A 71,787-nucleotide genomic window follows, 5' to 3' on the forward strand; every position below is an offset into this window, starting at 1 on the left:
ATGAAATTTCTTAAAGAGGGAAAAGTTGTGACATCCTCAGTCTGACGACGCTTAATTACGTATCTTTGGACCGTTAATCTTTGGACAAGTGGACATGAGCCAAGCATTGGAAGACAATGAAGGCCTGTGCCCTAGACAAGCCCAATGGACTTGTTCGGCCTTGTTAGGCGACAAGCAAGAGGGTAAAGCCCATTTTGCCCACATTTGACTCTTTGGTGATTTTTTAGAAGATTGCACCTTAATGTGCCTTGTGCATGATTAGTAACCTATAGTTTAGCATTTAATGCACCTTCTAGAAGTTTCATTTGGGAAGAGACCAAAATTTGGTCTTGTTTTGAGGAGGTTGGACTCCACTTTTGAAGGAGAAGGGAAAATACCAACTTAGTTAGCTTCTTGTTTAGTTCTCTTGGTTAGTACTCAACTAAATGCATGAGCCTATTTTTGTAGTCATGAGAGCCTAGAGTGAGACTTGTTGAAGAAGATTTCAAGTTGACCTCTTAGCCATGAATTTGCTTGGATGGGAGCAAATTAAGGAGACCTAGGTTAGGGTAGATGGTAGAGTCCATTAATGCAATTGCATTATTGGCCTTCTTACAAGAACCTTTAGAAGGGGAACCCTCCTCATTCTCTCTCATTTTTCACTCACTCTCACTTTCTCTCATTTCTCTCTTTCTCTCCCTCACCCTCTCTCTCTCTCTAGCCCTCCCTTTCTCGCCATCCACCGTCGCCACGCCGTCCTCTTGGCCACTCGTCGCCGCTCACCACCATGCTGCCGTTCGTCGTCGTGCTACCGTACGCCGTTCACATCGCCTCACTGTCGACTGCACCCTTTTATCGTCGTCGTTCGTTGTCACTCGTAATTCGCTCGGTTTAGTAAGTAGTTCTTCTAATCTATGGATAGGATGTTATTCTACGCGTTTCGGACCTAGGTTGAGTCTCATTCAAGCTTGTTCTACCATGTCGCAGGTAGATTATCTATACCTTGGATGGGACTTGATTCTACGTAGTTGGATTAATTTTCGAGTTTAGGTTCCGTAATTGTTAGGGTTGATTATTGCTTGTTCTCGAAAGAGAAGACCCGTATAACAATTTTGTATGGTTTGCTCATGAAATGTTTCCACTATTCTTATTCTCGTTATTAATTGCCGTGTGAGTTTGTATATTTCCTTGATGCACGTATATTTTATGGAAACCAAGGTGAAGTGTATGTGCTCATGTGATGGTCTAGTGCAATAGAAGTTTCATGTTGTCATAATTATGGGTTTATGATAAACCGACATTTTAAGTCATCTTGCGTGTGTCATCTTTACAAGGAAGGTTTGTAAGTGAAGTATGTGCAATTTCGCATATAGAAGGATTGTAGTTGTTCACGTGTGATTGTTTTCGCGCGTTTTTATGTGTGCGGGATTTTAAATGTTCTAACCGTGTGAGCACTAAATACTCTTGCATTGACTAAAGTAAAAGATAATAATTGGCTCGAGTGCTTGATGTGCTTGTGTGATCACATAAATGGTTCCGTACGCATATGATTGCGAGGGACGATGCCCGATGGATTTTGGATACCGTTCGCGGATAGATTTCGAAACGATGCTCTTACGTGAATGTCGTCTTCGAGTGAGGTTGGGATGTTGCCGTGCTCGATGGAACGGGACGATGTCCGATTACGCCGGAAGACCACCGACGCGAGTGTTGATCGTAGCCGTGAGCGATCGTAATAATCGGAACACGTGTGGATACATTGTGCATGAATATATGATATGAAGTGTTCTTGATTACTATGTGTAATTGTCGCATGCCAATTGGAAGCGAGGCTTCATGTGTGATTATTTGTGTGAATTTTATGTGCCGATGGAAGGTAAGAATTCATGTGTGATTATTTGATTGTGTTTTTTATTCCATTCTCCTTTTGTCCTTATTATTCCCATGCCTTTCTTTTTCTTACTTAATAACTGGAGGTTCCACAGAAGTTCATTGCCGTCAAGTGTTGAGACACAAGTGCTCTGCTAGCGAAGAAAGCAAAGCACGTATTTCTAGTACTCGTTTCCTTAACAATGTTTTTTAGGACAAATCTCTCTGCTGCTTTTCTGTGCTCCAGCTTCTCCAATTTTTCCGATGTTGGTGTCCGCGTCTTCTGAATAATATTTCTGGGATTCATCAGCCCTCAAGTTCAGGTGTGGTGGCGCTAGTCTTGCATTGCATTGCACCTCTTTCTTTCCTGTTACTTTGGTTAGCTTGCATTTGCTTATGTGGCGCTAGTTTGCATTGCACCTCTTTCATTCCTGTTACTTTAGTTAGCTTGCATCTGCTTATTGGGCTTACTAACCCATATTATTTTTTGGGTAATAGGTTTGTACGCTCTCCACACTTTGGATATTTCGGCAAGTGATCATAGTACTTTAATTTGGTGGTCAGTACATTTAACCATACTCTATACAAGTTACAGCACACGTTTAGTTATCTTTGATGTTTTCCAACTGGTTTCCTTCACAACCTGTCAAAACATTTAATGATTTCTATGTGTGAAAAGGTATAGCAAACATGTTATTGAATGCAATCTTTTCTATGTGAATGACATTTAAGAAATCAACAGGAAGTGCAATGTGCTAGGATTACAGGAATTATTTTGGGAGTCGGAAAACCTCTTCTACTTAAATCTTCAAAAATCAAACCTGAGAGCAATTGCACCTAAAGTCATCTACTCTAACTATATAAATATTTTCGTGAACATAGTACGAGGCCATTGAGAAGTTGACATGTGGCGCTCTCAATGTGTGAAACGTCTTTTCTATCATTTTCAGAACTCCCAAAATTAAAAAAGAAGAAAAGCCTTGATCCATGAAGTCAACCCAAAATTACAAAGAGCTTCTTTCAAGACTAAATAATATGGTTGTCGCAATCTACCTGTCCCGATCGGTTAGGCCAAGAGGTATTTGTCAAAAAATGTAAACATTAATTGATTCGTTTGAAGGACAAACCAAATAGTTCATAAATCTAAGGACCGAGGCACTCCCAAGCATCATAATCAAGAGTTGGCTAAAAACCCTAATCGAGATGCGGAAATGTCGTCTCCATATGCGTGAAAACCAGAAATTCTAAAAATTGGGAACTTGATTACACTAGCGATCTAATTAGTGCCCTTTCGGTACCTAAACTTGAACGCTCACAAACTAACGCACCGGGTAACCTATCGAAAAAACTTAAGATTCTACCTAGTCATGCTAAAAATGGAAAATAACAACTAATGTATTAAAGGTGTGCAACCAAATAATCATAAAGAAAATAAACAACCAGCGACCTATCATCATCTCTAAAAAAGAAAAGGCAATCAAAAGCCCTAAAGTAAAGCCCTAATGGCTTGCTCAAATTTTTTTGAAATTTTTTGTTTTTTTTTTTTTAAGGTTTTCTCAATTTTTACAAGTTTTAAACTAAGTCTAAAATGAGATAAAAACTAATATCTAGTGAAATTAAGCCAAAAACTGATTTCTGAACATTTTCCAATTTTTCTGAATTTTTTCGGAATTTTTCTGGATTTTTCCGAAATTTTTTATTTTTTTTATTAATAAAATAAGCATTTCGGACCGGGTCCCCTGACCCGATCCGGCGCGGCTCTCTGATTCATCAGACTTTTCAAATTTTGATTTTTTTTTTCTATTTTCTAATTTTCTTTTTCCCCTATTTCTTTTTCTCTTTAATTTTTTATTCCCCTTTTGTTTTCTGCTGCCCAGACTGGACGCCTTCTCCCTCATGGGCTCACCCAGAGTAGGGGTGTCAAAGTACCCGCTCAAATATGACCCGACCCGAACCGACCCGATCCAAACAAGGAATTTTCATATTGGGTCGGGTTGGCCTTAACTTGTTTTGGTAATAATAAAAACAAGGCTTAAATTTGTTTTGGATCTACCCGAGCCCGCCCGAAACAAGCCCACCCATTTGTCCTTCTTGTTCCAAGCGCGCCGAAACCCTATCTTCTTGTTCAAAGTAACGGACAGAAACCTCCTCGCGACGGGAACTTCATCGTCGCCTTCCCTCCTTCCTTCGACCTCCATATCCGAGGCTCTCGCAAGCTTCGAGTTCGCCCGCCGGAGATCCCTCTCCCCGCTTCAATTGCCGGATCTCTCTCGCCGGCGCCTAGGCGGAGCTCGTGATCGCCGACTTCGAGGAACCGCCGCCATGGCTCCGCCGGCTCCGTCGCAGCGGTCCCAGTCGCCGTCCCAGCCTTCCGGGTGAGTCTTCCCCTTTGGGTGTTCCGGTTGGTGTTCGCTAGATGGGGTCGTCGCGTTCCGTGATTCTTGCACCCGATTGCCAGCTTGTTCATTTGATTGCGTGCTCCTCCCGTTCTCTCGAGTGCCTGATTGCTCGATTCTAGCTGCGTTCCTGCTCGTTCTCGACTGTTTCGGGTGTAGTTTGGGGTAAAGGGGTTACGGTGTTGTAATTCGTGATTTTAGTGCTAGTGTTGCGAGCTGAATTTCAAGCGATGTTTCGGGTGCGACGGTGGTGTTGCTTGGCTTTTGATTTTCGTATCCATGCGGGGTTACGTTAGCCGAATTCTGTTGAGTGTTCAAATTTGGAGCTTTTGCAATGCTCTCGGGGAAGTAAACTTTTTGGTTGTTGGGTCTTGAATTTACACTTTTCTTTGCTTGGGAATGTGTTCAGTTCGATTCCGTTGAAAGTTCTTACCTATGTCTGTGGTTCCCCAGAGTAGTATTGGTTAAACAATGATTAGTAAACCTCTAAACACGAACCGACCCGACCCGATCCAAACCCGACCCGATTGTGCGACTATATCATGTTCGGGTCTTGTTTCGGGTCGGGCCAAGCACATATATTCATTGTTTCGGGTCGGGTCGGGTCGGGTATCATGAAAACCCGACCCGACCCGACTCGTTGACACCCCTAACCCAGAGCTCACTGGGAACGTCTTCTTCTTGGTGAATCGCCGGCGACCCAAACTCCGAACCAAAATCGGCTTCTTTGAGTGGCGTTGACGACGAATCTGCTCGGACTAAAATCGCAACTCCACCATCACCGAACCAAAGTCCCTAAACCAGCACCACCGGCCACTAAGGGCGCGCATGGAATCCATTCTGGAGCAGAAATTCTGCTCCAGAATGCATTCCGGAACATAAATGCGTTTGTTAAAATAATTTTGGAATGCATTCTGGAGCAATTTTTGCATTCTGGAATAAAAACGCGTATGGTAAAACTTCATTCTTTTTTTTGCTCTAGAATGAATTTTTGCTTCCAGAATGAGTTTTGGCACAAAAAATAGAAGCTACTTTTTATAGCTTCTCTCTTCCAGAATGCATTCTAGCCCAAATTTCCTTTTTTACAAGAAATAAAAAATTTCAAAAAATAAAAAAATCAAAAATTTCAAAATTTCACAAAATGGCTTAGAATACCTGTGGCCATCCACTTTGAGTGAAATTTAAACTTTTTGAGGTGCCAAAAAAAATAAAAAAATCAAAAATTTCAAAATTTCACAAAATGGCTTAGAATACCTATGGTCACCCACTTTCAGTGAAATTTAAATTTTTTTAGGTGCCCAAAAAAATAAAAAAAAATAAAAAACTTCAAAATTTTACAAAATGGCTTTGAATACCTGTGGCCACTCACTTTGAGTAAAATTTAAATTTTTTGAGGTGCAAAAAAAAAATCAAAAAATATAAAATAAAAAATTTTACAGAATGGTTTAGAATACCTGTGGCCACCCACTTTGAGTGAAATTTAAATTTTTTTAGGTGCAAAAAAAAATAAAAATTTTCAAAACTTCACAAAATGGCTTAAAATACCTGTGGCCACCCACTTTGAGTGAAATTTAAATTTTTTGAGGTACCCAAAAATATAAAAATTTCAAAACTTCACAGAATGGCTTAGAATATCTGTAGCCACTCACTTTGAGTAAAATTTAAATTTTTTGAGGTGCCCAAAAAAATAAAAAAATTCAAAACTTCACAAAATGACTTAGAATACCTGTGGCCACCCACTTTGAGTGAAATTTAAAATTTTTTAGGTGCCAAAAAAAATCAACAAATCAAAATAGATTTCTGGAGCAGAATTAGTCATGTTTTACCAAACAGATTTCTCCTCCAAAAATCAATTTTTGGCAGGAATTCCAGAAATCAATTTCTGGCAAGAATTTGATTTCTGAAACGGAATGGTTACCATTTGCACCCTAAATCGCTAACATCGGTGACACACTTTCGTTTGCCGACCGTCAAATTTTCGACCTCAACAACTGACGCTAGGTCTGGACAAACAGGCATGAACACACATAAAATAGAGATAGAGAGCTAACGGTTGTGGCCTCAAACCGCGGGCGCATCTCCAGTGAGGGGAATGGATCTCCGGCGAGGGAATACGTACACGCGGCCGACTCGGACAATGTGCGAAACATGGCATAAAAGCAAAAGAAAAACATCGAGTCAGTCATGAAACATCGATTCAAGCACAAACGAAGCATAAGACGATGATAACAAGAACGTATTTTGGTGGCAATAGTCTCGGCTTTCATTTGGGCATTTTGTCAAACAGGTAACGTGCGACTTTAAGATGCCACTCCCAGGTTCGGATTTACTACCGTTCATGACCTGAACCTAGCATGTTAAGCTTTAAATCAACATTGTTCATCATGAATCAGTGTGGGTCTCGTGTGATTCGCTCAAAGACTCGTCGGTTCTTCTCCAAAAAAAAAAAAACTTCGACAAGCAAGAACAGGTCATTTTCGGGGCTTACCTGGTTCGGGTAGTCTCCGTGACGACGAACGGCGACCGGTAGGCGAGCCTCCGACGAGAACGACGGCGATTAGGGCGGACCACCGGTGAATGAAAAAAACTTTCTTTCCCAGTTCAACCTTCCTTCTGACGAACTCCCACCACCAAAACTCTCCCTCGGCTTTCTTCCTTCTTTTTTTCTTTTTTTAATGAATATGATCACTAGTGATCATGAGTCCACAATACTCCATGGCCACTGTGGAGATGATTCGGAGAAGACACCAGAGGGAATCCCCAGTGAGCTCTCTCCTCCGGCCAACTCTCCCTCTCTCTGTATTTTCTCTCTTCAAGCTCTCTCCAGAAAGAAGATGGCCTTCCCCCCCTCTTTTGCTCTTCTTCCGCTCCTCTTTGGAGGAAATGTCAGGGATCCAGGAGGGAGAAGCCGCGAGAAGGATGCTGCCGGCTAGAGAACGTCGAACGGCGACGGTGGTGGTGATTGTTCGGGCGAGATGAAGGATGAGGGGTCTGCCAGGTTCTTCTTTTTCGGAGATCCCCCCTCTCCTTCTCTCTAGCCAGACTGCACTCCAAATTCCAATGGACCGTACGTTCCTGCCTATTCCGCCAGCTCGCGGCGTCCTCCTCTGTACCAGGCCGTTTTGGCCTTTTGTCTCTTCTCGCCTTTTCTTTTTTTATGCTGCTCGTCGCTTCCTGGCTTTGTTGCGAACAACGTGAGGGAGAGAGAAGGAAAATGGATGGAGGGCTGGGCTTGAGAAGTAGGAAGGAAAGAAATAGGGCCAAGCCCAGAAAGGAAGAAAGAACAAGCAAAAAGGGACTGGGCCTAAACAAAGAACAAAAATGGGCCAAAAGCGGGTCGGGTCGAACTGGCCTAATTTTCCTTTATATATTTTTTTTAATAATTCTATCTTATCATCTCTCTTTCGCACTAATTTGGTCCATTTACATTTTAAGCATCAATTCATCGGATTGGCAAAAAATCGGGTGTCAACAATAGTGTATAGGAGAACCCGTGAAATCTATGGACCTTATAGAACAAGCATGGTCGAGTAGGTTCTAAGATGGGTATTAGAACTATTAGAGTGGGTTCCTGTTCCAAAATTTTGTAACAAATGAGTGTAAAGTACGTTTAAGGGTTGGGGTCATACCATCCTATACGCTACATCCTGTAGCTTTTGTAATGTACCTTTGTCATATTTTCTAAGTATGTCTGACCAAAAAGCAATAATCTCTCTCTCTCAAAGTGTGTGTGCACGTGCTTTGAGTTTATGTTCTCAGTAGGTGGTGATCGGTTTCATCTCAACTCGTGGATTTAAATGATAGGTGGAAGATGGTTTTTTTATTTTTTATTTTTTATATTATTAACGTTTTAGTGATATGTTAATATTGGATACGAACATGAATTTAACATGTAACCCATTTATATGTTTGATTGGTCAATGTGTATATTACATAAACAACGACAATTTTTTTTCAATGAAACAATATGAAAAAGTACAGGATAGTATAGGGTACCCTAGAACCCGTGGCACCGACAAGTTCCATATTCTAAGGTGTTCCAAGAGCAAGGTAGTTTCCATATTACAAAAACTTGGAACCATTGCCTAAGGTTCTATGGTAGGGAAAATACCTCACCCATCCCAAAACCTTCTCACCTCACCTCTCCTAAATACTCTTGTAGCACCTCTCCTCCACCTTTTTTTCCTTTTTTTTCCTTTTTTTCTCCATAAATCTATTTTAAAAATACTTTGAGAAGCTAATTATGAAAAATAGAGGTAGAAGAACTTAAAAGCCGCATTAAAGGTATTTGTGGAGAATTCACCTTTAAAGAATTTTGATAAAATGACACTACAAGTACCATAACTTTCGTACGACGCTTACTTTAGAGGCAGAAAATTCAGTGGCAAAAATTTTCAATCAATCATTTCAATGCTATAACTTTTAGAAAACATTCACCTCAGAACTATAATTTGTTTTCCCAAGTAACCTAATTGGACCGAGCATATGTTGTTTATTATTCGGAAAAATTAAGGAAGACTCATAAGAAGGCGGACGGCTAAGGCACAAATTTGTCCCAAAACTTCTTCACATCTCACGATGCGAGAAGAGGGCCACTTTCCTAGATAGTTATGATCTAGCTGAACACATCAAAAAGAGAGGAAAGAAAAAAAAAAGGTGTAACAAATGAAACAGAAAAATACAAGGATCCCAAAAGCATATACTGTCGACAACTCTAGGAAAGAAAAGAGAGATGAACACGGAGAGAGATGGGCAAGTCCTTTTTACGCACGTTGTGTTTGATCTATGTGTCGCTTGACACATAGTTTCAGTTGTGAGAAATTCTAACAGATTGAGAGAATTAATGTATGCATTTATGCAGTTTTGTGCAAGCTCTTAATAATTATTCTTCAGAAGCAATGTAAAAATCTTTCTCATTCTGCATTTGCATTGTTGTCTAGTGAGCACATCTGAACGAAGCGACCATGAGTTTCTCAATAATCAGAACGGTGTTACCGCTGCTAAAAGATCTGTGAGTGGACTGGGGCATTCATTTCTTGGTCACCATAAGCCTTGTCTGCGATATTGTTCTCACAATATTAGGCATCCATCGGAAACATCAGAGGACGAATTTAGCTAGATTCATCGTCTGGGCTGCCTATTTGCTCCGTTCTTACGTTGTGAAAATAGCGCTGGCCAAGCTTACTGTGACCCGCATTGATGATCCTGAAAATCCGGGTTACGATATGGAGTTCGAAGGGCTATTGGCCCCACTGCTTCTGATGCAAATTGGGTACCCAGACGGCATAACGGCCTATGGGGTGGAAAATAACCGGCTGGGACTGAGACAGATTCTGAACATCGGGGCTACAGTTGTCTTCAGGGTTCGTGTTCTCAATCGCTGTTGGGATGGCTTGTCCCCGGTCTCATGGCTGTACATCCCCTTGTTCGTTGCCGGATTCATAAAGTCGGCATTGTGGGTCTGGGCTCTCAAATCCCTGTATGACGAGAACTCAAAGGTGAACGCCGAGTACTTACCCGTGGAAACCGCCAAGGAAGCCATGGAACCCAGTGTTCAGCTCAGAATATTCCATTTGGACGAGAAGTTCAACTCCGCAAAGGACATCTTGAAGGCCTACCTTCGGTTCGACTGTCTGAAGCCTCATATCGTGAACTGGCCGTACCACCCGGAGTTCATATCCCGCGATTGGATGTCCATCGACAGTTACTGTGACATTCTCAAATTTCGACCCTATTCGGAATGTAATGAAATGATGATTTTAATCAATGCACTATTAGTAATTCTCGCTCTGAATTGATCACTCATGAGAGACTGACTGATAGGGAAAGGCTGTTAAGGAATTAAGTACGCACGACCTGAGAACTCAACTATGGATTGACAATTCGACCATAAAGATTGACGAGGGACAATTTTGAGCCATTATAGACCGATCAAGGGATGGTTATAGAATGATTTGCCAATAATATACAATCGGATCGCGGGTGATTCCACTTGACCGTTGTATGTATTGCGAACGATCCTAAACCCATTGACTGATGATCGTGTACTTCGGAATTAGCGATTGATCCCTCGCAATTACATGACAACCGAGATCATCCATGGTTCGAGAAAACTTAAATGTGGATTGATATTAAGTCAACCACGGGTTGAATACGCGTAACTCCTAAAAGCCGCCTGTTAGTTTGAGATATACTAAAGTCGCAATCGATCGATTTTGACCATGAATTAGAGTCCGAAATTAGATGTCGAATCTCCAAGGATTTCAAAACTAAAATATTGGACATCGCCTCATTGATTTGCTCGTTTATCGGTTTACTCGAAATTCTCGAAAAAGGATTTAACGGGCCTAGAATTTGGAGCCCACGAGGAAGTGGGCCGGACAAAGGCACATTGGGCCTCAAGCCCAATGTGGTTCGGCCATTTGGGCCCAAGACAAGCCCAAATGGGTCCAATGAAGCCCACTAAGCCCATTCCTTATCCGTTTGAGCCCAAACTTGATTTATACGAGCCCGTACAAAATTCTAGCTCGTATACGTGTATAGTATTTTTATACCTTTGTGAAATTACCAAATTACCCTTATTGCATTTATGACAAAGAAATAAAATGGTTTAATGCAAGAAGACTTTGTTGTCTTGTGTGATCATGAAGAAGACTTTGTTGGCTTTGCATTTATGAGAGAAATATCTCTTGGCCTCTCTTCTTTCCCCCCAATAGACCACTCTCTCTCTCTCTCTCTCTCTTTCCTTTCCCCCCCTCATTCACGTCCATTTCTCTCTCTCCCTCTTCTTCCTTCCTCACGCCAACCCCCTTCCTCCCTTTTTGCTCAGCCACATTCAGCCCCTTTGGCATTTGACTTACTGGCCAGAACCATCAGCAGCGACGCCGTGACTCCCCGCCGCCGTGCGCAACCCGTCCGTGCCGTTTTCCATTGCCAAATCGCCTCACCGAAGCCAAACCGGTTCTGTGGGCTGCTATTTGGCCCCGTTCCAGCTGTGTGTCGTCGTCCTGAGTCGATCCCGAACCGTACAACGGGTAGCCCTTGCTGCCGCCGTCGCGTTCGTGTTGTCGGAATCGCTAATGGGTGAGTTATCACCCTAATCCCTTGCTTAGTAGGTTAAACTTGATTAGAGCGGATTAGTTTAAAGTTAATTATGTTTAGTGTTAATTAATTAGGAATTAGTTGTTAAGCTATTGAAATATTATATTAATTTTCGGGAATTAAATAATAATATTTTATTAATTTTCTGAATTAAAAATATTATTATTTTATTAATATTTTTGTGGAAATTCCGAAATTAAATTGTGGTTATTTTAGGCTTAAATTGTGATGCCTAAGTTGGAATTTTTCCTTATATATTGGTTTGTATGTTGAATTGAATTGATTGATTATTATTAAATATAGAATTGTGGGAATTTAATTAATAAACCCTGAGGTGTCGGGTTTATTTGTGAAGTTTTATGTGAGAAATATGTTGTGAATACTTGAATATAGAAGCATGCCGAGTTTGAGAATTTATTGATATGTGCATAATCACGTGTGAATATTTTAGTACATTTTTTTTTTGGTAACCGTGGTGTCTGGGCCAGCTTGCGCGCTATTTTAGTACATTTTTATGTGTGGAAGTTGCAATATTTCAACGTATTAGCACGGATTATGTTTGCATTGGCTATTGATAAATATAATGATGGAACCTGAGTGTTGCTATATGTGCATGATCACCTAAAGGTTCCTTTGTGCCTGTCACGCCCCGAACCCCAACGGGCTCACGACACCCCTTCAACGGTCGTATTGAACGCGACGTCCCAGGACGCATCGGCGACCCAAACGAAACACCCAACGATAAAGGCAAGCGGAAGCGAGATTAAATAACCCAGACAATAATTAATGACAAAGGGATAGCACAAAACAATAATTCCAAATACACAACATCAAAAGGGAACAGTGGTTGGATATACTATTTCGCTATACAAAAGAGGGGCACACAGAAATATGGGGTAACTTGACCCGTCCTCCATCCCCGAGATGCCCTGGTGGCGTCTCCAATCAATCACGGTCGCAGATCTGAAAATGGTTATATAATAACCGTGAGAACGAGTCTCAATAAGCAACACCCTAAACCCTACCTAGGCCAATGCGTACCCAGACGAGTCTCAACATGCAATCTAACAACCGACGAACTAGAATTTACAAACACATACTTACCTCGCCTCAAATCACACGCCAACTCTGCACGATAGTCAAATCACATTAAATGCATCTAGCATAACATATATTCAGAGCACACAAGGAAATTTCCCACATATCATACAACAACACTCGCGCGTGTCTCGATTATAAGGTAAAACCACTTAGGCACGTCCCATACCATGCCTAGCAGTATTCACCCCATAATTAAACACTATGCAACATGCGTGGTCCAGCCAAATTTCTCACGACCTCCCAGGTCCTTTCACATTGCCCGCGCCACTGCGCCTCAGGCCCAGTCTCACAGCCCGCTACTGCGCCTCAGTCTCAGCCCTCCGATCAATCGGGGCTCTGTCCCGGGTCAACACCCCACATGACCTTTCAAAAATAAACTTTCACACGACCCGGGTCAACACCCCACAGGTCAGCCCTCCGATTAATCCGGGCTCTGTCCCGGGTCAACACTCCACAGGACCTTTCAAAAATAAACTTTCACACGACCCGGGTCAACACCCCACAGGTCAGCCCTCAGATCAAGCCGGGCTCCGTCCCTCATTGGACATTTCATACTTTCCCACGACCCGCGCTACTGCGCCTCAGGTCAGCCCTCAGATCAAGCCGGGCTCCGTCCCTCACTGAACATTTCACACTTTCCCACGACCCGCGCTACTGCGCCTCAGGTCAGCCCTCAGATCAAGCAGGGCTTTTCTCATGCACATGCACCACAACACAAAATTCACAATTTCCTCAGTCGTATAATTCAAATTCAAATCACCACGCTTTCACCAATATCAATCGGACACGCCATAACAGTCAATTCAACTCATACTCCCCACATTGGCCCATCGACCCGACACTCAAGTCGGCACATTCAATTAATCCAATTCACCCACAAGTGCCACGACAATTCAGTCATGCTATTTATCTCAATCAATCACTAAATTAGCCACACAATTACCACCACAATAAATCACCGATTAAGCACAATCAATTTAACTAATCCACGCCTAATTCAATTTCCTAAGCCGGTACTAATTTACACCCTAAACAAGTCTAAACATACCCAAAGTACTAAGTAGGGTTTAGGAAGTTACTTACTAGGTTTTGGCCCGGAAAAAGTCGGCTCGGGCCTAAAATGGCCCGGGTGAACAGTGTTGGATTAGGCGCGGGCGCGGGCCAAACGGCCGCGCTGGCCGGCCAACACGGGCACAGCAGCTGGACGGTGTGCCTGGGGCACGGATGCGGTGGCCGTGTGGCGTGCCCGGGGCGCACGGCCAAGCGGGATGGGCGACGCGGCGGCGACGGAGCGGCACGGCGCGGCGATGGCGACGACAGCGGGCAACTGCAACGGCGACGCGGCGGCGATGAGCTGAAGGAGAGGTGGAGATCGGCCGGGGCGGCGAGGGCGAAGGAGAGAGGAGTTGGGGCCGAGGAAGGCGACGGCGGCGAGCTAGCTGGGCGAGCTGGCCGGCGAAGAGGACGGCTGGGCGAGCTGGCCGGCGGCTTGGCAGAGCTTGGCCTCGTCGGACGCGGCGGTGAGCTGAGCTGGGCAGGGGCGGGCTCGGCTCGGCCGAGGAAAATAGGGGAAGGAGAAGGAGAGAGGGGGGGCTCGTGGCGGCGACGGCGCGGCGACTGGCGGGCCGATCGGCGTCGGTGCGCGGTGGCCAGGCGAGCTCGGGGGGACGGCGTCGGGCAGGGGCGAGCAGAAGCGGAGACGAAGCAGAACCAAATGCTGCGGAAGAAGGAAGGAGAAGAAGAAAAGAGGAAAAAGGGAGAGAGAAGGGAGAAGAGAGAGAGAGAGGGGACGTTTGCATGGGGGGAGGGGGAGGGGACGTGCGCGGGCAGAGGACAAACGCGGCAGATAGGAGAGAGGAGAGAGAGAGAGACCCCAAAAGTCAACATCTCACTTGAGCGTGATCCAATGGACACGGTCAAATCCAAAAGCGATATAACGGTCCACAATAACCCTAATTAACAATTTAGGAAAAAGGGTCAAAATAAAATAACTCAAAACACACTACGAGGGAGGTCTACTAGTCTAAATCCGCACCCGGTCAAAAATCCACTTTTCACATATTCCGGGTAATACCGACGTTGGCCACAATAATATCGACACTGTCCAATTAAATTCGTCTCGGAACTCCGATAAATTCGACACCAAAGTTTAGGCTCTAAATAACGGTCAAATTCGATCGAGTGCGATTCTAGCGAAATCTCTAATTTAAAATAATAACCGAGAGTGATCAGTTCCCGGGCGAGATTTTACTATAAGCACACTGACGAATTAGACGTTTTATAAATCCCAAAAATGGGTCGAAATTCAGAATGTCACAACTCTTCCCCCTTACAAAAATTTTGTCTTCGAAATTTACAATCCAACCCAACTATTCAAACAAATGGGGGGTATTGGTGTCGCATCAACTCTTCACTTTCCCACGTCGCACCTTCAGTTCGGTGGTGCTCCCAAATTACTTTGACCATCAGAATTGTCTTGTTCCGCAATACTCGTTCCATTCGGTCCTCGATTCTTACCGGCTTTTCCACGTACGACACTCTATTGTCCACGTCTATTTCTTCATAATTTGGCACGTGGGTCGGATCCGGTTCGTATTGCCTTAACATAGACACGTGGAACACATTAAGAACCTGGGACAAATTCGGCGTTAGCGCGAGACGATAGGCCAAGGTGCCAATTCTTTCCCAGATCTCGAGTGGACCTACGTACTTCGGCTCAACTTCCCTTTCTTACCAAACCGTGACAATCCTCTCATCGCCGATACTTTGAGGAAAACGTGGTCCCCCACTTGAAATTCCAAAGGCCTACATCTCCGATTCGCACAATACTTTTGGCGGCTCTGAGCAGTCTTAAGCCTGTCCCGAATCACCTTAACTGTTTCGACTGACTGCTGAACCAACTCGGGACCCGTGATACTCATCTCACCAACTTCATCCTAACAAACCGGTGTTCTGCAAGCTTTGCCATATAGTGCTTCGAATGGTGCCATTCTGACTCTGCTGGTAGCTATTATTGTAGGCAAATTTAATCAAATGCAGCTGTTCCTCCCAACCACCCTTAAAATCCAATACACACGCTCGCAGCATGTCTTCCAAGGTTTGAATCGTCCTCTCATACTGGCCATCCGTATGTGGATGGTAGGCCGTGCTAACTGTAACTTTGTCCCTAATGCCGTCTGAAGACTTTTCCACAAAGCAGCGGTAAACTTAGGATCACGGTCCGAAGTGATCGTCACTAGTACTCCGTGTAGACAAACTATCTGTTGCACGTACAACTCTGCGTACCTCTCTAACACAAAGTCCTTTCGCACTACCAGAAAATGTGCCGATTTTGACAATCGATCCACTATCACTCAAATCGAATCATGGCCCCTCTGGCTCCTTGGTAATCCCATGACGAAGTCCATCGTGATGTGTTCCCATTTCCACTCGGGGATTTTCAATGGCTGCAACTTTCCACCCGGCTTGCAATGTTGCGCCTTCACTTGTTGGCATGTTAAACACTTAGCCACATGCTTGGCCACGTCCACTTTCATGCCGTTCCACCAATAATGCTGCCGTTGGTTCTGATACATCTTCATACTACCCGGGTGAATACTGTAATTACTACGGTGGGCTTATGATAAAATCTCCTCCTTAAGCTCTGCATCATCAGGCACACACAACCTTCCACGGAACTTCAGAATCCCATCCTCGGATACGTGAAAGTCCGGTTTCTTTTTTTTATTTTTTATGTCCAATTCAAGAATCTTTTGGATCTTTGGGTCCGTAGATTGTAAAGCCTTAATCCTAGTATGTATTTCCGGTTCAATCCTCAATGCAACAAACAGACTCAACACATGACTCACTTCAAACTTAAGTTCCGAATCCCGAACTCCCTCCAACATAGTCCACTCCTTGACCATCATATGCGCGATGCTCGATTTCCGGCTCAGTGCATCCGCTACTTTATTAGCTTTTCTAGGATGATACATAATCTCGCAGTCGTAGTCCTTAAGGAGTTTCATCCAACGACGCTGTCTCGTGTTCAGTTCCTTCTGGGAGGACAAGTACCTTAGACTTTGATGGTCCGTGTAAATCTGAAATTTCTTCCCACACAGGTAGTGTCTCCAAATCTTAAGAGGGAAAATAATCGCGGCCAATTCTAAGTTATGCGTTGGATAATTCTGCTCATGAGGCCTCAATTACCGTGATGCGTATGCCACTGCTATCCCGTGTTGCATTAGTACACATCCGAGTCCTCTTAGCGACGCGTCACTGTAGATCTCATATCCTCCCGGACCTGACATGATCATCAACACTGGCGCGGTCGTCAACCTCTGTTTTAATTCTTAGAAGCTCCTTTCGCACTTATCCGTCCATTCAAACCTCGTCTCCTTCTTTAATAACCGCGTCAACGGCGTCGCTAATGCCGAAAACCTTTCCACGAAACGTTGGTAATAACCCGCTAAACCCAAGAAACTCCGAACCTTGGTTACCGTTGTCGGCCTCGGCCAATTCATGACAGCTTCGATATTTGTCGGGTCCACTGCAATTCCTTCCCCGGATATCACATATCCTAAGAACGCCACTTGATGAAGCAAGAATTCACACTTACTGAACTTAGCGTAGAGTGCATGCTCCCTTAAGGTCCGTAGAACCTTTTCCAAATGTTCCTCATGCTCGGCGGAACTCTTCGAATACACCAGAATATCGTTTATGAACACGATCACAAACTGATCCAGAAATTCCTTGAATACCCGATTCATTAAATCCGTAAAGGTTGCAGGGGCGTTCGTCAGTCCCAACGGCATCACCGTAAACTCAAAGTGTCCATATCTCATCCTAAATGCCGATTTTGGCACGTCCTCCTTCTTGATCCTCAATTGGTGATAGCCAGTCCTCAAATCGATCTTAAAAAAAACACTGACGCCCCTTGCAACTGATCAAATAGGTCATCAATCCTTGGCAACGGGTACTTATTCTTAACGGTCACCTGGTTCAGTTGTATGTAGTCAATGCACAACCTCAATGATCCACCCTTTTTCCTCACGAATAACACTGGCGCTCCCCATGGAGACGCACTCGAGCGAATAAAACCTTTATCCAATAACTCCTGCATTTGAACCTTCAATTCTGACAGCGACATCCTATAGGGCGCTTTCGAAATTGGTTCCGTCCCTAGGGCCAACTCAACCACAAACTCCTATTCACTATCAGGTGGCAATCCCGGCAATTCCTGAGGAAAGACATCGGGAAGATTACACACCTTGGCTATGTCCTTTAGCCTTGGTTCCTCAACCAATTAGTCAACCACAGAATAATTATCTTTCTATACCTCAAAGACAAAACTCAATCCATCCAATTCCAATCCACAGTCTCCCGAAACAATTTACCCCAGTTCTTTACAAAATCCGAAATTTCCAAGCAACACACATCCTTCCCAACCCGTCCAAAATGTCATCAGTAATTCAGAAATCCTCAACTGATTGCGCCTATTCACCATAAGTGATTATAAGTCTTACAAGACCATTCAAGTTATAATTTCAAAATCTTCTCTTGTTGCACCCACTATCATCACATAACGCATCCAGACTTTTAAGACAAATCCTCTGATTCCTTCCCTACCACCGCGTATGTCTTTCCTTGTGCCTGCGGTTAATCTGGTCAATCCGTGGGGCAACTCCCGCTTAATGACCTACTTGCAGTTGTTGTTGCTGTAGTAACGGTCTAGCTTATCGATTCGGGCAGTTTCTCACTTGGTGACCATGTTGGCCACATCCAAAATACGCTCCAGGTCCACCTGGGCAGGGGCCATTCCCGTGCCTCTTTCCACAAGACCAACATGCGGTATTGGAGTAGTAATTCGGCTTTCCAAAGTTCTTTCTTACTAGAGGGATAAATCTCCGATTCTTTGCCATAGGCTTCTTTCCAAGGTTCTTATTGTCCCTAGGCGGCGCGTACCGCGATCTAGAAGCGGTAGCCCTTTCACTCGTATCCGTGTCAACCATCGAGCTCTCTCATATAACTCATTGTAATCCCTTAAGACTCAAAAGTACTAACTGGTTGCGGAATTCCGGTTCCAATCCATACCGAAATCTCATTGTCCTATCCACATGGTCCTTGACCATCCTTGGTGCGTACTTAGGCAACCTTACAAGCTTGACCTCGTACTGATCGACTGACATCCGATTTTAGGGAAGCCGAAGAAACTAGGTCATTTTCTGTCCTTTCGCACTCTCTGAATGCACTTCTCGACCAAAGCACCCCAATATTTCAAAACCTTTTTCCAACTCTTATATTCAAAGTGATGTAACCTCGGGGTCACTTTTCCCATCAAACTTCGGAGGTTTCAATTTCAAAAATTGCTCAATCAGTTATTGCATCTGTCTGACTGCATTAACTTGTCCTTGACCTTGATTCCCATCATTCCCATTAAAATTCCAACTTCCTCGCGTGCCCTTAGAATTCCATCCACTCTGGGATCCTCTGCAACTCCAGCTTGTGGACCCACACGACCTCGACCTCGACCTCACCTTCGACCTCAACCTCGACCTCGACCTTGACTGCTCAAACTCACAGGGTCACACCACTCACTTACCTGCTATAATTCCCCTCGGGAATTAAAGACCTAGGCCAACTATACCAGTCTAAAGCCTTAGGCAGCGAATCACAATAATAATTCACTAAGCAGGCAACCAATCACAAACAACACCCAATCACAATCAACAAAGTTCGTGCACTTACCTCAAGTCCTGACACACCTGCATCTCACACAGTCTGGGGTTCGCATGGCACACAAGTCTCCCTAACTAACTACCCCAAAGTCATCGCTCCTTATCACTCCAGGCTTCGACCAACTTGGATCGAGCTGACCTTGCTCTGATATCAAATCAACCTGGGTGTCACGCCCCGAACCCCAACGGGTTCATGACACCCCTTCAACGGTCGTATTGAACGCGACGTCCGAGGACACGTCGGCGACCCAAACGAAACACCCAACGATAAAAGCAAGCGGAAGCGAGATTAAATAACCCAGACAATAATTAATGACAAAGGGATAGCACAAAATAATAATTCCAAATACACAACATCAAAAGGGAACAGTGGTTGGATATCCTACTTCGCTATACAAAAGAGGGGCACACAGAAATATGGGGTAACTTGACCGTCCTCCATCCCCGAGATGCCCTGGTGGCGTCTCCAATCAATCACGGTCGCGGATCTGAAAATGGTTATATAATAACTGTGAGAATAAGTCTCAATAAGCAACACCCTAAACCCCACCTAGGCCAATGCGTACCCAGACGAGTATCAACATGCAATCTAACAACCGACGAACTAGAATTTACAAATACATACTTACCTCGCCTCAAATCACACGCCAACTCTGCACGATAGTCAAATCACATTAAATGCATCCAGCATAACATATATTCAGAGCACACAAGGAAATTTCCCACACACGGAAATTTCCCACACATCATACAACAACACTTGCGCGTATCTCGATTATAAGGTAAAACCACTTGGGCACGTCTCATACCATGCCTAGCAGTATTCACCCCATAATCAAACACTATGCAACATGCGTGGTCCAACCAACTTTCTCACGACCTCCCAGGTCCTTTCACACTGCCCGCGCCACTGCGCCTCATGCCCAATCTCACAGCCCGCGCTACTGCGCCTCAGGCTCAGCCCTCCGATCAATCCGGGCTCTGTCCCGGGTCAACACCACACAGGACCTTTCAAAAAAAAACTTTCACACGACCCGGGTCAACACCCCACAGGTCAGCCCTCCGATCAATCCGGGCTCTGTCCCGGGTCAACACCCCACAGGACCTTTCAAAAATAAACTTTCACACGACCCGGGTCAACACCCTACAGGTCAGCCCTCAGATCAAGCCAGGCTCCGTCCCTCACTGGACATTTCATACTTTCCCACGACCCGCGCTACTGCACCTCAGGTCAGCCCTCAGATCAAGCCGGGCTCCGTCCCTCACTGGACATTTCCCACTTTCCCACGACCCGCGCTACTGCGCCTCAGGTCAGCCCTCAGATCAAGCCGGGCTCCGTCCCTCACTGAACATTTCACACTTTCCCACGACCCGAGCTACTGCGCCTCAGGTCAGCCCTCAGATCAAGCCGGGCTTTTCTCATGCACATGCACCATAACACAAAATTCACAATTTCCTCAGTCGTATAATTCAAATTCAAATCAACACGCTTTCACCAATATCAATCGGACACGCCATAACAGTCAATTCAACTCACACTGCCCACATCGGCCCACCGACCCGACACTCAAGTCGGCACATTCAATTAATCCAATTCACCCACAAGCGCCACGACAATTCAGTCATGCTATTTATCTCAATCAATCACTAAATTAGCCACACAATTACCACAACAATAAATCACCGATTAAGCACAATCAATTTAACTAATCCACGCCTAATTCAATTTCCTAAGCCGGTACTAATTTACACCCTAAACAAGTCTAAACATGCCCAAAGTACTAAGTAGGGTTTAGGAAGTCACTTACTAGATTTTGGCTCGAGAAAAGTCGGCTCGGGCCTAAAATGGCCCGGGTGAATAGTGTTGGATTAGGCGCGGGCCAAACGGGCGCGCTGGCCGGCCAACACGGGCACAACGGCCGGACGGTGTGCCTGGCGCACGGGCGCGGTGGCCGTGCAGCATGCCTGGGGCGCACGGCCAAGCGGGATGGGTGACGCGGCGGCGACGAGCGGCGGCGACGGCAGCGGGCAGCTGCGACGGCGACGCGGCGGCGACGAGCTTAAGGAGAGGTGGAGGTCGGTCGGGGCGGCGAGGGCGAAGGAGAGAGGAGCTGGGGCCGAGGGAGGCGACGGCGGCGAGCTAGACGGGCGAGCTAGCTGGCGAAGGGGACGGCTGGGCGAGCTGGCCGGCGGCTTGGCAAAGCTTGGCCTCGTCGGACGCGGCGGTGAGCTGAGCTGGGCAGGGGCGGGCTCGGCTCGGCGAAGGAAAATAGGGGAAGGAGAAGGAGAGAGGGGGGCTCGTGGCGACGATGGCGCGGTGGTCTGCGGGTCGAGCGGCGTCGACGCGCGGTGGCCAGGCGAGCTCAGGCGGACGGCGTCGGGCAGAAGCGAGCAGAAGCGGAGACGAAGCATAACTAGACGCGGCGGAAGAAGGAAGGAGAAGAAGAAAAGAGGAAAAAGGGAGAGAGAAGGGAGGAGAGAGAGAGAGAGGGGACGTTTGCATGGGGGAAGGGGGAGGGGACGTGCTCGGGCAGAGGACAGACACGGCAGAGAGGAGAGAGGAGAGAGAGAGACATCAAAAGTCAACATCTCACTCGAGCGTGATCCAACGGACATGGTTCAAATCGAAAAACGATCTAACGGTCCGTAATAACCCTAATTAACAATTTAGGAAAAAGGGTCAAAATAAAATAACCCAAAACACACTACGAGGGAGGTCTACTAGTCCAAATTCGCACCCGGTAAAAAATCCACTTTTCACATATTCCGGGTAATACCGACGCTGGCCACAATAATATCGACACTGTCCAATTAAATTCGTCCCGGAACTCCGAGAAATTCGATACCAAAGTTTGGGCTCTAAATAACGGTCAAATTCGATCGAGTGCGATTCTAGCGAAATTTCTAATTTAAAATAATAACCAAGAGTGATCAGTTCCCGGGCGAGATTTTATTATAAGCACACTGACGAATTAGACGTTTTATAAATCCCAAAAAATGGGCCGAAATTCGGAATGTCACAGTGCCCGGTTCTACTGGATGACCGCCAACCTAGGGTTTGGCCGTGGCTCTAACGGGTGTCCCCAATTTGGTAATTGGAAGTCGTCGCTGGTAGCAGGGGAGATGTAGTCATTTGCGAATCGGATTTGGAATGAACCCATTTATGGGATATGTCGTCATTGTGGTCGGGTGAGACGATGCCGTGCCCGATGGGGTGCGACGATGCCCGGTTATACCGGAAGACCGCCAACCTGATGCGAATATCGCAGGTTGTGCCGTGCCCCAGGTGTGGCTGTAGTAATCGGAATACGCGTGAAAGATTGTGGTGGCATTGTGCTTGATTATGGGATGAAATTGTGAGGCACGGTATGGGACGGGCCGAAGCGGTTTCGCCTTATAATCGGGACACGTGTTGATGTATTGTGCATGGAAAAGTTGTTGCGTATTCTGATTACATTATATGCTTGTTGAATTATGATTGTATATGATGTTATAACGTGTAGGGCGTGTGCCAAGGCAAAGTAAGGTTACCTACGATTGTGTGATGGCATCTTGTGTACGTTGGGCTGAGTTGCATGTTTTAGGTGCATCCGAGATGAGTTGACCTCCTAATCGAGACTTAGGTCATTAACTCGTTGAGATTTATCTCATTGTTGTTGTTTAACCATTTTCAGGCCCTAAGTGATGAAAAATCGCCACGTGCAATTTTGGGGTCCCTGTTGACCGGGACTAGGAAGTGACTAGGTACCCGTTCGAGGAGTTAAACTTCTTTTGAGGTCACCTCGTAGGTAAAGGAGATAGGTTAACCCCCTACCTTTGTGGTTGTAATCGGGAAGGTCCACGTGGCGGACTTGTAATATATTAACCCGATGTATTGCTGATGATATTGTTTAAATTGAAGTGTGTTTTCCTTACTATCCTGTTTATTGATTGTTGTTGGGTGAATTAAGTTCGCTTCCGCATGCGTTTAATTGTAAAGGATTTGATTGGGTCGGTGATGTGTCTTGGGACGTTGCCATTTCACGACCTTTGACGGGATGTTAGCGCGCTCGTGGGTTAGGGGCGTGACAGTTACTCTGCCAACCGTGCTTTCACTGTGAATGAGATCGAGCTGAACTTCATGTTCGACGTGCTCTACACTAAACGCCGAAGTCGACCTAATATGCCGCTTAATTGGCTTCTTCTGCTTGGTGTCTGCCTTGTGTAGCTTTGCCATGATCTTAAAGAATGCCTTCTTGATCGACATGTACATCACCTATACCTACGCGTTACTGATGGCAGTCACATCTCTCGAGCTTTATCATATCACGACGTTGGCATTTTCGGATTGGGCAGTGGTGAAGATGAGTATGAACCTTAAGGTGCCGCTTGTCTCAAGCTCCTCCCGTTTCTGGCTGATCATTGCATAAAGAAGAAAAGATGGTCGAGGTCGATAGGGTAGCTCAATTTGTTAGACCACCGCCGCTTATACAGAGAACCGCCGAAGCCCATCCGCTTGGTACTTAATTGGTTTGGTAAAAGGGAGATCTTCAGTTGTCATTGGTTACACAACCGCCCGGCCATCCCCTCGTCCCTCGAGATGCTGGTGGTTCAAAAGATGACGAAGCTAAAGGAGAAACGAAACCTCCGGCCCTTCACGGAAAGAGGCAAGTGGACGCTTGAGATTCACAGCATACAAGAGAAACAAGGACTAAGCGGTAGCATCGAGACGCCATTCAATAGGAGCATCATTATCTGACACATCGCAATGGAAATCCTGCACATATTGGAGAGTGAGAACTCCAATGCTTGTAGAGGAAGCAAACTCCTATCGAATTACATGATATATCTCTTCGCTCTGCATCCTTACATGTTGTCCCTCACCATTATCGACGTCACGCTGAAGTACGCTTGTTGCATACTGAGGCCTTTCTTGAGGTACCGAGACTATGAAGAAGAAATTAGCACACTGTCGTCGCCGGATGGAGATGTCCCACACCCCGTCAAACCAAGTAAGGAGACGAGCATCACTAGCGACTAGCACTTGTTGTGGGAGGTGCAGAAGCGCGTGGTCGACCTGAGGTCGATGGACAACAAGTGGGAGATCATCAGCAGCATCTGGGTGGAGATGCTGTGTCCTGCAGCATACAAGTGTCGAGTGTATTACCATGGCAAGCGACTGAGAAGAGGCGGTGAGCTCATCACTCGTGTGGCTCCTCTTGGCTCACAAGACCGACAAGTACCCATATAAAAATTCTAAAGATTGCCACGAGCTCCCCGAAATCTCCCTCCTCGGAAAAGGGTTCTTCTAGTTGCTTCGCGAGGATTTTCAGGAAGAGAGATGCCAAAACTTTCTATGGCAGAGCTAAATGATGTGGCATCATCAGGCACGGTTGGAAGAGATGCTAAAACTCTAAGCACTACTTGGCGGTATCACATGGTATTCAAATAAAAGGTCTTTAAAACAAATCTTTTCGGACTCCTCATTTACATTCCTAATAATATAATTTTCATGCTTTATTAGGCAAAAGTCTAAACTACAAATGGAATAGATCATTATAATATTTAAATATTAGATCGTGCCTTTATTTACTAGTATAAACTTTTAGAACGTGTGAAATTAATCTCACAAAGTCACACAATTCAGACACTAGAGGTGACCTTGTCCAATTAATAAGAAGTAAAAATCTGCAAGGTAGTGTTTCGATACACATTTAGCATTTCTCATTCAAATGGCGTGCTCACATTCGTCTTTGTAATCAATTTATGTTGAAAAACATATGTTGTCGATCCTGCAATTAATTTATGTAGTTTGTAAAAGAACGTGATTGTGAAATTATTCTAATGATATCTTTTGCTTTTTATCCTATTTATATAAGCAGCTTATGCATGTACATTTGTTCTGTGTGATAATCTGTTTGCTTTCCTATAGTATTGCTCACAAAATTGTTGACATGCTCATCAAATGGATCGGATGAACTCGGTTACTTGATGATGTTCACAAAATCACATGAACGTACTGGAGGGAAAATTACCAAAAAAGTCCTAAATCTTTTTGTAATTGTGTCAATTCAGTCTTAAATCTTTTTTTTTTGCCAATTCAGTCCTAAACCTTTTGCAATTGTGCCAATTCAGTCCATCCGGCCACTTTTGGCCGGTCGGCTGACGTGGCAATATTTTAATATTTTTTTTAGAATTTTTTTTATTTTGTTGACTTTTTTTCTCTTTCTTTTTTTTTCCCGTATCTTCTTCCCCGGTCACCGGTCCGGCGACCGGCGAGAGGCTAAGGACCTTGCCAGCACTGGCGAGGGCAAGCCTCACCGTCGTTGGGCGAGGTCTCGCCAGATCTGGGCAACCTCGCTGTCGCCGGGCGAGGTTGACATCGCTAGATCTGGACGAGGCCTCGCCCGGTCATGGCGAGGTCAACCTTGCCCGGCGACGGCGAAGCCGCCCAAATCTAGCGAGACCTCGCAGTCGCCAGGCGAGGTCAAGCCTCGCCATGGCCGGGCGAGGTCGACCTCGCCCGGCGACGGCGAGCTCTTGCCAGATCTGGGTGGCCTCACCCAGCAACGGCGAGGTCTCACCAGATCTGGGCAAGGCCTCGCCCGGCGACGGCGAGGCTCGCCCTCGCCAGTGCCGGCAAGGGCCAACCTCGCCCATGGCCGGCGAGGTCCTCAGCCTCTTGTCAGTCACCGATCGCCGGACCGGGGAAGAAGATAGGAGAAAAAAAAGTCAACAAAATAAAAAAAATTCGAAAAAAAATAAAAAAATTATTAAAATATTGCCACGTTAGCCAGCATCCACGTCAGCGCCGGCCGCCAAAAGTGGCTGGATGGACTGAATTGGCACAATTGCAAAAGATTTAGGACTTTTTTGGTAATTTTTTCACATACTGGATCACCAAATCTAGTCGGATCAAACAGTAGGAAAAGAGAATATGTTTCCTCCTTATACGCATTTTTTTTATTAAGTCCTTTTATTTTTAATTTGTCTAATCAAGTTCTCATAAATTCACAATTTTTTTAATTAATCAAGACCTTCTGCACCAAATCCGGCAAAAGCCACAATAGATCTAAAAATCCATTCTTGTCCTTTAAATTGCCCATGTTTTTGTCAAAGGTCAAATTTCTCAGTTTCAACGAAAGAGTCAACCTTTGACTTACGCATGAAATTTTAGACTTAGACTCCTCAATCTATATGCAATGATGGAAGGGTGAAAACGCCTATATGCATTGTTATGATATTTTCGTTCCAATAAAGGTTGACTAAAAGTCAACCGAAAAGTCAATTTTTGACTTATGAAATGGCACCTAAATACTAGGGGTGAGCACGGTTCCAGGTAGAACCGAGAACCGAAGAACCGAACCGGCGGGTCCAATTCGGTTCCCGGTTCTAGGGTGGGAGGTTTCGGTTCCCGGTTCTAAATTTTTAGGAACCGTCGGTTCCGGTTCCCGGTTCCTATAGGAACCGAACCGGAACCGGACCCGGAACCGGAACCGACCCTCTCTCTCCTGCTAAAAACCCTAACTCTCTGAGTTTCTTCCCAAATTTCCCCTCGCTCGGTTACTCTTCCATTCCGCTCTCTCTCCCACTCCCCACACCCACGACTCGACGAGACCCTCTCGCCTCTCCTCGCTCCGTTCGGCGTCTGCCTCGGCTCTTCCTCTGTCTTCATCAACCGCGGTCTGGCTCGTCCGCGACGGAGGTGGGCTTCGCTTCACGGCTTCAAGCAACATCGTTTGTCTTCGTCTTCGTTCAGGCTCACACGCCGCCGCACGCGCACCCTCTTGAGCTCGCTGTCTCGGCTCTTCCTCCTCTCGTCTCTCCGCAAGATCGGCGTCGCTTCTCGCCGGACGTGGTTCCTCTCCGAGCAAGGTTCGTGTCAGCCTCCGAGTTTGAAAAGAAAACCGGTAACGCGCTTGTTCTTTTTCTTTATTTGGGTTGCGCTCGGGGGAGGGGATAGGGGGGAAGGAGGGTTGGAATTCAATTATTCAACTTCTGAATGTTTCAGACCCCAGACCCAAATCCACAGAACAAATACTTCTACATAAGTTACAGAGATTTATTTCTGATTTGAGCAGAACTGAAGAATAGTACTTGCAATTTTTATGTTGTTTGGGTGTCTATTGGGACTCTGGGAACGCAAAGTAGACATTACTATGCCAGAGAGCGTACATAAGTCATTCCAAAAAAACAATGAGCATACTCATCCGGTATCCAACATCTCGGGGAAGCAACTGATTGTTTCTGTGTTTTTTTCCAGATTCCGTTCGATTGTGCTACTGTAGAGGTTTCTCTGAGCATTGATTCGGGAGGAAACTTGTAGCTTGCAGACATAACTTCCTAGTTGTTTGCTTGGCCAGTGTTGTTTGTTTGATTCGGGAGGAAAATATTTTGAGTGTGTCTTAAGCCTTTGGGTTTGCAAATCCTTGCCAATCTTCCTTGGGTCATATCTGCTCTGCTTTCCTTGTATTAGATGTGCTTTAGTATTATTAGAATTCTTCGGTTTTCTTGTTGAGCATCAAAAGATTTTAAAGTGTTGATGGTGTCTTATAGTGGCATATGGCTCATTGGTTTGTATGTTTTAATTGAACACAAATGTTACAAGAGCAGTTTCAATCATCATTACCTTTGCGTTCACTGAAAATTCTTTTTCCTTTCATCTTCATTCTCATCTTCTTTTATTCTCCTGGTGCGTGAATTTGGGAGGGGGGGGGGGGGGGGGGAAGGATGGGACATATTTGAGGCTTGAGAGTTGAGCAAAAGAGATATGCAGCGATGAAAGAACTAATACTGAAGCAAGGACATCATATGTTACTCTTAATGTTATTGCTAAAGTCCTTCATAGTTGTCTATGAACTGCATAAATGGTAGCAACTGACAACTCTAATATAAAAGATATTTGACTTTTGCAGCTCAGAGAGAAGATATTGGATAAACAGCTACACAGTTTGCTGGAGCAATTGGTAGCAAAGCAAGTAATTTCATTGTTTAAGTGATGTGCACTTCTTCCTACATAAAAAATTCAGGCAACTTTTCTGGAGGAAGACATTAGAAGTCGTTCTGTTAATTGTAGGCCCAAGCAGAAGCCTTGGTGAGTGAAGTTCATCAGAAAGAAAAGGAACTAGAGGGGTTGAGTGGGCTGTGGAAGAGGCTGGAGAGTAATTCTTTGGAGGTGAATGCTACGAGAAACCGGTTTGGAAGAAGCATATTTGACAAGGTTCTGCTTCTTCAGATTACATAGTTGACGTGCAACACAAACCCCTCTTTACCATTGGCCGATGGGACAGCCTGCAGAGGCCAGCTCTGCTGAGGTTGGGTTTTGTGCTTTATATTTTAGCTTTGCAGATCCTAGTCTTCCTCAAGATTTCCTTTTAAGAGAGTTTTCTGGTTTCCTGCGGAATCAGGTCTGATACTGTCCGTGACTCACCAACTGATTCTTTAAGAGTTGCTAGAGATAACGGGCTTGGGAATGCTGATGTTGGCGTTGGAGGATTTTCCGACAGTAAGGTTACCCTATCTTTCCCCTTCAATTGGTATTGGGCAATTATAGTTTAGTTCTATTCAGGCATTTGTAAACTTGGCATTATATCCCCTGAATATCACATCAGGGCATTGTGTATGTATCATTCAGATGATCTACTATTGCGTTTATTTTCGTTTTGTTTAATTCAAAACAAAATTAAAAAAAAAAAAACCTATTGGAACCTGGAACCGACCCTGGAACCTGTGACAGGGTAGGTTCCAGGTTCCATGTTCCGACGGGTAGGTTCCAGGTTCCTCATTTTGAGGAACCTGTACCCGAGGGTAGGTTCCAGGTTCCAGGTGGAACCTACCCGGAACCTGGAACCGCTCACCCCTACTAAATACTACTGAAATGGAGTGAACCTAACTTATATATCTATATAGGACGAATGAATGCAGAATTTGACTATTTTTGGTTGAAGGATTGAGCCCTAATGCAATCATAGTTCTCAAATCTCAAAACTTTTTTTTTTTTCGGGATGCAAGTTTGACTTGTCGGCGTAATTTAGAGGTCAACATCTTTTACATGGCGAGACACGATTAACTGCGGTATTCCTACTTTTAATTTTCTCGTTAGTTGCGCTTCTAGTCCAAGAATCAATAAAGAACCATACATATTCTTTGTCGATTTTCATATCGATCGAAAGTTTTTTCGTCGACGCTTTTCGGTGAAAACAAGCCTCCTTATAATTTACAAGTGTTTGATCTCGTCAACTAACTCTATTTGTCTTTAATCTAATCGTTCTACTACACTCTCTAACATCCCTTCTATCCTTTTACTTCACTCAGTAATTCTAACAGCAAATAGATATTAAGATTTTGTTGTGTTGCTGTAGCGTTTGCTGCTTGCATCCGGACGTTGAACTATATGGTCAAAACCAGTAGTAAAACTTTTATCTTTGTCCGCCAAGTCTTCCGATGTTATTAACAACCTAAGGTATTATTTGCAGATGCTCCTGCAAAAGCAAACAAAATATTTCTGCTGTGATCGACTTTCGACATGGATCATGGCGCGGATTGGCATTTTCTGCATCCTCACTTTCTGCATCCTCGCAAAAGAAAGCGAGAGGCTTTTAAATTCAGGCCCAACTATTGTTAATTTTTTGAAATCACCCCAGTAAGCACAACACACAGTTGTGATTATCTATTATGCTCAAGACAAACAGACCATTGTCTTGTCATTCCGAATTCTGAAAAATGATTTCCTTTTTAAAGAATCGAAAATTATTTTCCAAAATATGACTAGGCATAGGTACTTGACCTGAAACTTTATGCTTGGGCATAGAAACTGGTTCTCGGGTCCTTAGTGTTTAGGACCAAGTCTCCAAGGCCGGGCCAGGGTCCATCAAGGCCAGGCCCATGACCCCGGTGTCTATGCCTGAATCCCGAGAGTCCATGCCTAGGTACATCGAAGCCGAGACTGGGACCTTGGTGCCTGTACCAAGGCCCCTGGCACCCGCACTCGAGTCCATCTAGGTCGGGCCTAAAACCCTGGTGCCAGTGCCCAATGCCCTAGCACCTGAGTTCGGGTCCACAAAAGCCGAGCGTGGGTTCTCGGCACCTAAGCTCAAATGCCCAACATCAGGGCTCAGGTCCACAAAGGTTGTGTCCGGGTCCACAAATGCCGTGCCCGGGTCCATCAAGGCCGGGCATAAGACCCCAATCCTCGTGCTTGGGTCCATCGAGGCCGGGCCTAGGACCCTAGAGCCCGTGCCCTGATCCTAGCGCCCTAGTTAGGGTCCATCGAGCTCGAACTCACAACTTTATTGCCTATACTCGGTTCCTCGGCTACTCTTCGCAAGTTATTAGCGCCCGAATAGTATATGTCTATTTTGGAAAATCAAATTAGAATTTCCACACCAAATGGCAAAAAATATCTTCAAGTCAAGTTTGGACCAAACACCGGAAAATATTGTCATTTTCATAAAAAATGACTTCCTAGGAAATATTTTCCAAAGATGCCACATTTTTTGCGAAACAAACGGAGTTTTAGTGGATGTTATAAGTTCTTATAGAAAGCCTTGGAATAAATTTTCTAAACACGAAGGATATATTTGTTTTGCGGAAAACCAGGAGTTCGAAAGTATCTCCTCATTTTCTGTCATTTTGGCATCGCTTTAAAAATATATCAACAAAAATTATTTTTCATGAAGAACAAAAATCTGTTTTTAAATTCGAAAAATGATTTACGCTTTTAAAAGATTGGTATTCACTTTCAAGGATCTAACTTGACCTCCACCATTGCTAGGGTCATCCCATTCGTAACAAGTCGAGACTTGGGTCAGATCGGACACCCCAGCTCCTGAACCTAGGACACGAGGGGCCTCATCTGAGATCCCAGTACACTAACCGTTGTCTGACCTCTAGGATCTTGAGTACGGGGCTCGGGGTCCTGGTCTGGCGCTTGGATGCTTGGTACCAGGCTTGAGTTCCCCGGTCCTGCCACCAAGGCCTTGATAATTGCGCAACAGACCTAGGTTTTTATTTGTCTTAAACACAATCTAAAGTTTGTCAACACCAAACTTCCAATAATGATTTTCATCTCATTTGAAAAATCCTACCAAACACAAGAAAATCAAATTATTGTTCTTGAAAATAATTTCCTTATGAAATATTATTTACCAGTCATGTTAATTTTTCCGGGAAACAAAACGGACCTAAAGACTCCCTGCAATTTCATCAAAAACCGAGGTTAGTGTTAGAGTAACCTATCCTTAGCCTAATCCCAATAGCTAAAAAAGCAGAATAGGACGAGAATCACGTGTAACCTTAAAGATAGACAGCGAAGCTTCCGACATGGCCAACCAAACAAAAGACAAAGAGCCTCAGACGAAAGTTGCAAGCAAAGAATCAACCCATGCCGCTTTTTATTCCATTTTCCTTTTGTCCTTATAATTCCTCGCATTTCTTTTTCTTACTTAATAAATGGAGGTTCCACAAAAGTTCATTGCTATCAAGTGTTAAGACACAAGTGCTCTGCTACCTAAGGCACATTATGTTTCTAAGGACAAATCTCTTTGTTGCTTTTCTCTGCTTCAGTTTCTCCAATTTTTCCGATGTCAGTGTCAGCATCTTCTGAATAATACTTCTGGGATTCATCAGCCCTCAAGTTCAGGTAGAAACTCTGCGATAGCCATTTCTGTACATTTGAAAGTCTTGCATTGCATTACATTGCACCTCTTTCTTTCCTGTTACTTTAGCTAGCTTGCATTTGCTTATTGCGCCTACTAATCCATACTATTTTTAGGGTAAAAGGTTTGTACGCACTCTGCGCTTTGGATGTTACAAAAAGTGATTATCGTACTTTAATTTGGTGGTCAGCACACTTAACCATACTCTATACAAGTTACACCACTTGTTTAGTTTTCTTCTATGCTCATTTTCTAACTGGTGAAAGACCTACCTGGAGAAATTATGACCCTTCTTCTTCCTTCACAACCGGTCAATTTTGACATATAAAGATTCCTATGTCTGAAAATGTATAGCAAACATACTATTAAATGCTATCTTTTCTATGTGAATGGCATTTCAGGAATCTGCAGGATGTGCAATGTGATAGGATTAAAGGAATTATTTTGGGAGTCGTGAAACCTCTTCTACTTAAATTTTCAAAAATCCAACCTGAGAGCAGTGGCACCTAAAGTCATCTACTCTAAGTATTTTGGTGAACATAGTAGAAGGCCATTGAATAGTTGACATGTGGCCCTCTCATTGTGTGAAACATCTTTTCTATCACCTTTCACAAAGCTCAAAAGTAATAGAACTCTCAAAATTAGAAAAGAAGAAAAGCCTTGGTTCATGGAGTCGACACAAAATTACAAAGAGTTTCTTTCGTGACTAAATACTAGGGTGTATAGTAGAATCTGTGAAATCTGCAGGCCCTCAAGCATGATCCAATAGGTTCCGGGATAGATAGTAGAGCACGTGGAGTGGGTTCCAATTCCAAAATTTTGGAACAAATGAGTGTTGGTAGGTTTAAGGGTTTGGGGTCATATCATCCTGAACCCTACATCCTGTAGCTTTTGTAGGGTACCTTCGTAATATTTCCCTATGAAATTTTGCCTATTTAAATGTGCAAAAGCTCTAAATGGTCCAACCTCATTTGGAAAACAATTATATATATATATATATATATATATATATATATATATATATATATATATCTCTGAGTGTGTGTGCACAAGCTTTGAGTTTATGTTCTCAGTAGATGGTGATAGGTTTCCTCTCAACTCATGAATTTAAATGATATAGGTGGAACTTGATTTTTATTTTTATTTTTGATGTTCTCAACATTTTAGTGATATGTTAATATTAGATATGAACCTGAATTTTAACATGTAACCCATTTATATGTTATGTTTGAATGTTTGAATGTTCAGTGAAACAATATGAAAAGGTACAAGATAGTATGAGGTATCCAAGAACTCGTGGCAATGACAAGTTCCGGATTCTAAGGTTCTATGGTAGGGAAAATACCCTACCCATCCTGAAACCTTCTCACCTCTGTAAATACTCCTGTAGCACCTCTCCTCCACCTTTTTCCTTCTTTTTCTTCTTAAATCTATCTTGAAAGTACTTTGAAAAGCTAATATATGAAAACTAAGGTAGCAGCTCTCCTCCACTTTTGCACGGCGCTCACTTTAGTGGCATAAATTTTCATTCGATCATTTTAGTATTATAACTTTTAGAAAGCATTAACCTTAGAACTACAATTTGTTTTCCCAAGTAACCTAATTGGAGCGAGCATATGTAGTTTATCATTCTGAAAAAATAAGGAAAACTCAAAAGAAGGTGGACGACTAACGGCACAAATTTGTCGAAAAGCTTCTTCCCATCTCACGATGCGAGAAGAGTGCCACTTTCCTAGATAGTTAAGATCTACCTGAACACAACAAAAAGTGAGGAAAGAAAAAAAAAGGTGTAACAAAAAGAGAAAGAAAAATACCAGTATCGCAAAAGGATATACAGTCAAAACCTTTAATCGCATTGTAAATCTTCCTTTTTACGAACATTGTGTCTGATCCATGTGTCGCTTTGACACATATGATGCGATTAACTTGTAGGATAAACAATGTGCACATTCATAATTTCAGTTGTGCGAGATTCTCACAGATTGAGAGAATTAATGTATGCAATAATGGATGCATTTATGCAGTTTTGTGCAAGCTCTTAGTAATTGTTCTTCAGAAGCAATGTAAAACTCTTCCTTACTCTGCATTTGCATTGATGTCTAGTGAGCACATTTGAACCAAGCCACCATGAGTTTCTCAATAATCAGAACGGTGTTACCGCTGCTAAAAGAACTGTGGGCAGACTGGGGTATTCATTTCTTGGTCTCCGTAAGCCTTGTCTGCGATATCGTTCTCACAATATTAGGAATCCGCCGGAAATATTTGTCATCAAATTTAGCTAGATTCATCATCTGGGCCGCCTATTTGCTCCTTTCTTACGTTGCGAAAATTGCACTGGGTAAGCTAAGTGTGCTCCGCATCAATGATCCTGAAAATCCGGGTGATGATGTGGAGTTGGCAGGGCTATTGGCCCCATTGCTTCTGACGCAACTTGGGTACCCAGATGGCATAACGGCCTTTGCGGTGGAAGATAACCGGCTGGGATTGAGACAGATTCTAAACATCGGGGCTACGGTTGTCTTCGTGGTTCGGATTATCATTCGCTGTTGGGACGGCTTGTCCCCGGTCTCAAGGCTGTACTTCCCCTTGTTCATTGCCGGCTTCATTAAGTCCGCATTGTGGGTCTGGGCTCTCAAGTCCGTGTATGACGAGAACTCCATTGTGAATGCCGAGGACTCACCCGACGTAGCCACCAAGGAAGCCAGGGAAGCCAATGCTCAGAATTTTCCCCGAGGACAAGAAGTTCGACTCTGCAAGGGACATCTTGAAGGCGTACTTTCGGTTTGACTGTCTGAAGCCACACCTCGTGAACTGGCCGTACCGCCATCTGTTCATATCCCGCGATTGGATGTCCATCGACGGTTACACCGCTGACCGTGCTTTCACCCTGAATGAGATCGAGCTGAACTTCATGTTCGACGTGCTCTACACTAAGGCGCCCATTCTGTACACTAAACGCGGCATCATAGGCCGCTGCTTCGGCTTCTTCTGCTTGGTGTCTGCCTTGTGTAGATTTGCAGTGATTTTCAAGAGCGCCTTCTTGATCAATATGTACTTCACCTATACCTATGCGGTACTGATGGCAATCACATCTCTTGAGCTTTATCAGATCACTACGTTGGCATTTTCGGATTGGGCAGTGGTGAAGATGGGTATGAACCTTAAGTTGCCGCTCCTCTTAAGGCTCCTCCCATTTCTGGCTGATTGGTGCATAAAGAAGAAAAGATGGTCGAGGTCGATGGGGCAGCTCAATTTGTTAAACCATTGCCTCTTATACAAAGAATGGCCAAAGCCCGTCGGCTTGGTACTTGATTGGTTTGGTAAGCGGGAGATCTTCAGTTGTCATTGGTTACACTCCCGCCAGCCCATGCCCTTGTACCTCAGAGCGCTGGTACTACAAAAGATGGCGGAGCTAGAGGATAAAAGAAAATTCGGACAATTCAGCGAAAGAGGTAAGTGGACGCTCGAGATTCACGGCATCCAAGAGAAACAAGGACTGAGTGGTAGCCTCACGAGAACTTTTGCTAAGAGCATCATTGTCTGGCACATCGCAACAGAAACCCTGCACTCATTGGAAGTCAAAAAATCCTGTGCTTGTGGAGGAAGCAAATTCCTATCGGAGTACATGACATACCTCCTCGCTCTGCATCCTTACATGTTGTCCCTCACCACCGCCGACATCACGCTGGAGCACGCTTGTCGCACACTGCGGCTTTTCTTGAGGTACCGAGAGTGTAGAGAAGCAATCAGCACGCTGTCATCGGCGGATGGAGATGTCCCACGCCCCATGGGCTATGATGAGGCGACAATTATCACTCTTGACTGGGACGTGTTGTTGGAGGTGCAGAAGCTTGTGGCCGACCTGAGGACGATGGACAACAAGTGGGAGATCATCAGTAGCATCTGGGTGGAGATTCTGTGTCATGCAGCACACAAGTGTCAAGTGTACCACCATGCCAAGCTACTGAGAAGAGGAGGTGAGCTCATCACTCATGTGTGGCTCCTCTTGGCTCACGAGACCGACAAGTTCCCTTACAAAAATCCTAACGCTTGCCTCGACATCCCCGAAATCTCCCTCCTCGGAAAAAGGTTCTTCTAGTTGCTTCCAAAGGATTTTCGGGAAGAGAGATGCCCCAACTTTGTATGACAGAGCTTCACGGTTGGAAGAGAGATGCTAAAACTTTACACGACAGCTACAACTTTAAAGCCACGGTTGGCGGTGTAACGTGGTATTCAAGTAGAAGATCTTGAACCCAAATCTTTTCAAACTTCTCATTTACATCCGTAATTATATATTTTCCACGCTTTATTATTAGGGAATAGTTTAAACTACAAATGAGTAGAGATATTTAAATATTAAAACGCGCCTTTATTTACTAATTTAAACTTTTAGAACATGTCAAATTAATACCACAAAATATTAAATCACACCTTTATTTACTAGTTTAAATATTAGACACTCGAGGTGACCTTGTCAAATCGGTCAGAAACAAAAATCTGCAAGGTAGTGTTTTGGTACACATTTAGCATTTCCCATTTGAATGGCTTGCTTGCATCGTCTTTGTAATCAATTTATGGTGAAAAACATATGTTGTCAATCCTGCAATTAATTTATGTAGTTTGTAAAAGAATGTGACTGTGAAATTATTCTATGATATATTTTCCTCTTTATCCTATTTATATAAGCAGCTTATGCATGTACATGTATAATGTGTGATAATCTATTTACTTTCCTGTAGTATTGCTCACAAAATTGTTGACAGGCTCATCAAATGGATTGGATGAACTCGGTCACTTGATGAAGTTCACGAAATCACTTGAACGTACTGGATCACCAAATCTAGTCAGATCAAACACTAGGAAAAGAGAATATGTTTCCTCCTTATACGCATTTTCTGATTAATTCCTTTTATTTTTAATTTGTCTAATCAAGTTCTCGTAAATTCACAATTTTTTTAATTAATCAAAACCTTCTGCACCAAATCCGGCAAAAGCCAAAATAGATATAAAAATCCTTTCTTGTCCTTTAAATTGTCCATGTTTTTGTCAAAGGTCAAATTTCTCAGTTTCATCGAAAGAGTCAACCTTTGACTTACGCATGAAATTTGAGACTTAAACTCCTCAATCTATATGCAATGATGGAAGGGTGAAAACGCCTATATGCATTGTTATGATATTTTCGTTCCAACAAAGGTTGACTTTCTTAGATTGACCAAAAGTCAACCGAAAAGTCAACTTTTGACTTATGAAATGGCACCTAAATACTCCTGAATTGGAGTGAACCTAACTTATATATATCTATATAGGACGAATGAATGCAGAATTTGACTATTTTTGGTTGAAGGATCGAGCCCTATTGCAATCATAGTTCTCGAATCTCAAAATCTTGTCGGCGTAATTTAGATGTCAGAATTTGACTATTTTCAGGATGCAAGTTTGACTTGTCGGCGTAATTTAGACGTCAACATCTTTTACATGGCGAGACACGACAAACCGTAGTATTCCTACTTTTAAGAATCAATAAAGGACCATATATATTCTTTTTCGATTTTCACATCGATCGAAAGCTTTTTTATCAACACTTTTCGGTGAAAACAGGTCTCCTTGTAATTAACGAGTGTATGATCTCGTTAACTAACTCTATTTGTCTTTAAATCCAATCGTTCTACTACACTCTCTAATATCCCTTCTAGCCTTTTACTTCACTCGGTAATTCTAACAGCCAATAGATATTAAGATTTTGTTGTGTTGCTGTAGCGTTTGCTGCTGGCAGCCGGACTATGGACTATATGATCACAACCAGTAGTTAAACATTTATCTTTATCCGCCAAGTCTTCCGATGTTATTGACAACCTAAGTTATTATTTGCAGATGCTCCTGCAAAAAAGCAAACAAAATATTTCTGCTGTGATCGACTTTTGACATGGTTCTTGGCTCGGATTGGCATTTTCTGCATTCTCATTTTCTGCATCCTCGCAAAAGAAAGCAAGAGGCTTTAAGTTCAGGCCCAACTATTGTTAATTTCTTGAAATCACCCCAGTAAGCACAAGACACAGTTGTGATTATGTCTTATGTTCAAGACAAACAGACCATTGTCTTGTCATTCAGGACCATGAATTGACAAAATCAAAGCTATGAAAACTGAAATCCACAAAAATCTGCCAGAATTCCAATGTGAGTGACACTTGTCATCCACAGTGCACCGTTCCTCATTCTGTCTTGAATAATCAGGCGACATAAAATAAAGCCAAACTTAGAGAGATTAGGGTGAAACCACATCAGTCTATGCCATGACACCTTTGGCCCTTTGGATCTAATTAGGTTCTGCATCTTCATCACCAGAGCCAGAGATTAAAACGTTGTCTTCCCCACCTGAGTTTGTCTGTCAATGCAGCTTGGATGCTGAATAGGTACTCTGATCTTCCCAAGAGGATTCATATACTACTCTTCTTGGAAATTTGTCTAAATGAGCCCCGAGAGGATTCCAATGATTCACCATTGGAAAATACTCTACCCATTGCCGATAATATATTTAACATAAGGTTTCAATAAACCTCTAAACTTCACTATTTTTCTCCTAACTAATGACTTGCTTAATGTCTGCAGCCCAAACACTATTGTTCTTCAAAAGGTAGCATATTTGATCAGACGTCTGAAAGAGAGCCTGATTGCAATATGAGATGCCACAAAGAGTTCAGCGCATCTTCTAGTTATATTTCTGAAATAAAATCAAATGTCTAACTAACATATTGGTAGGATTGTGCTAGGTGTTATTTTTATATTCATAGAGTATCCACAATAATTTAGAAATCTTATCAATTTGAACTCATTATAATCTTAGTTTTTTTTTTATAATAAGTAAAGTGAAAACAATGAAGGATAGAGGGGTAAGTGGATTTATGAATTGAAAGCCACTTAAACACACAGAATAGCCCAAGACTTCATAATACCCATAACAGCAATTTCAAAAAGGTGGGCAAATTATCCAAAAAGTTATAAACCTATTGTACGGAAGTAAATTCAGAGAAGGAGGACATTAAAAATGTCAAAAGTTGTGTATGACACTCATTTTAGTGCCAAAAGTTTTCACTGATCACTTAAGTGCTAAATCATAGAAAAAATGATTATTTAAATGTCAACAACGAGATATTCCGGACAAATTGATAACGTGGCTTTTTTAATTAAAAAAAACAACACGACGTGGCGTATTTATTAAAAACCAAGTCCACGTGGAGTACAAAAACAACGTCAGATTTCTGGCCTACATGGCTCTTCAAAAGAAACGACGTCGCCTAGCCTTTGGCCAAAACGACATCGCACAAAACAGATCAAAATTGGGGCTTTGAGTTCCTGTTCCTGTACAATGCTACCAACTCCTCACTCGCTCGCCTTCGCTCACCCGCCGTCGCTCGCCATCACCGTCACTCATGTTTGTCATCTTCTCTCCCTTGCTCGATTGGCTAGAAAAATTAAGGCTCCGAGGAAAAATTAGGGCTCGAAATGAGGGGAAAAGGGTTCTCGGTAACGTCGTGGGGACGACAGTAGTAGAGATTGCAAGTTGAGTTGGTAATTTTGGGGGCAAACCAAAATAAGGGAGTGAATTTGGGTTCGATGGCCGGTTAGGGTTTGAAATTGGGAGGTTTTTCTTTCAATTTGGAGATTTAGGGTTCTTATTTGGGGGAAAGGTGCTATACGGCATTGTATTAGGGTTTAGATGCTGATTGGACTCTTCGACGGGACACGTCTGCTTAAGAAACTAATAAAAAAAGGCTACGTCGGATTTCTAGCCGAAGAAATCGGACTTGGCATTGAAATGAGCGTTTTTAAAAAAAATTGGCACTTAAGTGATCGAAAGGAAACTTTTAGCACTAAAGTGAGCGCCATACACAAATTTTGGCACTTCTACTATCCATCTTCCTCCAATTCAGTCATAAAATTTCCTCTAATTTTGCCAATTTAATCTTAAATAATTTCATGATTTTTCAATGTAGTTTATTTAGCCTAAATTGTTTCGAAATTACTAATGTGGCGGTCTAGTCATCGCCGATCGTTCTACATGTCATGGCCGGCGAACTATTATGAACTTTCTCTGCTCAAAACTAGTTTTATGAATTTTCTGATTTTTTTTCTCTTCTCTCTTTCTTTTTTCTTTAAATGTTCATCGTCAACTTTCCCAATTGATGATCAAACTGCAGCTTCAAATCACCCGCATCTTTATTTTTTCCCACATTTCTCAAAATGGAGGATGAGGACCTGAATTTCCACTCCACCCATCAAATGGGTGCAGCACAGTATTGCGATAATTGTTGGTCATGTTACCGAGCGGCAAATTGAAGAACGGAATGGATATGGATTCGGAAATGAATTCTGTTGGAAAAATAGATGAAGAAGAAATTACGTATAGGGGAAAGAGGGTATGTATCACTATTTGTTGTAATAAAAAAAACAATAAATCCGAGAAAGCGATAACAAAAATAAACAAGAGGTGAGGTACAGTTAACCGAATTTCCTTAAAGCGATTAGTTCCTGCCAACGATACTGAGCAGCTTCACGAACTATGCCTCCCAAGATACAACACCTCAAACCCATTTGAATTAGCACTTTGTAAACATGACTTTCTCGAACACTTCTTGAAACCGGCACACTTAGAGAAAATTAAAGAGAAGAGATGTAGGCATTTCTGGTCATGCTTGGAATGAAGAATCTCAACTCTATCTATAGAGTTTTAGAATTCATGTACATAAACGATATATGAACTAAAAATTAGAAAGATACATGAACTTGAGAGATATGTGAATTAGGTAGGTGTACGAATTCAAGAGATACATGAACTGAATAAACGTATCTCGTTTTTGCTCACATTCGTTAATCCATTAATCCACTATAAATACAAAAAGTTTTGCCCACCAATTGCGGTGCTGCCACCGCCGGCATTTGGACCTACCCCTCCTCTTCTAGCGGCAACCATTCATACGACATTAGCGAACGACACAACGACAATGATGACCTGCCTAGGCACAATGAGCTAGCCGACCATGCTTACCCCCACGACTTGACCCTTACCCCAGGAATATCGTCAAGCTCACGGCCCCCGGTGGAGCTGGCAAGGGCAAGATAGACAACGACGGAATCTCGAACCGCCCATGGAGCGTCACTATGGATCCAGCTGTGGCCGGCTGCTACAAGCTCACATTGGTGACCGCGCGGTCCCGCTAATCACCCAGATTCCCCGCTGCCGCTGCGGCGTAGGTAGCGATGGAGTCAAAGACATTGCATCCATTCCCAACTTCGAGAATGTGGGCCCTGAGGCTATTGGCGCTCTATCGGGTTATGAGCACGGACGGCTTCGGCTTGTTCTTGGATCTGGGGGGCACGATGTTGCTGGCGCCATGGCCAGTCGATCACTCCAAGCTCTAGGGTTTGGTGTGCCGCCTCGTCATGATGGTCGCCGCTGGAGAATTGATGGTTGTGGTTGTCGCTGACCGTGTTGTGATCTTTGAACTCGGGTTGTTGGCTATGGAGCTGTAAAGCGGGTTTTTAAAACTGCTGGCGGAGGTCGAACCGAGAAGTAGTGCCTAATTCCAAACCGGCCATGCCAACATCAACAAGCAAAAACAACAGGAAACAAGAAGCAAGAAAAATTATTAGTAACTTTTTATATAAGACAATCCCAAACCCAGATCTGGATTTCAATGTTTATCCTCAGGTTGAAGTAAACTGTAAAGAAAAAAGAAAGAAAAAATAGAGAGAAAAATATAAACAATCAGAAAATTCAAAAAATTACTCAAAACAACGTCGTTTTGAGTCAAAGTGGTTTGCATCAGATTGTCAACAGTGATGCGTAGGACGGGTGGCAATAACTTAAACCGCTACGTTAGCAATTTCCAACCAATTTAAATCAGTGGACTACATTAGAAAATCATGAAAATGTTTAAGACTACATTGGTCAAATAGAAAAGTTGAATTGGCATCCACATAATGTAATAGTCTGAATTTTCGATCCTTTTCCCGGGATTTAAGAAATGAATATTTTGGCCAATGCACTTATAGTGAGATCTCACCCGGAAAGGCGCATTCACGGGATGCTAACCGTAGGGGTAGGGCTATTACGGGATTGAGTTTGCACGACCAAAGAACTCGACTTGGGTTCGATCTTCGACCATATAGATTGACGAGGGAATGTTTTGAGCCAACTGAGACCGGTCTATTTGATTGATCGTGTCCGAAGGGAACTAGCGACAGACCCTCGCAATTATATGACAACCGAGGTCGTCCCGGGTAGAGTGAACTTAAACGTGATTTGACTTAGTGTCGGTCACGGGTCGAGAGTGCGTAATCCCAATGAGTCACCCGTTAGCCAGAGATAAGCTAAAGTCGCGATTGTTTGATTTTAGTCATTTCTTGAAATTTGGGCCCGGGAATCGAGAATTATGAAAGTGACAATTTTGAGCGGCCGATGACGTTTTTGGCTTGGCCAACCTTGGGGCCACCCATTTGTGCAAAAAAATGGATTTCGGTTCAGGACCAGAAAAATTACGATTTTGCCCCTCTGGACCCCGACGTTGATTTTGAGGCCGTATGAAGTTATTTTTCGAGGCCGATGCCATTTTGGGGTGGCCACGCATATTTGGAGTGGTTTCGGTCAAAAATTGGAATTTTGGCTCGGAAGTGAAAAATAATATTATTTTATTCCCCAGGACTTTGCAGTCGATTTTCGAGGGCTTAAGAAGCTATTTTCGCGATTCCGACGCCATATTATGTTGGCCACACACATTTGGGGTTGGTACGGGCGAAAATTGGAATTTCGACCCGGGACCGGAAAAATGACCATTTTGCCCCTTGGCCGTTTTCAGTTCCGAATTTTTGAGAAAATATTTGGGATAATTATTAAGGGTTTTCAGCTGCATTATTGGACCTAAAGACTCAAATGCCCCTCAATTATTTGGATAAGACCAATGAGGGCCGTTGGATCAAAGGTATTTTGGGAAGATCGCATAGGATCGCGACACGTGGCGCCCTTGGCCCACCATATTTGACCAGCTTTGACCTCATTCTCTCTCCTCTCTCATTCTGGCCAGACCATTCCCTCTCCTCTCTCCTGAAATTCTCTCTCTCTCTCTTTCACTCTCACGTTCTCTCTCTCTCTCTCCTCACCCTCACCCCCCACCGATCGGCCCTTTCTCTCTCTCCCCTCTCCTTCGTGCGTGACCCAGCAAGGCCAGCCACCAGCTCGCCGCCGCCGGTCGCTGCCCAGCCCAGCCGCCGCCGCCGCTCCTTCTCTTTTCCGGCCAAGCCTCATCACCGTCTGTCTCTCTCTCTCCTTCTGTTCCACTGTTCCGATCAGCCCTGTTGCCCCCGAGCCACCCCTGGCCGTCCTCCCCTGCCCTGTACGTGACCATCGCCACCCTTAGCCGCCCGTTTGCCGCCGGCCAGCCACCCGCCCGCCGTGGAGCAGCCGCTCGCCCGCTAGGCCGCCGACGACACTGCCGCCGCTGCTGCTGCTCTGTTCCGGCTGTCCCCGCCCCTGTCCAGCCGAGCTGCCCTGTTTCTCTTAGGTAAGTGTCTCCCCCAAAAACTACCTAGGACCTCGGGTATTTCTAGGCTCGTTTAGGACCCGGTTTAGGCAATTTTGTGACTGTTTTGGGGGCTGTTTTGGGGCTGAGGTTAGGGCTGAGTATTTGGTCGTTACAGACTGATTAGGCGAAGAAATTTGCGAGGTTTAGGAGGCTCGATGATGGCTGTGATGTGTGGAACGATCGTGATTAATTTGTGTGATTGATTGGAATGGCTATGGCTAAATTGGGCTTAATTGATCGATTGTGGAGTTAGGGATTGTGGGCTGTTTTGAAAGTGCTGTGGGCTGAGTATGGATTGGCCGTATGCTGTGTGTGAGTGGCCGTGTGGCGCGGTTGTGTGCCGTGAGCATGTGGCTGTGAGGTGTGATTGTGTGGCGGTGCGATTGCGCAATGTGTTCGCGTGCCAAGAATGTGTAATTGGGTGGCGTGTTCGTGTGACGAGGACGTACAATTGTGGCATGTGTGTGAGGTGTGTGTGTTTTGCCGTGCGTATGTGTGGCCGTGTGTAAGGGAGGCCGTGTGTGACTGTGTGATAGATGTGGTATGAGTGGAACGAGGATATGGAAATGTAGGATTGGTTGGAAAGGATCCGTCCTGAGGCGTGTTCGTTTACGCGGGATGATGCCGTCCCTGACGAGGTGATGATGCCCGGCCCGACGGGGTGTCGATGCCTGACGAGGTCAGAAGACCGTTGGCCTGATGCGTTTTACGCGGGCGCGGTAGAAGGAAAGTGTGTGTAGGATTTCGTCCTGAGGCGAGTTCGTTTACGCGGGACGATGCCGTCCCTGACGAGGTGACGATGCCCGGTCCGACGGGGTGTCGATGCCTGACGAGGTCAGAAGACCGTTGGCCTGATGCGTTTTACGCGGGCGCGGTAGTGGTGGAAGAGTTGAGAATGAGCAGGAATTGGCTTGAGGTGCGAGGTTTGAGAAAGTGACGCATGGTGTGAGTAGTGTGCGAGTGTGTTTGTATCACGTGATGTGATGCTTAATTATGGGGTAGAAACTGCTAGGCACGGTATGGGACGTGTCCAAGTAGGTTTTGCTTTATAATTGAGGCACGCGCGCATCTGTGATTTCTTGCTGTGATGGACTGACTGTATTATGGTCTAACGTGCAAGAACGTGTATGATGGGTTCCAGGTAGGTTCGTGTGTGATTGTTAGATTGATTGATCATTGTGTGAGATGCGTGTTCTGTCTGGCGGTACGTGAGTGCCTACGTGGGGTTTGGGGTTGTACACTTATTGAGATCGTCTCATAGTTGTATAATCCACAATTTCAGACCCCCAGCCGTAAACCCGAGAAGTTCACCTCTTCTTTTTTGGAAGTTCGGGGAACCGCTTTTGGTGCCCGGTGGAACTGCAGGCGAGTGTCCAGAGGCTCAAGCCCAAAGAATCAGGAGCAGAAAGAAAAGCGACCAGTAGGCATTCCCTAGGCAATTTTAGGGGTTGTGTAAATCGGGTTGACCCATAGGGAAGTTAAGTTAACCAGACCCCGATCTCTTGTTATGACGGTGATTTCGGATGCTAGTTTGATAATTATGTCTGTAATACAATGTTTGTATATTTGGTGCTGTATGAATATGTTGTTGTTTGATTGTAGTGGTGGTCTACCCCGTTGTCGTCATCTTTTTGTCTGGGATTTTGTTTTATATATTCGCTTCCGCATGTGGCTCTGATGTTTGGGTTGGGTCGGCGACGTTCCTGGGACGTCGCATCAATATTTCGACCGGAGCAGGGGATGTCGCGAGCTCGATGGGGTTCGGAGTGTGATACATAATAAGTTCAGGAATTTTTGAATAATTTTTCTCAAATGATCAACTTTAGGGACTACAAAACATCTTAGGTTGATAACTTTGCTGTGGAAAGATACATGTGCATTGTAGTAATAATTCATCGTTTCTTCGTATAGATCAAATCTATAATCTAATAATTTCTTCATATATATTTTTACAAGACCTTCATGTGCATATGCTTGATCAAATCTATAATTTTATATGTTCTTATTATAGATTACTCTCACCTTGTGATTTCTCATTATCTTTGAGGGAGAGGAGCTCATCCACCAACTTGCCTTAAATGAGAGACGGGGGAGGAGGGAGAAAATGAGAGGCATTTCAAATGATGGATGGAGCCCTTCTGTCAAAAAGCCTACAAGGAGGCATTCAAGTGAACAGGAGGAAATATTCTTCGCCTTGAGTACTTGATTAAATGTCATTTTAGTAAAACCTTTTAGTATACTTAGTGTTATTCATTACTTTATTTTAGTATACCAAATTACGGAAAACATTTTTTTATCTACTTTGATTTAAAATGTGTATATTTAAGCCACGTCATCACAGTTTTCAAATATAGGCTTCGTTTGTTTCGCGGAAAATATTTTCCGGAAAAATATTTTTCTCATATTTTATAGTTTGTTTCGCTTAGAAAAATGAATCAACAGAAAACCTATACTCAAATTCTGGAAAATGATTTCCGTTTTAAAAAATCAAAAATCATTTTCCAAAGTGTAACTAGGTGTGGGTGCTTAACCTAAAACTTTATGCTTGAGCATGGATTCCCTAAAACTGGTTCTTGGGTCCTTAGCGTTTAGGACCAAGTCTCCAAGGCCGGGCCAGGGTCCATCGAGGCTGGGCCCATGACCCCAGTATTAGTGCTTGAATCCCTAGAGTCCAAGCCCAGGTACATCGAAGCCGAGACCGGGACCTCGGCGCCCGTACCAGGGCCCCTGGCACCCACACCCGAGTCCATCTAGGTCGGGCCTAAAACCCCGGTACCTGTGCCTGATGCCCTGGCACTTGGGTCTAGGTTCGGGTCCACAAAGGCCGAACGCGGTTTCTCGACTCTCAAGGTCAGATCCCCAACATCAAGGCCTAGGTCCACAAAGACCGTGTCTTGGTCCACAAAGGTCGTGCCCAGGTCCATCAAGGCTGGGCACGGGACCCCGGTCCTCGTGCTTGGGTCCATCGAGGTCGGGCCCAGGACCTTGGTGCTTGTGCCCCGATCTGAGCGCTCTAGTCAGGGTCCATCAAGGTCGAACTCGCAACTTTATTGCCTATACTCGGTTCCTTGGCTACTCTTCGCAAGTTACTAGCGCCCGAATAGTATATGTCTATTTTGGAAAATCAAATTAGATTTTCCACACCAAATGGCAAAAAATATCTTCAAGTCAAGTTTCGATCAAACGCTAGAAAATATTGTCATTTTCCTAAAAAACAACTTCCTAGGAAATATTTTCCAGAGATGTCACATATTTTGCAAAACAAATGGAGCCTTAGTGGATTTTGTAAGTTCTAATAGAAGGCCGCAGAGTTAATTTTCTAAACACGAAGGATAGATTTGTTCTACGGAAAACTAGTAGTTGGAAAGTATCTCCTCATTTTCTGTCATTTTGGCATTGCCTTAAAAATGAATCAACAAAAAATATTTTTTATGAAGAACAAAAATCTATATTTAAATTGAAAAAATGATAAACGCTTTTGAAAAATTGTTATTCATTTTCAAGGATCTAACTTGACCTCCACCATTGCAAGGATAATCCCTTTTGTAAAAAGTCGAGACCTTGGGGCCAGATCGGACACTCCAGCTCTTGAACCTAGGACACAAGGGGCCTCACCTGAGATCCCAGTGCACTAACTGTTGCCCTAGACGCCTACATTTTGGACCCAAGCACCTAGACTATCGACACTAGGGGCAAGACTTGAGCATCTAGGGCCACCAGTTCTTGGATTGGCCGGCCTCCAGTGTCTAACCCCTAGGATCTTGAGTCCGGGACTCGGGGTCCTGGTCTAGCGCCTAGATACTAGGTTGTTTCGCCGGAAATGCTTCTGCGACGAAATATAATTCACCAAACGTCGTTCTTCGGCTTTTAATGAGAGGAGACCGGGTTCCGTGGCGACTCCGGACAGGAAATATCCAAGCGGACAAGAAATTACTGCGAACTATTACTTCGAACTTTGAACCGGATTGTACGTACAAACCGTGCCAAAATTTAATCGACGACAAAACTTGAATATACAGCCACAAATGTACACAAAGATGTAACGTCGGAATTTAATCGACGATGCGAATTGGAAAGCTACAGCTAAGGAAAAGTAAAGTACGGCACAGGAAAGTAAAGATAATTGAAAGATGTAACATCCTGAATTTTGACCCGTTACTGGGACCTCGATGTCCGTTTTCGAGACCAAACGAAGTTATTTTTCGGAACCGATGCCATTTTGGGGTGGCCACGCATGTCTGGAGTGCGTACGGTCGAAAATTGGAATTTCGACCCCGGGACGAAAATTTACGGTTTTACCCCTCCAAACTTTTGGACTGATTTTCGGGGGCTTAAAGAATGATTTTTAAGGATCCGACACCATATTATGCTGGCCACGCATATATAGGACCGGTATGGACAAAAATTGGAATTTCGGTCCGGGATCGGAAAATTACGAAAATGCCCCTAGGCCATTTTTAATTAATTCCGAATTTTGATCCTAATTTGGGGGATTAACCAAGGTTAATTGGGGCTAAACCAGGTCTGGTCAGCCTTGGGTTAGGGATAAATGACCATCCAACCCCTAAAATTATTGGATAAGAGCAATTTTTAGCCATTGGATCTAGGGCAAATTGTCCAAAGGCCTTGGATGTTGACACATGGAATCCACTAGCAAAATTTTGACCCATTTTGACCAGCTCTCTTTCTCTCTCTCCCTTCATTTCTCTCTCCCTCCCGACCATCCTTCCCCACGATTCTCCTCCTCCGTTCCTCTTCCGTTCTGCTCAACCGGTCACTGTTCACGCCGGAGGCCACGCCGCTGGAGCTGCTGGCCGCCGACCATCTCACCCTCACCGTCTCTCTCTGCCGTTCTCAGCCTGCCCCCTCAGTACCTCCCTTGTTTCGGCCTTGGTGGCCGAGAACCTCACCGGCGCCGCCGTGAACCGCCGGCTTGCCCCCGGAATGCCGCCGCCGATTCTTACCGCGTATCGGTAGTCGGCCGCCCGTTCTCGTCGACTCGAGTTAATATTAGGCTAGTAAAAATCCCTAAACCCCGAACTAGAATTGATTGTGCATTCTAGGGGTAATTTAGGGGTTAATTAAGCTTAATTAGGGTCTAATTAGGTCTAATGTTGTGTGGGTGATTAGGGGACCTAATTAGTGCCTAATGAAGTGATTTAGAGGTGGATTAGGGCCTAACTAATGTGCTGCCCTGGTACTGTTCACCAGTACCGAAAATGCCTAGAATTGCCTAAGTGTTGCACTAATTGAGTTCATTGATTTTAAGACTTGGAATTTAGGCAATTTAGGTGTTATTTAGACTTAATTAAGGTGTAATTAGGTGTATTTGGTTGTTGGGTGATTAATGGTTGTGATTAGGGCCTAATGAGGTTGTTCAAGCATGGTTTAGTGGGCAAAGCATGTTCTGCCCTGGTACTGTTCATTCAGTACCGAAATTGCAATAATGGCCTAAGTTGAGCATCAAATGGATTAATGTATCATGGCTGGAAATTTAGGCATTTTAAGGGTTAATTGGGACTTGTCTAGATCCTATTAAGTGGTCTCGTGATGATGAGAACGACTATCGAGATCGAATTGCCCAAGGCGAGCCTTAGGCGCATTAAATTACTTTTGAATGAATGCGCGGATTGAATGTGGAGTTGATTGGACTAGGATGGGATTAATTGGGAGTGCCAATATTGCTTTGATTTCGTCTAATTTGAGAATGGTTGTGTTTAGCATATTGGCATTGGAAAATTGACCTGGGATGCCCTGACTTGTAATCCATATATTATGTTGTGAATTGATTTGAAATCGGGCCTACGGGTCGATTTATACAACTGTGGGCCTTCGGGTCGGGCCTACGGGTCGTTCTATCAAACTGTTGGCCTTCGGGTCGGGCCTACGGGTCGTTCTATCAAACTGTTGGCCTTCGGGTCGGGCCTACGAGTCGTTCTATCAAACTGTTGGCCTTCGGGCCGGGCCTACGGGTCGTTCTATCAAACTGTTGGCCTTCGGGTCGGGCCTACGGGTCGTTCTATCAAATTGTTGACCTTCGGGTCGTTATATTTGTGGGCCTTCGGGTCGGAATAATTGCACGTGAGTATTTTTGTTGTTGAACACCTAACCTGCAGGGTTTCGAGATAATGTATTGGGCTGTGGGCCCGAGAGAAATTTTAGTGATTTACTGATTCTCTGCTTGATGTGTTTAATTTACCCATCTGGAGGTACACATTAGCCTAGTTTAAGATTAGGGGTTGTTACTTGCTGAGTTTTCTCACGGTTGTTGTAAAACTGACAATTTCAGATCCTCGACCATGAATTTTAACGACGCGCCGTTACATTTTGGGATCCCCATCCATATAGAGCGCTCGAGGACAGTTCATCCTGTGGGGAATGATGAGGTGTACATACGGCATTATACGTTAGTTTTGGTAGACGTAGGTTGAGCTCACTATGAGACCCACGAGTACCTAGCTTGGTGTTTACGGGACCGTTTTGGAGTCGAGTTCGGTCCCATCAGGTCTGCTGATGTCCCGTTTGTCGGAGAAGGTCAGTTGGACTCGCAGTGTCCAGACGGCGATATTATAGATGTGGATATGGAGAGTGACCAAGACTCGGAGGTAGAGTATGAGATTGTGGAGGATGAGGAGGAGCATGAAGAGCTAGGTGGGGTAGCTTTTGAGCCAGAGGTTGTGGACCCAATCCCGGAGCAGGCGGACGCGGAGGCCCCAGAGCCGATGGATATAGCTGAGACCGAGGAGCAGGACCCTGAGCCAAAGACAGATTCTGAGGCCGTGAGTTCAGAGGGGGAGCAGGAGCCTTCCGAGAGTTCTTCAGATTTGTCGGGTTCTGATCCTGACTGGGTACCCTAGGTTAGACCTCAGTTGTAGCAGCGAGGGCCGATGCTTTTTGACTGTAGCCCTTCTGTTGGTAGTTGATCCCGGCTGCTGATCCCTTTTTGTCTTAGTGGCCCTACCGTTGTATCTTTTGTTGTAAATGGATATTGTGCATAAGTTATAGTAAAGAATGTTTATCTCGTTTCAAATTGTTCGTAAATTATTTATCTGGTGCTATTCATGGTTACTTTGTTTATTGTCCGGGTGTATATATATATATATATATATATATATATATATATACGTCGTTTCCGCATGTGTTGTGTTTTTCTCTGATTTGGGTTTTCGGGTCGGTGACGTAGCCTGGGAGCGTCGCACCACAATTTCGATCTGTACGCGGGATGTTGTCGCTTCGTGGGGTACGGGGCGTGACAAAAGATAACATGTTGTTTGATTTATCGTGGGGCGTCTCCAGTAGATGGCCGGTGATATTTATAATGGTCATGTGGTAACTGCTCCTAGCAGTTTTCAACGGTTGTACCAATGTTCTTCCATTCCAAAAATCTTGTCTTCATGTCCATGTGATGTCATGATCCTGCTTTCAAGATAACTGTCCCACAATCTTGTCTTACAAGTGATAACTGCCTTATGATCATGCTTTCAAGTAATTGTTCCCTCAAAATATACATGTATGCTCCTTAGTGGTTTCCAACAGTTGCGTGGAGTCCACTACCTTAACGGTTTATTCGACTCTACTACATTGGTGGTTGCTTCGACCCCACTATGTTGACGGTTACTTCTTCGATAGTTGTATCTGAGATTGTTGACTCCACTTTTTGTCGATTCCTTCAAGTTGGCAATTCTTCACTGAAGTGTCTATCAATTTCCACACCATGACCAGTCACGACTGTCAATTTCATTTTAACTTCGACAAATCTACAGTGATTTTCTGAGAAAACTCAAAACATAAAAGTTGTAGATCCAGGAGTCTTCGTTTTTTTGGCTTTAGAATCAAGTCAATTCGATCTGTAACGAAGAAGTTATGACCATTTTCCCGAACTAGCGCAGAACTGAAATTTCCGCATCCTAACCAGTCACGATAGTCAACTTCCTTTTAACGTTGACAGCTCTACATTGATTTTCTAACAAAACTCAAAACATAAAAGTAATAGGTCCAGGAGTCTTCATTCTTTTGGCTTTGGATCCAGGTCAATCCAATTTGTGTTGACTAAGTTATGATCATTTATCCGAACTATCACATAACTGAAATTTCAGCATCCTGACCAGTCACGACAGTCAACTTCCTTTTAATGTCCACAGCTGTACAGTGATTTTCTAAGAAAACTCAAAACGTAAAAGTTGTAGGTCCAGGAGTCTTTGTTCTTTTGGCTTTGGACCCAGATCAATCCAATTTGTGTCGACTAAGTTATGACCATTTTCCCGAACTGGCACAAAACTGAAATTTCTGCTCGTTTTCCCGTTCTTGTCGATAATACCCAAAAATTGGTCATCTGTGGGTGTAAACATATACACATGTCCCTTATATTGGCAACTTGATGATATTTGCTACCACGTTGCCTCATGCCTCTGCCATGTGTCCCTTGATGATCTTTGATACAAATACTCATCGACAACAACTGAACCATCATCAATGCACTAAATGGATATCACTTTCTGCAATCGTCAACGACGGGATGCATAATTCATGCCTCTGTCATGTATTTCCCATGTCGACAAGTTGGCCATTTTTTGGTGTAAATATAGGTACAAGGCTTGAGTTCCCCAGTCTTGCCGCCAAGGCCTTGATAATTGCCCACCAAACCTAGGTTTATTTGTCTTAAAACACATTGTAAAATTTGTCAACACCAAACTTCCGATGGTGAATTTCATCTCATTTGAAAAATCCTACCAAACACAAGAAAATCAAATTTTTTATGAAATATTATTTACCAGTCATTTTAATTTTTCCGAGAAACAAAACGGACCTAAAGTCTCCCTGCAATTTCATCAAGAACCGAGGTTAATGTTAGAGAGGTTAATGTTAAAGTAGCCTATCATTAGCCTAATCCAATAGCTAAAAATGCAAAATAGGAAGAGAATCACGTGGGACCTTAAAGACGGACGGCAAAGCTTCAGACATGGTTATGTATTCATTAGGCCAACCAAACAAAAGAGAAAGAGCCACAGACGAAAGTTGCAAGCAAAGAATCAACCCATGCCGCTTTTTATTCCATTTTCCTTTATAATTCCTCGCATTTCTTTTTCTTACTTAATAAATGTAGGTTCCACAAAAGTTCATTGCTATCAAGTGTCAAGACACAAGTGCTCTGCTAGCTAAGGCACATTTTCCTGCTATTCGTTCCTCAACAATGTTTCTTAGGACAAATCTCTCTGTCGCTTTTCTCAGCTTCAGTTTCTCCAATTTTTCCGATGTTGGTGTCAGCATCTTCTGAATAATACTTCTGGGATTCATCAGTCCTCAAGTTCAGGTAGAAACTCTGTAATAGCCATTTCTGTACATTTGAAAGTCTTGCATTGCATTGAATAGCACCTCTTTCTTTCCTGTTACTTTAGTTAGCTTGCATTTGCTTATTGTGCTTACTAACCCATACTATTTTTAGGGTAAAAGGTTTGTACGCTCTCTGCGCTTTGGATGTTTCGGCAAGTGATTATCGTACTTTGATTTGGTGGTCAGCACACTTAACCATACTCTATACAAGTTGCAGCACATGTTTAGTTGTCTTCGATGCTCATTTTCCAACTGGTGAAAGACCTTCCTGGAGAAATTATGACCCTTCTTCGTTCCTTCACAACCGGTCAATTTTACATATAAAGATTCCTATGTCTGAAAAGGTATAGCAAACATACTATTGAATGCCATCTTTTCTATGTGAATGGCATTTAATAAATCTGCAGGATGTGCAGTGTAATAGGATTACAGGAATTATTTTGGGAGTCGTGAAGCCTCTTCTTCTTAAATTTTTGAAAAACCAACCTGAGAGCAATTGCACCTAAAGTCATTTCAGTAATATAACTGTTAGAAAGCATTCACCTTATAACTACAATTTGTTTTCCCAAGTAACGTAATTGTAGCGAGCATATGTAGTTTATTATTCTGATTAAATAAGGAAGACTCATAAGAAGGTGGACGGCTAACGGCACAAATTGTCCCAAAGCTTCTTCACATCTCATGATGCGAGAAGAGTGCCACTTTCCTAGATAGTTAAGATCTAGCTGAACACATCAAAAAGTGAAAAAAGAAAAAAAAAAGGAGTAACAAAAAGAAAAAGAAAAATACAAGGATCGCAAAAGGATATACAGTCAAAAACTTTAATCGCATTGTAAATCTTCCTTTTTACGCACATTGTGTCTGATCCATGTGTCGCTTTGACACATATGATGCGATTAACTTGTAGGATAAACAATGTGCACATTCATGGTTTCAGCTGTGCGAAATTCTAACAGATTGAGAGAATCAATGTATGCAATAAAGGATGCATTTATGCAGTTTTGTGCAAGCTCTTAGTAATTATTCTTCAGAAGCAATGTAAAAATCTTCCTCACTCTGCATTTGCATTGACGTCTAGTGAGCACATCTGAACGAAGCCCCCATGAGTTTGATCAACACGGTGTTGCCGCTACTAAAAGATCTGTGGGTGGACTGGGGGATTCATTTCTTGGTCACCGTAAGCCTTACCTGCCAGATTTTTCTCACAATATTAGGCATTCGCCGGAAATATACGAGGTCGAATTTAGCTAGATCCATTGTCTGGGCTGCCTATTTGCTCCTTTCTTATGTTGCGAAAATTGCGCTGGGCAAGCTTACTGTGGTCCGCATCGATGATCCTGAAAATCCGGGTTACGACGTGGAGTTGCAAGGGCTGTTTGCGCCATTGCTTCTGATGCAACTTGGGTACCCAGATAGCATAACGGCCTATCAGGTGGAAGATAACCGGCTGGGAGTGAGACAGATTCTGAACATCGGGGCTACAGTCGTCTTCGTGGTTCGTATTCTCATTCGCTGTTGGGACGGCTCGTCCCCAGTCTCATGGCTGTACATCCCATTGTTCATTGCTGGATTCATAAAGGCGGCGTTGTGGGTCTGGGCTCTCAAATCCGTGTATGACGAGAACTCAATTGTGAACGCCGAGTACTTTCCCAAAGTAGCCACCAAGGAAGTCAGGGAAGGCAGGGCTGAGCTCAAAATGTTCCCCGAGGACAAGAAGTTCGACTCCTCAAAGGACATCTTGAAGGCCTACTTTCGGTTCGACTGTCTGAAGCCCCACCTCGTGAACTGGCCGTACCACCCTGTGTTCACATCCCGCGATTGGATGTCCATTGACAGCTACCCTGCCAACCGCGCTTTCATCGTGAACGAGATCGAGCTGAACTTCATGTTCGACGCGCTCTACACTAAAGCACCCATTCTGTACACAAAACGCGGCATCATAGGCTGCACTATCGGCTTCTTCTGCTTGGTGTATGCCTTGTGTAGATTCGCCGTGATCTTCAAGAAGGCCTTCTTGATCGATATGTACATCACCTATACCTATGCGTTACTGATGGCAGTCACATGTCTCGAGCTTTATCAGATCACGACGTTGGCATTTTCAGATTGGGCAGTGGTGGCGATGGGTAGGAACCTTGGGATGCCGCTCTTCTCAAGGCTCCTCCCGTTTCTGGCTGATCGGTGCATAAGGAAGAAAAGATGGTCGAGGTCGATAGGGCAGCTCAATTTGTTAGACCACTGCCACAAAGAAAGGCAAAAGCCCGTTCATGTGGTACTTGATTGGTTTGGTAAGTGGGATCCCGTCCGCGCGGTATTTGATTGGTTTGGTAAGCGGGAGATCTTTAGTTGGCATTGGTTACACTCCCGCCAGCCCATGCCCTTGTGCCTCAGGGCGCTGGTACTACGAAAGATGGCGGAGCTAGAGGAGAAAAGAAAATACGGGCAATTCAACGAAAGAGGCAAGTGGACGCTCGAGATTCACGGCATCCAAGGGAAAAAAGGACTGAGCAATAGCATCGAGGCAAAATTTGCAAACAGCATCATTATCTGGAACATCGCCACGGAAGTCCTACTATCATTGGAAATCGAGAAATCCGATGCTTGTGAAGGAAGCAAATTCCTATCAGAGTATATGATGTACCTTCTCGCTCTACATCCTCACGTATTGTCCCTCCCCACCGCCAACATGACACTGGACGACGCTTGTTGCACACTAAGGCTGTTCTTGAGGTACCGAGACTATAAAGAAGCAATCAGCGAACTGTCGTCACTGGACGGAGATGTCCCACACCCGGTCAGACCAAGTAAGGAGATGACGATCACTGGCGACTGGCACGTGTTGTCGGAGGTGCAGAAGCTCGTGGCCGACATTAGGACGATGGACAACAAGTGGGAGCTCATCAGCAGCATCTGGGTGGAGATGCTGTGTCATGCAGCATACAACTGTCATGTGTATCGCCATGCCAAGCGACTGAGAAGAGGAGGTGCGCTCATCACTCATGTGTGGCTCCTCTTGGCTCACAAGACCGACAAGTTCCCTTATGAAAACCCCAAACGTTGCCTCGACATCCCAGAAATCTCCCTCCTCGGAAAAAGGTTCTTCTAGTTGCTTCCAAAGGATTTTCGGAGGAGGGATGACCAAACCTTGTATGCTAAAACTTTACACGACAGCTAAAACTTTAAGCCACAGTTTGTGGTGTATCCGAGTAGAAGGTCTTGAGCTCACATGGTATTCGAGTAAAAGATCTTGAGCCCACACTGAGGTGAACTTGTCCAATTACTCAAAAGGAAAAAATCTGCAAGGTAGTGTTTCGGTACACATTAGCATTTCTCATTTGAATGGTGTGCTCGCATTCGTCTTTGTAATCAATTTATGTTGAAAACCACATGCTATCGACCCTGCAATCAATTTATGTAGTTTGTACAAGAATGTGGTTTTGAAATTATTCCATGACATTTTTCCTTTTTATCCTAGTTATATAAGCAGCTTATGCATGTAAATTTGTAATGTGTGATAATCTATTTGCTTTCCCCTAGTATTGCTCACAAAATTGTTGACAGGCTCATCAAATGGATTAGATGAACTCGGTTACTCGATGAAGTTCAAAAATCACCCGAATGTACTTGATCACTTAATCTAGTCGGATCAAACACTAGGAAAAGAATATATGTTTCCTCGCATTTCTGATTAAGTCCTTTTATTTTTAATTTGTCTAATCAAGTTCTCGTAAATTCACAATTTTTTTAATTAATCAAAACCTTCTGCACCAAATCCGGCAAAAGCCAAAATAGATCTAAAAATCCTTTATTGTCCTTTAAACTGACCTACAAATGATGATGTTTCTATCATAGTTCAAATTTCTCAGTTTCATCAAAAGAGTCAACCTTTGACTTATGCATGAAATTTGAGACTTAAACTCCTCAATCTATACGCAATGATGGAAGGGTGAAAACGCCTATAGGCATTGTTATGATATTTTCGTTTCAATAAAGATTGACTCTGTTAGATTGACCAAAAGTCAACCGAAAAGTCAATCTTTGACTTATGAAATGGCACCTAAATACTACTGAAATGGAGTGAATCTAACTTATATATCTATATAGGACGAATGAATGCAGAATTTGACTATTTTTGGTTGAAGGATCGAGCCCTATTGCAATCATAGTTCTCGAATCTCAAAATCTTGTCAGCATAATTTAGATGTCAGAATTTGACTATTTTTAAGATACAAGTTTGACTTGTCCGCGTAATGTAGACGTAAACATCTTTTACATGGAAAGACATGACTCATTGTAGTATTCCTACTTTTAATTTTCTCGTTAGTTGCGCTTCTTGTCCGAGAATCAATAAAGAACCATACATATTCTTTATCAATTTTCATATCGATCGAAAGCTTTTTCATCGACACTTTTCGATAAAAACAGGCCTCCTTGTAATTAATGAGTGTCTGATCTCGTCAACTAACTCTATTTGTCTTTAATGTAATCGTTCTACTACACTCTCTAATATCCCTTCTAGCCTTTTACTTCACTCAGTAATTCTAACAGCCAATATTAATATTTTGTTGTGTTGCTGTAGCGTTTCCTGCTTGCGGCCGGACTATGAACTATATGGTCAAAACCAGTAGTAAAACGTTTATCTTTATCCTGCAAAAGCAAACAAAATATTTCTGCTGTGATCGACTTTCGACATGGTTCATGGCGCGGATTGGCACTTTCTGCATTCTCATTTTCTGCATCCTCGCAAAAGAAAGAAGAGGCTTTAAATTCAGGCTCAACTATTGTTAATTTCTTGAAATCACCCCAGTAAGCACAAGTCACAGTTGTGATTATCTATTATGCTCAAGACAAACAGACCATTGTCTTGTCATTCCAAATTCTGGAAAATGATTTTCTTTTTAAAAAATCGAAAATTATTTTCCAAAATATGATTAGGTATGAGTGCTTGACCTGAAACTTTATGCTTGGGCACGGAAACTCCAAAATTAGTTCTTGGGTACTCAGCATTTAGAACCAAGTCTCCAAGGCCAAGCTAGGGTCCATCGAGGCCGGACCCATGACCCCGGTGTTAATACCTGAATCCCCAGAGTCTGCGCTTGGTACATCGAAGCCGAGACCGGGACCTTGATGCCTGTACCAAGGCCTCCGGCGCTCGCACCCGAGTCCATCTAAGTCGGGCATGAAACCCTGATGCCCATGCCCAATGCCCCGGACCCAAGTCCGGGTCCACAAAGGCCGAGCGTGGGTTCTCGACACCCAAGCTCAAATACCCAACATCAAGGCCCAGGTCCACAAAGGTCATGTCTGGGTCCACAAAGGCATGCCCGGGTCCATCAAGGCTGGGAACAGGACCCCAATCCTCGTGCTTGGGTCCATCGAGGCTGGCCTAGGACCCTGGTGCCTATGCCCCGATCCTAGCGCATGAGTTAGGGTCCATTGAGGTCGGACTAGCAACTTTATTACCTATACTCGGTTCTTCGGCTACCCTTCGCAAGTTAGTAACGTCCAAATAGTTTATGTCTATTTTGGAAAATCAAATTAGATTTTTCACACCAAACGGCAAAAAATATCTTCAAGTCAAGTTTTGACCAAACGTCGGAAAATATTGTCATTTTCCTAAAAAACGACTTACTATGAAATATTTTCTAGAGATGTCACATTTTTTGCAAAATAAAAGGAGCCTTAGTGGATTCTATAAGTTCTTATAGAGGGCCGCGGAGTAAATTTTCTAAACACAAAGGATAGATTTGTTCCGTAGAAAAATAGCAATTGGAAAGTATCGCCTCATTTTCTGTCATTTTGGCATCGCCTTAAAAATGAATCAACAAAAAATATTTTTCATGAAGAACAAAAATATGTATTTAAATTGAAAAAATGATTTACACTTTCGAAAAATTGGCATTCAATTTCAAGGATCTAAATTGACCTCCACCATTGCTAGGATAATCCCTTCATAAAAAGTCGAGACCTTGGGGCCAGATCGGACACTCCAGCTCTTGAACCTAGGACACAAGTAGGGGTGAGCGCGGTTCCAGGGTAGAACCGAGAACCGGAGAACCGGACCCGGTGGGTCCGGTTCGGTTCCAGGTTCCATGGACAGAGGGTCCGGTTCTCGGTTCCCCATTTTTAGGAACCGGTTGTCCGGTTCCGGTTCCCGGTTCCTATAGGAACCGGACCCGGAACCTGGAACCGGAACCTGGAACCGGAACCGGATTGGAACCGGGAACCGGAGCCGGAACCAAGAACCGGGACCAGGAACCGGATGCCTAAAAATTAAAATATAAACTAAACACTTGGTTATTTTAGAAACCCTAATTCCCAAATCCATCATTGTCCCTCCTGCTTCCACTTCCGCCTCGCTCCCGCTTGCGCTTCTGCCTTGCTCCTCGCTCCTGCTTCCACTTCCGCCTCGCTCCTGCTTTCGCCTCGCTCCCGCTTCTGCCTCGCTCCCGCTTCTGCTTTCGCCTTGCTCCTCGCTCCCGCTTCCGCCTCGCTCTGCCTTCTTCGACGCAGGTCTCGTGATCTCCCCACGCGGATTCGCTCCTATTAGTCGGGCTCGTCGCCGTCTTCCTCCTCTGAAGCTCCGTTGCTCTGGTACGTAACGTGTTTGAACAACCCCTGCCATTCACGCCTTCTCTCTTTGAATTCCCGCTGTTGCTTCTGTTCATCTTTAGCATCGATCGATTGAATTCAGTCACGACGATCGTGTTCGTGCCTGAGTTGCGTGAAATCGTGCTCTTGCGTGCACATTCATCTGGATTCATCGCCTAGTAGAAATGAGACGAGGAACAACGATGAACGGATGACGAAGCTGTTCCGAACTTGAAATTCCAGTCATTCGATTTCGATATTCAATCAAGATCACGCTCTTGCGCGCAATCGGAAAATGTAGGAAGCGACTGTGTTGTTCTCTGCTTCGATTTAAGTGACGGCATGTTTGATTCTGTGTAGAGTTGCTGTTGTTGGATCGCTGTTATATCAAGAGAAATTGCGCTTTTAACAGATACGTTTGAATCTGTTGTGTGTGTGCGCTTGTCGAGCGCGTACTTGTGCTCGTGAGTTGCATGATTGCTTGCTCTGAGGAAGTGCTCTCTTTTTCTTATATTTTCATGTGGAAGTCTTAATGTTGACAGTGTAAGTCATTTTCGTAGAGCATGAGAATTGGGGTTTAGAGTTCTTATTAGGAACTTGGACAGAATCAAAATGGATTGGTAAGGGGGATGACTAAGTTGATATCAATTTCTACAGATGAAGCAGAACAAAATTGCAATTAAAAGGCCTTGGAATCAAGTCATTCAATGATGGAAACGCTTCAAACTTAAGAGCTGGTGTTATGATCAGTGGGAATTATTTGATTTATGTGATATTCAAAAAGCAAAGCTACCAATTACCAAAGATGCAATTTGATTTGATAAAATTGTCTTAAGATATAGCAATCACTTTGTTTCACTTCTGTTGCTTTAAATCATCATTACTTTTGTTGTTGCTGTGAAATATAAATTGTATTTTTTGGGCAACTCATGTTTGTTTCCTTCCATACCTCTGTAGGTTGTTATAAATTGCAACATTCTTATGGAATATGGCTGTCTGCTAGGGGTCTCATCGGTTAGGTGGATGGGTTCTTGTCTGTTCACTTGAAATTAGATGCATTCAGCATGTTATTAGTGGAAGATTATGAAAGCAGTGTCCCGAATGTTCTGAAATTGAAGATGCACGTACGACTCATTTATCATCCATGATTTATCGATCTACTTTTATATATGCTGCAATTTGTTGAGGAGTATGCTAATCCCTCCTTTAGATCAATGTAATCACAGCTTAAATAAGCTTGAGCCACATCCTAGAAATTTTTTGCTTCTTGAGCTCTCTCTGTCTGTCTCTGTCTCTGTCTCTGTCTCTCTGTCTCTGTCTGTCTCTCTCTCTCTCTCTATAAATATATTTATCGCTGTGTCTATAAATATATTTATCGCTGTGTGTGTGTGTATCTTTCACCTAGAAGATACATACTGATGGATCAAATGGTTACTATCCTGTTGTGAATGCTCGCCTCGTTCCCAAATCAAGCTGCTGAATATAAAATCTTATTGTTGATCCTGGAAATGAGTTCTCCTTTCATTCTCAATTGCAGTTAGCGTGAGTGAAATAGAAGCATTATATGAACTTTTCAAGAAGATCAGCAGTGCTGTAGTTGATGACGGGCTGATCGACAAGGTAATGATGCATCTATTTCTGACCTTTTTCAGAAAGACTCCAATCATGTCCAGGTCTTTGTTGCTTTAACCTTATAATGGGCGAGTTTAAGGGGGAAGTGCGATTTTGTTCCAAATTATATCAACATTTTAATGTGAGCTTCTTTGCTTGAAATTTGATGCTCTCTAATTTCTGCTTTTGTTTTGTTCTCGGGAGGAATTTCAATTAGCACTCTTTAAGACAAATAAAAAGGAGAGCTTGTTTGAGATAGGGTAACTTTTTTTACTTAATCTTCTCTTGATTTAGTTTCGTGCTTGCCTTGGTTTTCCTCCTTCTTCACAAGGGCATCATGTTTGAACATTCTTGGACGTATATTTTAAACTGCGACAGAGGAAAAACATCTTGCACAATAAACCAGATGCAAACGTATGGCCTATGTGAGCTGTTGGATTGAAAGATATAATCCTTTTGTTCATTTTTAGGTAGTTTTGGCCTGGATTTATTAAAATAAGTAACAGGACCTACACAGGAAGTGCTGTAAGATTGTGCAATGACGTCCTTACATGCGCTTGTGCTTGTGCTTGTGCTTGTGCTTGTGCATGTGCAGGCACTTCTATGTTCTTGCATGTAAGAGAGACAGACTGTCCAATGTGGATGTCGTAGTCTACCAAAGTTCTGGTGGAAATTGACTAGCTCCATTCCGTCTAATGTGCTTCAAATTAGCTGCACCAGTGGAATGCAAGGGTATTGTGGGTAGTGATGACAGGTTATCCTCTTGGGACAGCTTATCTTACCTCTTTTTTGTTTGCTGGTTGATATGTGATCATTTTAAGTCTAACATCACCTTCTACTCACAATTTGTTTGAACAATGTGCTTTCATTGTTCATGCCATTTTGGATATTTTCATTATCTTGCTGCTTTCCTCCTCAATAATTGTTGCAATTATAGTTTAGTTCTATCCAGGCATTTGTAAACTTGGCATTATATCTCTTGAATATCACATCAGGGCATTGTGTATGTATCATTCAGATGATCTAATATTACGTTTATTTTCGTTTTGTTTAATTCAAAACAAAATTAAAAAAAAAGAACCTGTTGGAACCTGGAACCGACCCTGGAACCTGTGACAGGGTAGGTTCCAGGTTCCACGTTCAGACGGGTAGGTTCCAGGTTCCTCAAAATGAGGAACCTGTACCCGAGGGTAGGTTCCAGGTTCCAGGCGAAACCTACCCGGAACCTGGAACCGCTCACCCCTAGACACAAGGGTCCTCACCTGAGATCCCAGTGCACTAACTGGTGCCCTAGACGCTTACATTTTGGACCCAAGCACCTAGACTATCGACACTGGGGGCAAGACTTGAGCATCTAGGACCACGACTTCTGGGATCGGCCTCCAGTGTCTGACCCCTAGGATCTTGAGTCCGGGGCTCGGGATCCTGGTCTGGCGCCTGGATACTAGGTACAAGGCTTGAGTTCCCCAGTCTTGCCGCCAAGGCCTTGATAATTGCCCACCAGACCTAGGTTTATTTGTCTTAAACACATCGTAAAGTTTGTCAACACCAAACTTCCGATAATGATTTTCATCTCATTTGAAAAATCCTACCAAACACAAGAAAATCAAATTTTTTATGAAATATTATTTACCAGTCATTTTAATTTTTCCGAGAAACAAAACGGACCTAAAGACTCCCCGCAATTTCATCAAGAACCGCGGTTAGTGTTAGATTAGCCTATCATTAGCCTAATCCAATAGCTAAAAATGCAGAATAGGAAGAGAATCACGTGGGACCTTAAAGATAGACGGCAAAGCTTCAGACATGGTTATGTACTCATTAGGCCAACCAAACAAAAGAGAAAGAGCCTCGGACGAAAGTTGCAAGCAAAGAATCAACCCACGCCGCTGTTTATTCCATTTTCCTTTTGTCCTTATAATTCCTCGCATTTCTTTTTCTTACTTAATAAATGGAGGTTCCACAAAAGTTCATTGCTATCAAGTGTTAAGACACAAGTGCTCTGCTAGCTAAGGCAAATTTTCCTGGTATTCGTTCCTTAACAACGTTTCTTAGGACAAATCTCTCTGTCGCTTTTCTCTGCTTCAGTTTCTCCAATTTTTCCGATGTCGGTGTCAGCGTCTTCTAAATAATACTTCTGGGATTCATCCGCCCTCAAGTTCAGGTAGAAACTCTGATAGCCATTTCTGTACATTCAAAAGTATCGCATTTGCTTATTGCACCTCTTTCTTTCCTGTTGGTTTAGTTAACTTGCATTTGCTTATTGTGCTTACTAATCCATACTATTTTTAGGGTAAAAGGTTTGCACTCTCTCCGCACTTTGGATGTTTTGGCAAGTGATTATCGTACTTTTATTTGGTGGTTAGCACATTTAACCATACTCTATACTAGTTACAGCACATGTTTAGTTGTCTTCGATGCTCATTTTCAACTGGTGAAAGACCTACCTAGAAAAATTGTGACCGTTCTTTGTTCCTTCACAACCGGTCAATTTTGATATATAAAGATTTCTATGTCTGAATAAATATAGCAAAAGTACTATTGAATGCCATCTTTTCTATGTGAATGGCATTTAAGAAATCTGCAGGATGTGCAGTGTGATAGGATTACAGGAATTATTTTGGAAGTCGTGAAACCTCTTCTACTTAAATTTTTGAAAATCCAACCTGAGAGCAATGGCACCTAAAGTCATCTACTCTAATACTGTATTAGTATTTTGGTGAACATAGTAGAAGGCCATTGAATAGTTGACATGTGGCCCTCTCATTGTGTTAAACATCTTTTCCATCATCTTTCACAAAGCTCAAAAGTAGTAGAAGTCCCAAAATTAGAAAAGAAGAAAAGCCTTGGTTCAAGGAGTCGGCACAAAATTACAAAGAGTTTCTTTCGTGACTAAATACTAGGGTGTGTAGTAGAATCCGTGAAATCTGTGGACCCTCAAGCATGGTCCAATAGGTTCCGGGATAGGTAGTAGAACTCGTGGAGTAGGTTACAATTCCAAAATTTTGGAACAAATGAGTGTAGGTAGGTTTAAAGGTTTGGGGTCATATCATCGTGCACCCTACATCCTGTTGCTTTTGTGGGGTACCTTTGTAATATTTCCCTATGAAATTTTGCCTATTTAAATGTGCAAAAGTTCTACATGGTCCAACCTCATTCGAAAAATAATTATTTATCTCTCTCTCTCTCTCTCTCTCTCTCTCTCTCTCTCTCTCTCTCTCTCTCTCTCTCTCTCTCTCTCTCTCTCTCTCTCTCTCAGTGTGTGTGCACGAGCTTTGAGTTTATGTTCTCAGTAGATGGTGATAGGTTTCCTCTCAACTCATGGATTTAAATGATAGGTGGAACTTGATTTTTATTTTTATTTTTGATGTTATCAGTGTTTTAGTGATATGTTAATATTAGATATGAACCTGAATTTTAACATGTAACCCATTTATTGGTTATGTTTGAATGTTTGAATGTTCAATGAAACAATACGAAGAAGTATCGGATAGTATAAGGTACCCAAGAACTCGTGGCAATGACAAGTTCCGGATTCTAAGGTTCTATTCTAGGGAAAATACCCTACTCATCCTAAAACCTTCTCACCTCGCTAGATACTCCTGTAGCACCTCTTCTCCACCTAGACATGGCCACGGTTCCGGGCCGGTTCCGGTTCCGGCCGGTTCCGGTTCGAGGGGGAAGGAGGAGAAAAGGGGAGGAGGCGCAGGGTCGCGAGGGGGGAGGAGGAGGGGGCGTCGGCGTCGGCGGCTGTCACGCCCCGAACCCCTACGAGCTCGTGACATCCCCTGCTCTGGTCGAATATTTGCGACGTCCCAGGAACATCGCCGACCTAATCCCAAACATCAGAAACACATGCGGAAGCGACTATAAAACCCCTGACTATAAAGACGACGATGGGGTAGCTCAACCAGACAGTCAAATAACAACAACATTCATTTATGTACAATACTACTGCACCAAATATACAAACATCATATTACAGACATAATTATCAAACGAACATTCACAGCCACCAATTTAACAAAAAGATCAGGGTCTGGTTAGCCTAACTTCATTATCAGTTAACGAATTCTACACAATCCCTAAAATTCCCTAGGGAGAGCCTAAGGGTCGCCCTTCTCCATTCTGCTCCTAATTCATCTGGCTCGATCCTCCGGAAATCTCTTGGGCATCGCCTGCGAATCCACCGGGCACCATGGGCGGCTTTTCGTACTTCAAAAAGAGGAAGCGGGCTCCCTCGGTTTACGGCTGGGGGTCTGAAAGTGGTGGTTATACAACCATGAGACGAATCTCAATAAGTGTACAACCCCAAACCCCACGTAGGCACTCACGTACCGCCAGACAGAACACGCATCTCACACAACGATCAATCAATCTAACAATCACACACGAACCTACCTGGAACCCATCATGCACGTTCCTGCACGTTAGACCATAATACAGCCAGCACATCACAGCAAGGAATCACAGACGCGTGCGTACCTCAATTATAAGACAGAAACCACTTGGGCACGTCCCATACCATGCCTAGTAGTTTCTACCCCATAATTAAGCATCACATCACGCGATACAAACACACTCGCATACTACTCCCACCATGCATCACTTTCTCAAACCTCGCACCTCAAGCCAATTCCCGCTCATTCTCAATTCTTCCACCACTATCGCGCCCGCGTAAAACGCATCAGGCCAACGGTCTTCTGACCTCGTCAGGCATCGACACCCCGTCGAGCCGGGCATCGTTACCTCGTCAGGGACGGCATCGTCCCGCGTAAACGTACACGCCTCAGGACGGAATCCTACACACACTTTCCTTCTACCGCGCCCGCGTAAAACGCATCAGGCCAACGGTCTTCTGACCTCGTCAAGCATCGACACCCCGTCGGGCCGGGCATCGTCACCTCGTCAGGGACGGCATCGTCCCGCGTAAACGTACACGCCTCAGGACGGATCTTTCCAACCAATCCTACATTTCCGTACCCTCGTTCCAGTCAAACCACACTTACACACAGTCAACAGTCGCACGACCAAACATACACACTTCACACGCATTTCACAATTCGCGTCCTCATCATACGAATACACCACACGACCAAACACATTTAGCATGCGAATGCAACGCACATTCACCCCAACACACCACCACACTTCACGGCCATACACACACGACACATGGCCAGTCCACAATCAGCCCAAGCACAATCCCAAATCAGTCCACAAACACAACCAGCACAAACATTCCAATCAGCCCATTCAAGCCACAATAATTCCAATCAATTACACAAATTAACCGCGATCGCTCCACACATCACAGCCATCATCGAGCCTCCAAATCCTCACAAATTTCTTCGCCAAATCAGCCCACAACCATCAAACAACCAGCCCCTAGCTCAGTCCCCAAAAACAGCCACAAAACAACCATAATTTTACCTAAATCAAGTCCTAAACGAGCCTAGAAATACCCGAGGTCCTAAGTGGCGATTGGGGAAGACACTTACTCCAAAAGCTGGGACAAACAGGGCTGGATGAGCGGCTGGAACAAGCGGAACAGCAGCAGCAGCAGCAACGGCGCCGGCGACCAAGCAGGCGAGCGGCTGAGCTGCCTTGGGCGGGTGGCTGGCCGGCGGCAAACGGGCTGCTGAGGGCGGCGTCCAGGTCGTATGGACCAGGGAAGGACGGCCAAAGGTGGCTCGGCGGCAACGGGGCTGATCGGAATAGTGAAACAGAAGGAGAGAGAGACAGACGGTGATGAGGCTTGGCCGGAAAAGAGGAGGAGCGGCAGGTGGCTGGCCGGCGGCGATCAGGTGGCTGGGCGATCTGGTGGCCAGCCAAGGGGGACGGACAGGATGGTGGTGAGGCGAGGTCAGGCGGAGCAGCGGCACCTGCGGACGGCGGCAGCACGGCGGCGGTCCGGCGAGCTCCGGCGTACGGCGGCCACACTTGGCCGAGAGGGAGGAAGAGGGAGAGAGATTTCGGGTGAGGGAGAGAGAGTCTTGGCTGAATGGGGAGTGAGGAGAGAGAGTGGCCGGTCCAAGGGTGGTCAAATATTGGGGCTGGTGGCGCCAAGTGTCGCCAATCCGACGATTTTGATCAAAATGCCCCTAATCTAACGGTCCATAATCATTCCAGCCAAATAATTGATGGGAAAAAAGGTAATTAGGTCCAATAATTCAGCTGATAAGTACTCTTAATTATCCCAAAATTCGGAACTGAAAACGGCCCAGGGGCAAAATGGTCATTTTTCCGGTCCCGGGTCGAAATTTCATTTTTCGCCCGTACCAACCCCAAATGTGTGTGGCCAACATAATATGGCGTCGGAATCGCGAAAATAGCTTCTTAAGCCCTCGAAAATCGACTGCAAAGTCCTGGGGATTAAAATAATATTATTTTTCACTTCCAAGCTAAAATTCCAATTTTTTACCATAACAACTCTAAATGTGCGTGGCTACCCCAAAATGACATCGGCCTCGAAAAATAATCTCATACGGCCTCAAAATCAACATCGGTGACCAGAGGGGCAAAATCGTAATTTTTCCGGTCCCGAACCAAAATCCATTTTTTTTGCAGAAATGGGTGGCCCCAAGGTTGGCCAAGCCAAAAACGTCATCAGCCGCTCAAAATTGTCACTTTCAAAATTCTCGATTCCTAGGTCCGAATTTCAAGAAATGACTAAGATCGAACAATCGCGACTTTAGCTTATCTCTGGCTAACGGGTGGCTCATTGGGATTACGCACTCTCGACCCGTGACCGACACTAAGTCAAATCACGTTTAAGTTTGCTCGAACTAAGGTGACCTCGATTGTCATATAATTGCGAGGGTCTGTCACTAGTGCCCTTCGGACACGATCAATCAAATAGATCGGTCTCGGTTGGCTCAAAACATTCCGTCGTCAATTGATATGGTCGAAGGTCGAACCCAGGTCGAGTTCTTTGGTCGTACGAACTCAATCCCATAATAGCCCTACCCCTAAGGTTAGCATCCCGAGAATGCGCTGTTCCGGGTGAGATCTCACTATAGTGCATTGATCAATATTCATTTCCTAAATCCCGGGAAAAGGATCGAAAATTCAGACTGTTACAGCGGCTGTAGCCATGGGCGGGGGCGACGGCGGCGACGGCAGCAGGGGTCAGATCTGGGAAGACGGGGGGCGGGCGGAGGAGAAAAGGGGAGGATCGGAGGAGGCGCAGGGGTGAGAGGGGAAGGAGGGACCGACCATGACGAGGACCTTGCTATCGGTCCGCGAGAGGAGCTCGGAGGCGAGGCCCGAGACGCAGGCGGTGCGGTATAGGGTCAACATGGTGGCATTCGCGGTGGCGAGGGGCTGGCCGGTGAGGGAGCTGAAGAGGACGAAGACGGCGTGGACCCCCAGCAGGTTTAGCGCGGAGGAGTTGCCGGGGAAGTGGGCCACAAGCTTGATGCCGATGTAAGGGAGGGAAGGGTGGGAGGACCAAGAGGGCATGAGGAGGAGGGAGGCGGAGGGGGCGAAGAGGGGGTGGGAGTGGCGGAGAGGGGTGTGGACGGAGGAGGAGAGGGTGGAGCGAAAGTGGCGGATGAGGGACTGGTGGGAGAGGAGAGCGTGGAGGACTGGAGGAGGTGGGCGTGGGTGGGGGCGGCCTGGTGGGAACATGTCAACATGGGGCTGCAGGCAGTAGCATTTTTTTTTTGAACCGGGCCCGGAACCACCGGTTCCGGGCCGGTTCCAAAATTATTGGAATCGGAACCGGGCCCGTAGGCCACGGGCCGGTTCCGGTTCCGAACCGCGGGCCCGGTCAACAGGCCGGTCCCAGGTTTGACCCGGGCCGGTTCCGGACCAAAACCGGCCCGTGGCCATGTCTATCTCCACCTTTTTCCTTCTTTTTCTTCTAAATCTATTTTGAATGTACTTTGAAAAGCTAATATACGAAAAATAAAGGTAACACCTCGCCTCCACTTTTGCACGGCGCTTATTTTAGTGGCATAAATTCTCATTCATTCATTTCAGTAATATAGCGTTTAGTAAGCATTCACCTAAGAACTACAATTTGTTTTCCCAAGTAACCTAATTGGAGCGAGCATATGTAGTTTATTATTCTGAAAAAAAAAAAAGGAAGACTCATAAGGTGGACGACTAACGGCAAAAATTTGTCCGAAAGCTTCTTCACATCTCACGATGCGAGAAGGGTGCCAGTTTCCTAAATAGTTAAGATCTAGTTGAACACAACAAAAAATGAAAAAAGAAAAAAAAGGTGTAAAAAAATGGAAAAAAAAAAAATACAAGGATCGCAAAGGATATACATTCAAATCCTTTAATCGCATTGTAAATCTTCCTTTTTACGCACACTGTGTCTGATCCATGTGTCGCTTGACTTATATGATGCGATTAACTTGTAGGATGAACAATGTGCATGTTGTGCAAAATTCTCACAGATTGAGAGAGTTAATGTATGCAATAATGGATGCACTTATGCAGTCTTGTGCAAGCTCTTCGTAATTATTCTTCATAAGCAATGTAAAAATCTTCCTCACTCTGCATTTGCATTGATGTCGAGTGAGCACATCTGAACGAAGCCACCATGAGTTTGATCAACACGGTGTTACCGCTGCTAAAAGATCTGTGGGCAGACTGGGGGATTCATTTCTTGGTCAGCGCAAGCATTGCCTGCGAGATTTTTCTCACAATATTAGGCATCCGTCGGAAATATATGACGTTTAAGTTAGCTAGATTCATTACCTGGGCCACCTATTTGCTCCTTTCTTACATTGCGAAAATTGCGCTGGGCAAGCTTACTGTGGTCCGCATCAATGATCCTGAAAATCCAAGATACAATGTGGAATTGGAAGGGTTGTTTGCCCCAGTGCTTCTTATGCAACTTGGGTACCCAGACGGCATAATGGCCTATGCAGTGGAAGATAACCGGCTAGGAATGAGACAGATTCTGAACATTGGGGCTACAGTTGTCTTCGTGGTTCGTATTCTCATTCGCTGTCAGGACGGCTCGTCCCCTGTCTCATGGCTGTACATCCCCTTGTTCATTGCCAGATTCATGAAGGCGGCGTTGTGGGTCTGGGCTCTCAAATCGGTGTATGATGAGAACTCAATTTTGAACGCCGAGCACTTTCCCAAAGTAGACACCAAGGAAGTCAGGGAAGACAGTGCTCAGCTTGAAGTGTTCCCCGAGGACAAGAAGTTCAACTCCGCAAAGGACATCTTGAAGGCCTACTTTCGGTTCGACTGTCTAAAGCCCCACCTCGTGAATTGGCAATACCACCCTGTGTTCATATCCCACGATTGGATGTCCATCGACAGTTACCCTGCCAACCGTGCTTTCACCGTGAACAAGATCGAGCTGAACTTCATGTTCGACGTGCTCTACACTAAAGCACCCATCCTGTACACGAAACGCGGCATCATAGCCCGCTTCGTCGGCTTCTTCTGCTTGGTGTCTGCCTTGTGTAGATTCGCCGTGATCTTCAAGAACACCTTCTTGATCGATATGTACATCACCACTACCTATGCGTTACTGATGGCAGTCACATCTCTTGAGTTTTATCAGATCACAACGTTGGCATTTACGGATTGGGCAGTCGTGGTGATGGGTAAGAACCTTGGGATGCCGCTCTTCTCAAGGCTCGTCTCAAGGCTTCTCCCGTTTCTGGCTGATCGGTGCATGAGGAAGAAAAGATGGTCAAGGTCGATGGGGCAGCTCAGTTTGTTAAAACACTGCCTCGCATACCAAGAAAGGACAAAGCCTGTCCGCTTGGTACTTCATTGGTTTGGTACGTGCAAGCTCGTCCGCTTGGTACTTGATTGGTTTGGTAAGCGGGAGATCTACAGTTGGCATTGGTTACACTCCCGCCAGCCCATGCCCTCGTCCCTCAGGGCGCTGGTACTACAAAAGATGGCGGAGCTCGAGAAGAAAAGAGATTCCCGTGACTTCACGGAAAGAGGCAAGTGGACGCTCGAGATTCATGGCGTCCAAGAGAAACAAAGACTGAGCCGTAGCATCGAGGCAAAATTTGCTAAGAGCATCATTATCTGGCACATCGCAACTGAAGTCCTGCAATCATTGGAAATCGAAAAATCCGATGCTTGCGGAGGAAGCAAATTCCTATCAGAGTACATGATGTACCTCCTTGCTCAGCATCCTCACATGCTGTCCCTCCCCACCGCCAACATCACTTTGGAGTACGCTTGTTGCACAGTGATGCCTTTCTTGAGGTACCGAGACTATGAAGAAGCAATGAGCACGCTCTCGTCGATGGATGGATTTGTCCCACTCTTCGTGGTGTTGAGACTGCAGGAAAGAAAGAAGAAGTGGAAAGCTGAAGAAAGCTCAAGTCTTCTATACCCATCAATAATGTTCTGCGTAACTGATTTTTTTTGGTAAGGTTTAATTTTTTTTTTGGTAAGGTCTGCGTAACTGATTTTTGTTCTTAGAGCTAAGGAAAAACAGAGTAGTTGACATTATGTTAGTTCAGTTGTACAGATTTGTTTCTTCTGTTAGTTTAGTTGTTCAGTTGTATTTTCTAGTATATAAGCTGTAAACTCAAGCGTTATTTTAGCTATATGTACTATATAAACAGTAAGATACACAAGAGAGAGGTCAACCTCTCAGATGAAGTTCTGTATGAAGATTCTCTGCATAAACTGATGAATAGAAGTTCAAATTCTTCAACTATAGATTTCCTTTCTCCTTTCTTTCATTTCTCAAGCTTTTCACATGGTATCAGAGCCCTCTCTGAGAGCAAAGCTGTGAATTCTGATCTCATTCTCTGAGAACACAACAATGGTAGCAAGAACACCGAGATATCCTTTTCCTATTCATGTCAACATTGCTAACTTCGTTACAATCAAGCTTGCTGAAGACAACTTTCTTCTCTGGCAAGCTCAGTTTTAT

General features: G+C 44.2%; 3 protein-coding genes, 2 long non-coding RNA genes and 2 pseudogenes across 5 annotated transcripts in view; 5 read left to right on the top strand and 2 right to left on the bottom strand.

The window, feature by feature from the left end:
* Positions 1–1,995: 1,995 nt before the first annotated feature.
* LOC130137923 (uncharacterized) lies at positions 1,996–2,457 on the top strand. Its single transcript, XR_008816356.1, has 2 exons — positions 1,996–2,171; positions 2,347–2,457. It is a non-coding gene; the product is annotated as an uncharacterized LOC130137923 (long non-coding RNA).
* A 3,967-nt stretch (positions 2,458–6,424) lies between these two features.
* Positions 6,425–7,469, bottom strand: LOC130137924 (uncharacterized). Its single transcript, XR_008816357.1, has 2 exons — positions 6,733–7,469; positions 6,425–6,593 (listed from the first exon to the last, which is right to left on the bottom strand). It is a non-coding gene; the product is annotated as an uncharacterized LOC130137924 (long non-coding RNA).
* A 16,440-nt stretch (positions 7,470–23,909) lies between these two features.
* Positions 23,910–28,868, top strand: LOC115684466 (uncharacterized). Its single transcript, XM_056310376.1, has 5 exons — positions 23,910–24,153; positions 24,529–24,581; positions 26,574–27,016; positions 28,062–28,119; positions 28,218–28,868. The coding sequence occupies exons 1-5, from the start codon at positions 23,910–23,912 to the stop codon at positions 28,383–28,385; spliced, it is 966 nt and encodes a 321-aa protein (XP_056166351.1). The 3' UTR covers positions 28,386–28,868.
* Positions 28,869–33,830: 4,962 nt separating this feature from the next.
* Positions 33,831–35,933, top strand: LOC115679466 (uncharacterized; annotated as a pseudogene).
* Positions 35,934–40,030: 4,097 nt separating this feature from the next.
* Positions 40,031–41,391, bottom strand: LOC115679467 (AT-hook motif nuclear-localized protein 23-like; annotated as a pseudogene).
* A 12,316-nt stretch (positions 41,392–53,707) lies between these two features.
* On the top strand, positions 53,708–55,935 carry LOC115679547 (uncharacterized). The gene has a single exon (XM_030603162.2). The coding sequence runs from the start codon at positions 53,806–53,808 to the stop codon at positions 55,807–55,809; it is 2,004 nt and encodes a 667-aa protein (XP_030459022.1). The 5' UTR covers positions 53,708–53,805; the 3' UTR covers positions 55,810–55,935.
* Positions 55,936–62,895: 6,960 nt separating this feature from the next.
* LOC115679546 (uncharacterized) overlaps positions 62,896–71,787 on the top strand; it is a 14,121-nt gene continuing 5,229 nt past the window's right edge. The window contains exons 1-2 of the mRNA XM_056310504.1: positions 62,896–63,069; positions 69,439–71,167. Coding sequence (XP_056166479.1) covers positions 69,463–71,167 — 1,705 coding nt within the window. The 5' untranslated portion in view covers positions 62,896–63,069; positions 69,439–69,462. The remainder of the gene's footprint in view (positions 63,070–69,438; positions 71,168–71,787) is intronic.

The sequence above is a fragment of the Syzygium oleosum genome, unplaced genomic scaffold (assembly GCF_021117445.2).
Source record: "Syzygium oleosum isolate NSW1041296 unplaced genomic scaffold, Sole_v2.1 Sole_v2.04, whole genome shotgun sequence".
Classification (NCBI taxonomy): domain Eukaryota; kingdom Viridiplantae; phylum Streptophyta; class Magnoliopsida; order Myrtales; family Myrtaceae; genus Syzygium; species Syzygium oleosum.

Coding starts and splice junctions, on each gene's coding strand:
- LOC115679547 (XM_030603162.2), top strand. CDS start 53,806: ATGAGTTTGATCAACACGGTGTTGCCGCTACTAAAAGATCTGTGGGTG.
- LOC115684466 (XM_056310376.1), top strand. CDS start 23,910: ATGGAAATCCTGCACATATTGGAGAGTGAGAACTCCAATGCTTGTAGA. Junction 24,582..26,573: donor CTACTTGGCGGTATCACATG/GTATTCAAATAA, acceptor CTAAATTTTTAG/GAACCGTCGGTTCCGGTTCC. Junction 28,120..28,217: donor AGCAATTGGTAGCAAAGCAA/GTAATTTCATTG, acceptor TGTTAATTGTAG/GCCCAAGCAGAAGCCTTGGT.